This window comes from Benincasa hispida, chromosome 11 (genome assembly GCF_027475165.1).
Source record: "Benincasa hispida cultivar pf3 chromosome 11, pf3_genome.v1.1, whole genome shotgun sequence".
NCBI lineage: Eukaryota > Viridiplantae > Streptophyta > Magnoliopsida > Cucurbitales > Cucurbitaceae > Benincasa > Benincasa hispida.
This window is the reverse complement of record NC_143488.1, coordinates 68,938,964-69,009,877: the sequence shown is the minus strand read 5'-3', so window position 1 is coordinate 69,009,877 and position 70,914 is coordinate 68,938,964. Positions and strand designations below refer to the sequence as shown.

At 35.0% G+C, this 70,914-nt stretch overlaps 5 protein-coding genes, 2 long non-coding RNA genes and 1 other non-coding gene across 19 annotated transcripts; 4 read left to right on the top strand and 4 right to left on the bottom strand.

Annotated features, from left to right (window-relative positions):
• Positions 1-6,574: 6,574 nt before the first annotated feature.
• LOC120092318 (small nucleolar RNA R71) lies at positions 6,575-6,681 on the top strand. The gene has a single exon (XR_005486024.1). It is a non-coding gene; the product is annotated as a small nucleolar RNA R71 (small nucleolar RNA).
• A 17,647-nt stretch (positions 6,682-24,328) lies between these two features.
• On the top strand, positions 24,329-28,495 carry LOC120090928 (serine/threonine-protein kinase AFC1). 3 transcript variants are annotated; one of them, XM_039048623.2, is made up of 13 exons: positions 24,329-24,724; positions 24,986-25,157; positions 25,441-25,467; positions 25,617-25,770; positions 25,854-25,902; positions 26,024-26,138; positions 26,337-26,428; positions 26,541-26,697; positions 26,781-26,845; positions 27,269-27,366; positions 27,461-27,566; positions 27,664-27,803; positions 28,158-28,495. In XM_039048623.2, exons 1-13 carry the CDS (start codon positions 24,617-24,619, stop codon positions 28,174-28,176), a joined length of 1,302 nt encoding a protein of 433 aa, XP_038904551.1. In that variant the 5' UTR covers positions 24,329-24,616; the 3' UTR covers positions 28,177-28,495. The 3 variants fall into 3 exon arrangements, with proteins under 3 accessions (XP_038904551.1, XP_038904549.1, XP_090163306.1); XM_039048621.2 differs by having other exon boundaries at positions 28,144-28,495; XM_090307180.1 differs by lacking the exon at positions 28,158-28,495 and having other exon boundaries at positions 27,664-28,128.
• A 937-nt stretch (positions 28,496-29,432) lies between these two features.
• Positions 29,433-30,692, top strand: LOC120090927 (protein SLOW GREEN 1, chloroplastic-like). Its single transcript, XM_090307181.1, has one exon. It carries the CDS (start codon positions 29,433-29,435, stop codon positions 30,504-30,506), a length of 1,074 nt encoding a protein of 357 aa, XP_090163307.1. The 3' UTR covers positions 30,507-30,692.
• A 7,462-nt stretch (positions 30,693-38,154) lies between these two features.
• Positions 38,155-43,325, top strand: LOC120090419 (uncharacterized). Of its 9 annotated transcripts, none has more exons than XM_090306825.1 (7): positions 38,211-38,443; positions 39,065-39,125; positions 39,222-39,273; positions 39,604-39,675; positions 39,763-41,757; positions 41,859-42,042; positions 42,658-43,325. In XM_090306825.1, exons 5-7 carry the CDS (start codon positions 39,874-39,876, stop codon positions 43,275-43,277), a joined length of 2,688 nt encoding a protein of 895 aa, XP_090162951.1. In that variant the 5' UTR covers positions 38,211-38,443; positions 39,065-39,125; positions 39,222-39,273; positions 39,604-39,675; positions 39,763-39,873; the 3' UTR covers positions 43,278-43,325. The 9 variants fall into 9 exon arrangements, with proteins under 9 accessions (XP_038903995.1, XP_038903991.1, XP_038904000.1 ...); XM_039048068.2 differs by adding an exon at positions 38,516-38,630 and having other exon boundaries at positions 39,604-41,757; XM_090306824.1 differs by having other exon boundaries at positions 38,211-38,630.
• LOC150032841 (uncharacterized) lies at positions 41,439-42,380 on the bottom strand. The gene is made up of 2 exons (XR_016524479.1): positions 42,199-42,380; positions 41,439-42,089 (listed from the first exon to the last, which is right to left on the bottom strand). It is a non-coding gene; the product is annotated as an uncharacterized LOC150032841 (long non-coding RNA).
• Positions 43,326-43,910: 585 nt separating the features above from the next.
• On the bottom strand, positions 43,911-46,402 carry LOC120090422 (protein SODIUM POTASSIUM ROOT DEFECTIVE 3-like). The gene is made up of 3 exons (XM_039048076.2): positions 44,930-46,402; positions 44,698-44,773; positions 43,911-44,402 (listed from the first exon to the last, which is right to left on the bottom strand). The coding sequence occupies exons 1-3, from the start codon at positions 45,548-45,550 to the stop codon at positions 44,179-44,181; spliced, it is 921 nt and encodes a 306-aa protein (XP_038904004.1). The 5' UTR covers positions 45,551-46,402; the 3' UTR covers positions 43,911-44,178.
• A 1,348-nt stretch (positions 46,403-47,750) lies between these two features.
• UXS1 (UDP-glucuronic acid decarboxylase 1) lies at positions 47,751-51,012 on the bottom strand. The gene is made up of 7 exons (XM_039048074.2): positions 50,167-51,012; positions 49,891-50,038; positions 49,714-49,793; positions 49,478-49,561; positions 49,285-49,359; positions 48,654-48,746; positions 47,751-48,421 (listed from the first exon to the last, which is right to left on the bottom strand). Exons 1-7 carry the CDS (start codon positions 50,794-50,796, stop codon positions 48,215-48,217), a joined length of 1,317 nt encoding a protein of 438 aa, XP_038904002.1. The 5' UTR covers positions 50,797-51,012; the 3' UTR covers positions 47,751-48,214.
• An 11,748-nt stretch (positions 51,013-62,760) lies between these two features.
• LOC120090073 (uncharacterized) lies at positions 62,761-64,526 on the bottom strand. 2 transcript variants are annotated; one of them, XR_016524393.1, is made up of 3 exons: positions 64,070-64,526; positions 63,236-63,980; positions 62,761-63,144 (listed from the first exon to the last, which is right to left on the bottom strand). It is a non-coding gene; the product is annotated as an uncharacterized LOC120090073 (long non-coding RNA). The 2 variants fall into 2 exon arrangements; XR_016524392.1 differs by having other exon boundaries at positions 62,761-63,980.
• Between the last annotated feature and the right edge of the window lie 6,388 nt (positions 64,527-70,914).

Here is a 70,914-nt window from a genome sequence, read left to right as displayed (position 1 = left end):
TGATATGGTGAACAATTGCTTGGACGTTTCAGCGAGAGTGAGATTTCGGTGAAGAAAGGTTCTTCAACTTGTATATTTTCTTATTCTCTTGTTATTTAGTTCTCAAAGTACGCCGATATTTATTGTATAATGTATATTTATTCTGTTAGAGTGTAAATGTGGTAATTCTGACACAATAAGTTTAGAACGATCCGCTTCCGCTTAGAGGTACTCTTGTATAAGAGTTCCTTTAGTTACTTATAGGATAAATACGTTGCCTTTTATTTTGAGTTTGAGCAGTGTTAAACATCTCGTGATTTAAAATTTCTTTTGTGTTGGTTGATCTTAATACATAAAGGTTATATTCTAATCTAGCTTAATATAAACCACATTTACCTTCTTTTTCATTCCTTTTCTCAATGAGGTACTTATAGCAGTTCTTCTTCCAATTTCCATTCACGTTGCAATGGAAACAGCTGCCCTTGTCAGCCATATTAGCCTTTCTCTTGCCTTTTATAGCAATGGTGTGTGAGCATTCCCCTTATCACCCTTCCTCTTCTTAATCTTCTTCAAAGAAGAAGACTAAGGAACAAACTTAGTTCCAGAGGATGAACCCTTCAGGAACTTCCTTTTGGAATGAGAAGCATTTGCCTCTTCTTCAACCAGTCCTTTATTTTTCACAAGAGATTGGTAAGTTTATAGCTCATTAAGAAAACTAGTCAGGCTATATTAAATTTTATTCATCAATGCATTGCTGCAAAATTGTAGGAAACTCTTCGAAAGAGATTTCATTATGAACGCATTTTGACTGCTCTCGTCTATGACCGCTCCATTTTTCTCTGCCACGTTAAATTGGACCATCATGTCCAAGACATGTTCTCGAACAGATATGCCCTCTTTCATGCGATAGTTGTAAATGTATTTAAGGTCATCATAGTAGAGCTGATAGGACGATTGTTCAAACATCTCCTAGAGAGATTCCATAATCTCCCTTGCAGTTACCATGACCTCATGCTTCTTAGACAAAACTTCGGATAAGTTTGCCAAGATGTAGAGGCAAACCTTTTCGTTGGCCTTTATCCACTGATTAGAAGAATCCTTCGTAGCATGGGATGCATTACGAGTAGGGTGTGGAGGATAATCCTCCGATAAGACGAACGTAGATCGTCAACAATAATAATCATATCCACGTTGGACTTCCACGTAGAGTTATTATCACTGATAAGTTTTTCATTTTTAAGTAGTGCAATTATTGAGGAAGACATTGCTAAAAATAAAAACAAACATTGACCGTATTAGTTATCTTTGTATCAACCCATCACACAAGCAAACAATTGCAAATTATCCAATCAATTTAACAAAAATAAGCAATCATAGAACCTTAATAAACTATTGATTTAGCTTTTGCAACAATGCTTCGGTGGCTTAGAGCAACAACCATCGAAGGATGATCAGCCACTCCTCCTCTGAAGTGAGACAACTCTCATTTAATTTTAATACCAAAATAACTCATATTATTATAGACATTAGCCACAGTTGTTCGGTCAAGGATTCGTTAACTCCTAACTCATCCCCGTAAATGTAACCTTCCCACTTTCAGATCCTAGAGGTACGCACCAATAGGCTATCGTTAGGAAAGACAACTGTTGATAATTAACCTAAGTGACTCTATCCTTTTTAGGAGTTCACTATGTTACGAACCCTATGATCAGGCCCTTCGAAGGGATGGTTGCTCCAGGATAACACGCAGACAGAACATAGGAATCTCACAAGTTTGACCTAGGGGTGGAGACAAAATGATATGTATAGACACTTTTCCCATGTAAACACCTTTCGAAGCAAGGCCACGCCCAAGGTGACAAGAAGTCGAGAATGGATCTCACGTTGTGAACATACAGGGGCATAAGAGCAAAACTTGATATGAATATCTTAATTTTTACTTTTTCTCCCACTAAAGTGTCCTACCATATTTTAGGATTATTTAACTTAGATAAATTCGGCTAAGTCAATCTATCTAAGTCTATGTCTATTATAACTCTTATAAAAAGATATTTACACTATTTTTAGGTGAATTAAACAACTTTAAGTAATCTAATGACAATGCATGCTAACATTAAACTATGATTAATTCAACAAGTTCTAGGTCAGTTCTCAGGTAGAAGGTATTCCAGTAGAGTTCCCTTATAATCATAGTAATATTTTTCCTGCTTAGTGCATTAAAATTATTTTAAAACTAAGTAAGAAATAATTCTACTCCTATTAGAATTAAAATGATCTTGGGTCTAATTAATTTTAAACAATTTAAAATCATTTAATTTATCCTATGATCCTAAGTTTGTATGCCACTCTTGATTATAAATTAACGATTTCTAATCATTAATTTTAAAAACATTTTCAAATTTTAATGATTATCCCTATAACCATGCTCTGTATGGTTTAATTTAATTAACAATCATATTCTAATTAATTAAATAATTAAACCATAAAAAATGGATTGTATGAATATAAAATAACAATTATATTATTACTATGGATGCATCATGCTCAATGCATCTTGATTTTCATATTTAATTACCATAACTCTTTATATTAATCTAAAAATAAAAAACATACAAGCATGCTCTACAAATTCCATTAAATATAACTGTTTATATTTAACCTAAGTAATTACATGCTTCATGTTTTATTAATTTCATCAAATTAACATAACAATAATATTAAATAAATCATGAAATTAAATAATCATGCATTATCTCATATATTATAACTATTATAATATATAAAAATGCATGAGCATGTTTAACCTAAGGTGGTATTATATCTAAATGACATTCATAAGGTATTTAAAAAGCATATGAATCGGTTAATTGAACCCCACGATAAAATTGAAGAATAAAATTACATTAATTTTACAAGTTTTATCCTAAAAAAAACTTCAGTTGCTCTAGAAGGGACAAAAATTGCTCGAACCGGTCCGGGCCAGACCACTGAACTAGAGCTGGTGTCAGCATCTTATGTGTTTCCAATCTCTGTACATCTATTTTCCGCTGTTTTTGGCCAAAATTTTGATCTTTATAAAAAAGAGACCTAATGTAGACCCGAACTTGCAGAAAACTTATTTTACAATTTAAATGCGCAGACCCTTACATGGATGAATCATATTAAAATATATATATATATATATATATATATAAATTATAATGCTAATTAACCAAATTAGTTCACAGCAAAACCCAACATTCAAAATGTAGATCTCACCTTAAATAAATTAAAAAAAAAAAAAAAGTGAAGAAGTAAACTCTTGTGGTCGGTGAAAATCTATATCTTCTCTCCATATAAATAATGTCTCCAGATCTTTAAAGCAAAAACCACTACTGCCAACTCAAAGTTGTGGGTAGGGCAATTTCGTTCATGTTTATTTAGCTGACAAAAGGCATAAGTGACAACTTTATTCGCTGCATCAGCACGCATCCCAAGATCCATCTGGCACTGTAAGGATGGAGGCAGAAACTAACTTCTGCTTAAGATCCTCGAAACTACCCTCGCAAGCCTCACTCCAGACAAAAGAAGCTCCCTTCCTACTTGGATCGCATAGTCTTGTGTCAACGCAATCTCTTAATACGCTCGGACGTTAATTTCTTTGGATCGCATTTCTGCCTTGCGTCAACGCAGTTTCTACACAAAAATACATAAGTTATCGTTTTAATGTGATGGACGCATGCGATCGCAATGAACTTAATGCTTTTAGACGCAATATTGTATATTTTTATCATCGCAATCCTGCATTGTTTTATAATTTTGTGGTGTAATAACGTGCATTTCTGTCTGTTATCACACCCCCAAATTTAAACAATGTTTGTCCTCAAGCATAAGCTAAAGATTTTCTTTAGAAAGTCGACCGCCTTCTCTTTCCTAGATTTCTCAATGATGCCTTATTCAAATCCTATACACCACAATTTTCTTCATTTTTATCCAAGTCTCTTCTTAAAATATTTCTAAAATTTAGGGACCATAAGTTTAACCTTCAAAAAGACTTTACTAGATTCCAGGGCATCGCATGATTTATTTCATAAAAAAAAACTTTTTCACTGAGGTATTTTCAAATGATTTTTATCCTTGCATATTTTTGACATTTTTTTCCTATGACCTTCCACTAATCCAAGTGCCTAGCATTCGTTTTGGCTTGCCCCCATGTGTGTCATGTAGACATCCAATTACGAGCAAGGCGCTCTTTCTCAGTTTAAACTCATGCCCATTTGGCTACAGAGTTCCGATCATTTTATTTATGCGTTGATCACGATTCCTACCTTTGTTTTGGCTTGCCCCCACATGTGTCATGCAAACAATAAACTACGAGTAAGATCCGATCGCAACGTAATAATGCGGCAATGTCCTTATTGTTAAAAGATTGTCATGCAATGCTTTTAAGAAGTTTCGTAAAGGATAAGTTTGAAAGAAAGCTAGCAGACCACTAACTTCTAGAAATATTTCATAAGTTGACTGTCTTAAAATTAAGTTAATTTTGATATAAAGGAAAAAATAGAGGCATGCATTTCATCATTGAAATCATAATTGGCAAGGAGAAATAATGCGATGACTTACTAAATTAATCAATGTTAAATGATTGCGCCGACCAAAGAGGATGCGGTGATAAAATCTTTAGAATTAAAATGCGATGCGATAGTGCAAAATTTGGAATAAATAAAGTCAAGGAAACATACAACCCCAAATTTGCGCTGTCACCCGCATTATTTGTGAACACATCCTGCTTTGCTGCAAACTGCTTTCTTTGATTGCAGTGACGAAATAAAGTAAATGTGTCTTCGTGTAGCGCCTCCACAATCGTTTACCTCGATCATTGCAATAAAAACATTGAGAGAATCAAATAATAACATAGTTAGCAAAATTGTTTGTTATGATCGTTCAACACGATTTCATTTTTTTTTTTTTTGGAATAAATAAGCAAATATGTGATAACAGATAACAATAAGGTAGTGAAAGTTCATGAAGCATTGATATGGGAAAAAAAAAGATATTCAAAAGGATTGCGTCCCTGATGAGGTTGAGTCGCACAGTAACTCAAGGACTGCTTATTTCAAGCTTGACTTTTTACGTCCATGACGACTTTTTCTTCTTTTCTCGATCTTTTGGGATCTTGACTGCCTTAATCCAGACTTTTTCCCAATTGATGTTCATTACGATTTCTCCCTTGTGCACATCAATTTGGGCGTGACTGATCAAGGGGAATGGTCGTCCCAATATGATGGGCGCATCTTCGTCCGCTTTATAGTCCAAAATGATTAAGTCTGCCGACAAGATGAATTTGTCAAGTGAGATTGCGACATCTTTCAAATCTTCCTTGGGATGTATTCAAGATTTGTTCGCAACTAGAAGAGTCTCCGTCGTGGGTATGAGTTTGCCCATATTCAATCGGTTGAAGATTGATAGTGCCATTACGTTTATACTCGCCCGAAGATCACATAGTGCTTGGCCAATGTAGACCCCTCCAAAAGAGCATGGTATTGTGAAGGTTCCTGGGTCGCACATTTTTTGTGGGATCGTTGTATTTTACGTTACTGCCTCAGTATCGATCTTATCTTCATCATTATGTTTCTTTTTCAATCTTTACGAGAATGGTGGTAGCTGGACTTCTTCTATCTCATGCTCTAGAGGCTTGAGGGTGAATGCAACTTTTGGGCTCATCTTTTCGGGCTCTTCTAAATCATTAGTCAACGGGACCTCGGTTGTTACCGTATTCAAGTTGGTCGTGATGGGTTTCTCCCCTACTTCCCCTGTCATTTTTTTACTTAACAAGGAGACTGCTAAGCATTGTTCCTTTTCTGTACCCACGGAGTTGCGAGGGATCTCAGTTGAGCTCGGCAACGCTCCTTGTGGTCTATTTTTGAGTTCGCCCACAATTTGTCCTAGCTGAATTTCGAGATTTTAGATGGACGTTGCTTGATTCTGAAGCACTGATTCATTCTTCTTGATATACTGCTTCAGCAAACTCTCTAAGGATGAAGATTTCGGTGCCTGCGAACTGCTGGCTTGGTTGTGCGTCTGACCATTTATTCGCGGAAAAAACCCTGGTGGCCCTTCCTTTTGCACCAATGGTTGAAAGCTTTGTTGTTGATTTTTTCACGCGAAATTAGGGTGGTTTCTCCACTCGAGGTTGTACGTATCGGAATAAGGGTTGTTCTTTATGAAGCATACTGACTACGGATTTCCTGGGCATTCTGCCATCGGATGTGCTTCTCCACGGATGACACAACTTGTGGTCGTTTTGGCAATTACATTGACCTGCCCTTTTTGCACTCTCGTGCTATTAATTGCGATGCCTTGAATCAACTCATCATCGCAGTTATTTGGTTCGAAAGGGATGCGATGGCCCCATTGTTTGCGCCACTATCTTTAATTGTTAATCTTTGATCGCCTTCTCTCCAATCCTTGTGATTTTTAGAAATGTGATCAAGGATATTTTTGGCAGCCTCATATGTTTTGTCCATCAGACCTCTAGCTGCTGCCGCATTGGCAGCCATTTGTGATGCTGGGTTCAATCCTTGGTAAAAAAATCTCTATCTGCAAGCAGTCTGGTAAGCAGTTATGCGGGCAATCTCTTACCAGCCTTTTAAACCACGCCCACGCATTACTGAGCGATTCGTCAATATCCTGTTTAAAATTAGTTATCAACTTCCTTCTTCTGGCATTCTCCATTGGAGGGAAGTATTTCTTCATAAACTTTTCTACTACTTGCTCCCATGAGGTAATCTCCTCCGGTTCGAGAGAATAAGCCCATTTTCGTGCCTGGTCACACAACGAAAATGGAAACAAAGTTAGTCGAACCTTCTCAGTGGAGAAATTAGGGAGCACAAAAGTGTTGCAGATCTCTATGAAACTCCGGAGATGGGCGTGTGGGTTCTTGCCACACCTTCCACCAAACTGTTCGACAGTTTAGATCATCTGCAGCATCACCGATTTTATTTCAAATCTCGATCCGTCAAGAGCGAGCCTCATGATTCTTGGGAGAAATCGTAGAGGTTGGGCGACGTATAGTTTCGAATGGGCCTATTGCGGTCGTTCGCTAATAGGATGGGATTCGCCATGACATTATTTTCATTTGGTACTCCATTTTCTGGTTGTTCCACCATGTTATCTTTCTGTTGTTATTGTTGTTGGCGGCTATCTCTCAGTCTTTGTCGGAACGTTCTTTCAATCTCTAGGTAGTAATGCGTCAGAGATTAAAAGCTGTAAAGAAAACTAGAAAATTACCGTTAGTATTTTGTATTGCCGAAGTCCCCGGCAACGACGCAAAAAACTTGATGCGTTATTTTATGTGATGAAATAATGGTAGGGATTGCGTTGATGGAAAATACGTTAAGCATGCAAGTTTTCTCAGTAGGATCCAAGTATAAATCCTACTGAGTTGTCTGGTAAGCCCAGGGTCGAACTCAGGGACTAAGGAAAACAATATGCGGTGATAATTTCTAGATCACTTTGCGGTAACTATTAAATCAATGGTTTGGTTGGTTTGTTGTTTAATGTATAGAAAGTATGTGGCGAATTTGAAAAAGAGTAATTATGCGACAGATACACTGAGTATGTGAAGGAACAGATTGAGAAGTTCTTTTGCTAGCATTTCCTGAGAAAGCGTTCAAGCTATGCGATCATGTTACACTCATGCGACCGCAACTCATTTTCCAATGCAAATGCGATGACTCCTAATCTTAGGACGCATGCGATGAATGCGATAATATCTATAGAGCTTATTCTTAAGTCTCTACTTCTTGCCTATGCAATGATGCAAGATGCACACAAGGACAAGATGACCGCATACAATCATAACCTATCTCTAGGGTGCATGTGATGCGTTAATAGCAAACAGAACTTATTCCTAAGCTTCTATCTCTTGATTATGATTTCTAATCTAACTCTCCCGAGCCTAGATTCTAACCTGACTTTTTCAAGCCTAGATTTTATCCTTAGACTACCCTACCGAGTATCTCTAATGGACGAATACTCATACATAATACAAGATAATGGCATGAATGAAGATCTCAGGTTATGCTAGCTAAGTGCTTCTCAACCCATTCGACATATTTAGCTACTCATGTGTAATGTACAGAGAGTGAACAGATATAAAGATGTAATTTCCATTTCTATAAATAAGTTCAGAGTACAAAATGAAAATGGAAATAAAGGGTAGAGAGCATGGTAGCAATTCCTTGCTTCCCAAGGTTTTTACACTGTGTTATCTCTATTCTGCCCAAAAGATGTTCTTGCTTCCGCAAGAGTCGGCCCTCTCTCTGGTTTTGACGTTTCCGGCACTCTTCCAAGTTCACCGAAGCTACGTTGTTCTCTATGAACAAGGCTACTTATATCTAAAGGGAAAATTATCTAACTAAATGAACTCCTTCACTAAAGGTAGCCTTCGGTATTTATAGAGCTTCAGGGTGAAAGGCTTCTTCTCTCTTATGATTACACTGATAGAATGGCATTAATTCTGTCTGATGCGTCAAATATTAGTCACCGAAAAGTTGAGTATACTTACTACAGTAGGTCGTTAACGGCTTGTCAACTTCGGAATCGAACGTCACAGCTTTCTGTCCCATTGTGATTTATTATGCTTTTCACCCAGATGCGCCCACCATGATCCGTCGGCTCTATGTGGTAACCTTCTTGAGCAGATATTTACGAGCACAAATGATTGCATAGCCTTGCGTCAACGCAAACTCTTAATGCGCTCGGACGTTAATTTCTTTGGATCGCATTTTTGCCTTGCGTCAATGCATTTTCTGCACAAAAATACATAAGTTAGTTGTTTTAATGAAATGGACGCATGCGATCGCAATGTTGTGAACTTAATGCTTTTAGACGTAATATTGTATATTTTTATCATCGCAATCCTGCATATCACTATCCTTTATCCTCAGCTAGTGGTATCCCAACCTAAGGTCAATCTTAGAGAACAACGTAGCTCCCTGCAACTGGTCGAACAGGTCTTCAATCATGGGAAGCGGATACTTGTTCTTTATGGTCACTTTATTTAGCTCTCTATAGTAAACGTAGAGTCACAATGATCCTTCCTTCTTTTTCACGAAAAGTACTGTTGCACATCACAGTGACACACTTGGGCATATGAAACCCTATCCAACAATTCTTGTAACTAAACTTTAAGCTCTTTCAATTCTACTGGTGCCATTCTGTTTAGAGCTTTCAAGAAAGGAGTTGTGCTTGGTTCTAACTCGATAATAAAATCTATCTCCTGTTGTGGTGGTAACCTGGAAAGGTTCTCTGGAAAAGCATCTGGGTAGTCTCTTAAAATTGGCTCTGAAGTCAATGAGACTTCAGCCTCTCTAGTGTCAACCACACTGGCCAAGATGCCCCAGACACCTTGGTTAAACAACCTATTGGCCTTCAAAGCTGAAACTACTTTAGGCAAGACCTCGGTCTCTACCCCCTTAAACTTAAAGTTGGCTTCCGTAAGAGGATTAAAGATGACCTCTTTATGGAAGCAATCTATGCTGGTATGATTAGCAGCTAGTTACCCATGCCCATATTACATCAAAATCACGTATGTTGAGAATTATCAAGGTTACATCTGATGCATGATCTGCTATTTCTACTTGACACGCCTGTATCTTTTCAGTAGCTAACATGAATTCTTCTGATGGTCTGGAAACTGACAGGGCATATTGTTAGGGTTCTGATCCTAACATGGCATGCTTTATAAATGTTGAAGATATGAATGTGTGCGATGAATCTGATTCAAACAAAACTAACACATAGTGTCCCAAGATGGTAAACGTACTTATCACAACTATGTCGGACTTCTCGACCTCATGCAAGTTGGTGGAAAAGACCCTACCCTGCTACTGTTGACGACTTGGTCCTCTCGGAAACGAGTTCGTAGGCTGGCTCCTATTTTCAGACGCATTCCTCCTTGGACATTTCTCCGACATGTGCCTCCTCTGACCACACTGAAAACAGACTCCAGTATTGGTTAGACAACGTCCCCAATGTCGTCTACCATAGGTTAATTAGATCGGCTTATCCTCTCTAACAGATGTAGCTTAAGAGCCCTGTTGAACCAACTGACACGGAGCATTACTTGTATTCTGACCCATTTGCTTAGGTTTAGGAACTCGCGGCTCGACCTTCCTTTTCTAACCCATAGAGGTTCTAATTTCGAACGATTTTCTGTGCCTTTCTCCCTCCAGAGAGTTAGCATCAATCCTCATGGTAGCCTACAATGTCGTGACATACGTCTTGAGGTCCAAGGCATGCACCATATCTCACAACCCACTCCACAGACCCTAAACGAACCACTTTGTCCTTGTTGCCTCGGTGGCTACCAGTTCAGGGGCAAAGTGGGATAGCTTATCAAATTCCTGCTCATATTCTTCCATTGACATAACCCCTTGCATTAGATTCAAGAATTCGACTTGTTTATTGTATCGAGTGTTGGTCGAGAAATACTTCTCGTAGAAATGTTTCTTGAATTAATCCTATGTCACAAGACCCCCAATGGTGTCAATCATCTTCTCCGTTGAATGCCAACAAATCTTGGTTTTGTAAGTCAATATAAAAACTGCACAACGAAGCTTGTACTCCTCCGGACACTTCATGTAGCGAAAGATCGTCTTGATCGAGGACAACCACATTTCTACATTTGTAGGGTCCGTCAACTATCCATCAAAGGGGTGGGGGTCAAACTTTCTTAAATCCCTCAAGTGTTTAGCCTCAAGGGACAGGTTATGCATGTTCTGATTCTGTGGCTGAGTCTGCTATAATTGAACTTCTGGCAACTGCTCCTGCCGAGTCTGGTTCGGAGCGGTCTGCCTTTCCATGGCACTATGAATTAGGTCTTGTATCCTTTCCATCAGGGATGATGCCACAACTTCCCTGATTCTTGCTTCCGTTACTTTCTCATCAACGTAAGCAATGAGTGGGTTCAGAGCTATCGGGACATTCTAACTCCCGCCGGCTCCCTCTTCTTGCACCTTTGGAGGGGAGGGTCCTGGACTTATGGGTGCTACATTTGGGTGTCTTGAACCCCTTCTCTAACTCTGAGCTTAGGTGCCATGTCCTGTCATGAACTCACAGATCAGCTCTTGCTGGTTCCTTCTTCAATGAAACATATCTACTAAGGCATTACATCAACTAGTCTCATACACACATATAAATACAACTCTTTAGTAAGGCATACTTGACGATGATAAGAAATCTGTTATTACGCCAAAGGGACTATATAGACTTACGTGGTAATTTAGTCTTCAGAACCTAAAACGTGGGCTCTGATACCAACTATAAAGACTCGACTCCCTAGGACTCAAGCTAGACTATTACTACAAACGTGCATGCATGGAATTTAAAACAACACAATTTCATAACTAAATAAATGTCGAATAAATAATGTCAATTAAGAGGTTTCATTAAAAACTAAATAATCAAAATTCCAAGTAACAAGGTACTCATAAACCATAAAAACGAGTCTAGAAAACTTCAAGTCTGAAAAGCGACTACTAAAAAAAAAAGGGACAGTTCAAAACATCAAGACTAAAATTTATATACAGGAACATAAATCAGGAAACATGAGTGGAAGCATAAGACTGGTCCCAGTGACTCGATCACGAATTCTGCTTGTCATTCGTTAACGCGTCCTTACCCTTACCTGAAACATAAACATGGAAAGCATGAGTATAAAATACTCAGTAAGTAGCCCCACTACCGGGGTCAGGCTAGGCATCTATGCCCTCTAGATGCCGACCTCTGGTGAACGTATATCATCCTCCAGTTCTCATGGGAATTAAATAAACATCTGAACTCATCCTATCGTAGTGTAAGGTACCAAGAATCTCTAGTGAATCCCGAAGGAAACACGACCTCTGGTGATCCCGAAGGAAGCACCACATTTAGTGAATTCCAAAGGACACATAACCTTTAGTGAATCCTGAAGGAAACACAACCTCTGGTGACCCGAAGGAGGTCACCATCTCTAGTGGGTATCTAACTATCGGTAAGGATGCTATCACTATTATAAACATCTCATGCATTATATCATAGTTCCATAACATAGATATACATCTCATTATTCTCATATCAATCAGAATCTCACATAACAAAATATACTAAAATCATTCTAGCATTTAAGCATCTTTCATGCGTACTCAGTTCTTCAAATTCTCAAATCAATGAAGTCATAAGTAATACATCATTCTAACAAACAACCTCAATAAACGTAATTATTATTTCCTGACACGTGGAAATTTCATTAATAAGATTACTTACCTTGATATCAGGTCCAACCAAATAGCAATTGAACCCTTGTGAAGTTCTTGAATCCTTAATCAAGCCTAAACAGAAACCAAGCTTTAAAATTAATAATTAAGGCCTAATCCCAAACACCCAAATATTACCAAATATTTTCAGATAATCCTACCTAGGGTGTGGTATAAAACTCACCAAAAATTTGCTAAAACAACTCTAACTTCACTTTATAGCAACTCAATACCTTAAAAAACTTGAATCCAAAGTTGAAACATAATGGGCATCAATCGATTGATGTCAAAAGTAAATGGGCATTCAAGAATCAACCGAAAATAACCCAAATGACTAAAATCTTACACAAAAACATATCCGATGGCCAAATAACTATAGCGGCTGGGGGTTGGATGGCGCCGGATGGACGCGCACGCGATTGAGGGTTGAATGGACTCAAGCGACATGGATGAACGACGATTGCTCAGCTCCTATGGCGGTGAAACAAAGCAACTAACCCTGAATCCTAATTTCCAAACTTGTGTATGTTTACTATTGAGACCAGTATGGTGTCTAGGTTAATGTGAGAACTAATGTTTATTGTAGGAAATAGGGTGAAGAGCTAGAAGAAATGTTTAAGTTTGGAACCTTGACTCTCAGGATAAGCTAGAAATTGGCTAAATGTTGCTATGTGTAGCCATAAGTTGGCTTTGTGTTAGGTATTAGAGGTGAGCCATGGGCGTTGGCCTTACTTACTTGTTGAGGTTAGTTGGGGTCTTAAGCAAGTCAAGTGTGCCGAGTGAGGAGAAGCTATACGTTAGATGTGCACGCCAAGAGAATCCATGTTGAGCGCAAGCAACCCTATGCGTGGACAAGGCATGCGGCAACCAAGTCTTGTGAGGTTAGTATGCGTGAGGTGGGAGGATGTTGAGCGTGTTGGGGTTAATACCCTAAAGTCTCATGTCTTGTAGTTTGTAAACAGTTTGTACGATTGTTTGTGATGTAAACAGTTTGTACAATAAACTAAAATCCCTGGTTATCTTTATATAACTTAAGCATATACGTGGTGACATACAAATGGATCATGTCTTAAGTGATAACCAAATTGGTCTATAGCATATGGATATAGGAGGGAAATCTTATTCTGGTAACGATATGGATGTGGCCCGCTTTATGGAATAGTTGCAAGTGTTGTAAATTGTCACAGATGGTTTGATCCTGATCATTCGTGAAGGGGACATGCGAGCAGGGGCGTCCTATACAAACAATTTGTATAAGAACTAACCACAAAGTGTTAACGTCTCATATATAACACCGTTCATGGCAGAAACTTTGCTTCACTAGAATGACCATAGGTAAGATGACCTTAATCCTGAGTGAGTTGGGAACTCCTGCCATTAAAGGCAGTCTTTTGATTTACTTGCGTGCGAGTGGCTAGGTCGACGATTCAAACCTACCACTTTGGGGATTCGTCTGATTTGGGAGCTAGAAACTTAGCTACACAAGATGGAATTCACTCCTTCCCCGAAGCAGGGGTAAATAGATAGATGGCTCCCTTAAAAGCTGATTTCAGGGCTTGAACAATGTGGCGCTACACACTTTCTCATAGCCCGAGAGGTGTTCATACATCGTTGGACTATGTTGTTTTGTTCATTAGAGGAATCAGTGGTACTTAAGGAGTGAGATGTAACTATAGAGGCAAAATGATAAATTGACTCAAGTGTACTTACGAGCATTTGTGAAGGGTTATCGTATTCATGATTGGTTATATCCAATGGACATAGAAATATATATGTGGTAAGAAGAGTTCAGTTGTTAGTTTTTAGTGGAACGTCTGGCAGTTAACGAATGGTGAATCTCGTGGCTAAAAAGTTTAGTCATCTATTCATGTACCGTTGGAGCTTCGACCCATAGCTCCGAAAGGTCCCCTTGGTAGCTTGGATAAAAGTTGAGAATCAATTTTTGGGCCAGTTTGAAATGTTTAAATTGACAAGAGGGAGTTCGATTATATATGATATAGTTGAACTGATTAATTATATATGATATGATTGACTAAATGTATGAGATACATTATTTTGGAGGAAATAAGATATAAATATGATTTATATCAAGTAGAGGAGAAAATACTATAGTAGATATATGATATCAAACTATAGGTTAAGAATATAATATGATTATGTTCATTATTTAATTAATTAAGCGGTTATGAGATAATTGGCCGAGTATTTCTCCGGATTCGTGCGAAAGTGGGAAGTTCGAATTCAGTTCTTGTAACTGAAGAATAAAATGAAAATTGTTTTCATTTTTGCAAGAGACACGAAAGAGATCCGAAAAATTGCTCACAGTGTGAAAGTATACGATCGCATAGAGTTGAGAGCCTATACGATAGTGACCGTCTTCCTAAACGATTGCCCACCCGTGTACTAAATGATCGTCCGCGATTTCTAAACGATCACTTATGTTTTCTATATGATCACTTAGCGTGCCGAGCGAAATTAAACGATCGCTTATCTAAACCTACATGATCGTGTACCCTGACCTAAATGACAAGCACCCGACTATACGATAGTCTTCTACTATCTCCCACTTGCTTGTTCGTTCTACACGATCGCTTTTCTTTTTACCTTCTACCAATTCCATAAAAGTCCACCCTTTTGATTCTCACTCCGAGAATACAAAGAGCTTCGAGTGGTGGTGTCGTCCTCGGTTGTTGTTTGTTCGTGCACTGCTGATTGTGTAGACGACCGTGGGGTTGTTAGACGACTTCTTGTTGGACGATAAGAAGCGTAAGGAGTTCGCTTCCGTTGGATCGAGTTCGATTGAAAAAAGTCTTCAACTGGTATGTTTTCTCGTTCTCTTGTATTTATTGTTATAGCATGCCAATAATTAGTGTTTACAATGCATATCTTTATATTAGAATGTATATGTTGTAATTCTATCACAATGAAATCATAAAGATCCACTTCCGCTCATGGATACTTTTGTTTAAGAGTTCCTTCAGAGTGTTGCCAAAGAGAGGACGCACGGCTGATGGGGTTGTGGCATTGGCTCGGGACTGGGTGTTCAGCCTAGCACACGCACGTGAGAGGAAGTAATGGCGAGGTTGTGCGTTGAGGTGTAGCGTGTGGACGAGCATTAGAGATTAGCATGCGATGAAGGGCTGTGATATGACAAGCCTCAAGTATTCGAGCAAGCAATGGCTTGGGCTATGACTGAGTGTGCGATGATCAAGCTTGGCATGCGATGATTATAGGTTGCGTTGGTTAGGCTTTACAAAGTTGAAAGGGTTGGAGTTGCGATGATGATTGAACCCAAGAAGAGTCCAAGGCACAAGGCACGTGCGTTGGATTAGGCTTGCGTGAAAACTATGGTGTGCGTTGAACCTAGTTAAAGGCATGCATTGATAGTAGGTGAAGTAATTAGTCATAAACCACCGATTAGGGGCACCAATTGTCTTAATCTCATGAACTAATCCCACTTGAGGTGGAGGTGTCATTATAAGAATTTATGATAAACGGTGGGGGTAGTATAAAAGCAAAAGGTCAGTTTGAAAAATTCCTCCATGCAAATTGAGAGTTTTTGGTGTTGTTGGAAAGCTCTGAGAGTCTAGTTTTAGAGATAGTGCTACTGAAAGAAGATCTCATCAGAATAAGGCCGGAGAAAGAAGAAAATGACAAGAGGTCCAGTTCACGTGTGAATCCGGGCCATTGATGAAGAATTGAGGCTCCAGGACGAACCACAAAGAGTTTTAAGTTGAAAGTAAGGTAATCTTCCTAAGACAATTCTAAACGATTCTATAGAAGGACATTTCTTGAGATGAGCTTTAGAATTTGAGTTACTAGTAAAGTAAATCGAATCTGGAATTCATAAACAAATAGGCAGCTGCTTGGGTTGACTAAGGCTTGACGTCGGGATTTTACCATAACAGGGTTACTCTCAACTAAGGATCAGTTTAATGTTTTATGATGATAACAGCTTTACATGTTTAGTGCTTGGAAAGTTTACATTTCAGTACAAGGTTACCGTAAAGACTTATATTTAAGTATGATCTCTTTTTTGAGACTTAAGCATGAGAACCCGTTTTTCTTTCTTAAGTCACTCACTAGGCTAGTAGCTCACCCTGTTTTTAAATATTTTCTTTGCCTATGTAGCAGTCAAACCCCTCGAAGATAGCCCTGTATCTGCTCTACCACATAAAGTCAGAAGTTCTAGTAACTTATCAGCTAGGTGGTTACTGTAAATATTTGTACACATGTTGTTGTTGTTGTTGCATGTAGGGACTAAGTTTGGGAGTTGGGACTTATGAGACTCGTGTTGTAAATTTTGTAAATGTTTTGTGTTTCATGGTTAAGTTTGTTTGGCCATAATGGCAGACCGCTATGTATGAGATTGCATGTTGTTATCAGATTACCTAAAAATGTTTAGTAGGTAGTAAGTGTCATAAATGGGTTGATAATTGTTGCAGTCATGTCTTTGCCTGGGCTAAGAGAGTAGTCTAGAAGGAGGTGTGATAGCAACTGGTGGAACTGGCAACGTGGGTGAACAACGACGTGCGAAGGGTTGGATGACAAACGACTGGCTAGGTTTGCGTGAGAAAATGGCGCGAACTGATCTAGTCGACGACAACGTGACAGCGGTGTGGTACGGCTAGAGGAGACAAGTGGCTGGCAACTGTGCAAAGGAAGGCAGTTGGTTGCATGGGTGTAGGCGGCAGCGGACGAAAGGGTTTCGGCTGGTCGCGTGGGTGTAAACAGCGACGGACGAAAGGGTTTCGTTAGGGGGGTCAGGCGCGAGCTTCACGAAATGAGGGAGTTTTCTCTTTGTTTTTTTTTAAAGTAAATAAAATAAAAATAATTTAAAATAAAATATAACTTTAGTTTATATTTTAATTTAATTTTATTCCTTAAAACCCTACATAAACATAAATATCTTTAAATTTTCTATCCCCATCCTTGGGAGGGAAAAAAAAAAAAAAAAAACCTAAATTCCAAATTAAAACAATTCTCCAAAATGACATCTCACTTTTGACACTAACTTAAAAATAAATTCAATTAAACTTAGATTAATTGCGACATAAGTCCAAATCTTTTCTTTAAACAAACTGAATTTCGAAATTAATAAAATTGTCCTCGAATTTTGTGGAAATACATAATTTGAATTATGAAAAGCTCGAGATGTTATATACCTCTACATCTTTAAGTACTAGTGCTCCTCTAATGAATATCTTATTTGTGGTCCAACCATCAAACAAAAATCTTTCTTGGGCCAGTGAGAGGGTAGGACCATTTATTCAAGTTCTAGAGCATCACTTAAGGGAACACTCATCTACTTATCCTAAACTCGGGAAGGAGTGAATTCCATCTCGTGAAGTTATGTTCCCAGTTCTTAACTCGGTTTTCTTCTCAAAATGATAGGCTTATTGAGTCGACAAACTAACCACTCTCACCCATAGAAATCGAAGGACAATCCCTTGTGAACAAGAGTCCATAATCCACACAGGATTGAGACTAAGTTGCGTAGATCATTTTAATGAAATAGAAACGTAACTAGTTAACGAAGTTACATCTAGAGGTTACTATTTCATCATCCGGTCCTATGCAAACTATTTGTATAGGATACTCCTACTCACATGTCCTCTATACGAATGTATTGGATCATAGCATTTGTATCAAATACAGAGTAGGTCATATCCAGTGTCACAAGGATAAGGTATCCAGCCTTATCCATATACTATAGACCCTTTAGGTTGTATCTTAAACATTGATCCCCATATATCTCCATATACAGCTCAAGACTCATACATCAGTCTAAGATGTTAGTTTATTGGATTAGGATTATTTAAGCAAGATAAATACAAGACCAACAATAACTATTTATTGTAATAAACATTAATAACACTTTATTAATGATCAGTTAAATGTTACATTTACTATCTACGAGTTTTAGGGCATAAAACCCAACAGACACATGGTCAATGGACACTAAGCACGAACATCTAATGGACATCTATTATCATAATATTTATAATACTCCCCCTTAGATGCCCATTATATATGAAATATGTCTCGTTAAAACCTTATTAAGAAAAAACCGAATGGGAAAAAATCCTAGTGAAGGGAAAAGAGTACATGTATGATATAATTCATACTCCTAAAAAGTATATTTACTCTCCCTCATGGAAACAACACTTGAGATCTCTAAGTCATCGCATTCCAATGTTGTGACCAGTTTTTCAAATATTGCGGTAGGTAATGCCTTTATAAATAAGTCTGCCAGGTTATTTTTTGAACAAATTTGTTGTACAGTGATATCGCCATTTTCTTCAAGATCATGAGTGTAGAAAAGCTTTGGTGAAATACGCTTTGTTCTGTCTCCTTTAATATATCCTCCTTTGATTTAGGATATGCATGTTGTATTGTCTTCGTATAATATTGTTGGAAGATTTTTATTAGAAGACAAACCACATATTTCACGAATGTGTTGAGTCATTGATCTTGGCCATACACATTCTCGACTAGCCTCGTGAATTGCAAGAATTTCAGCATTATTTGAGGAAGTATCTATTATGGTTTATTTCATTGACCGCCATGATATATTAGTTTCTCCATATGTGAATAGATAGCTTGTTTGAGATCTAGCTTTGTGCGGATAAGATAAATATCCAAATTTTGCATAACCAATCAGATCAAAATTCGATTTACTTGAATAAAAAAAAAACTCATATCAATCGTTTATCGAAGATAAGGAAGTATGTGCTTAATTTCGTTCCAATGTCTTTTTGTTAGAGAAGAACTATATCTTGCTAATAAATTTACTGAAAATGTAATATTTGGTCCTGTATTATTAGCAAGATACATAAGTGCACCAGTTGCACTAAAATATGGTACTTCAGGACCAATAAGTTCTTCATTATCATATCGAGGTCGAAATATCTCTTTCTTCACATTTAGTAAACAAACGTCCATTAGAATGTTCAATGGATGTGTTTTGTCCATATATAACATTTAAAAAAAAATTCCTGTATAAGTTGACTGATAAACAAATATCCAATCTTCTAAATGCTAAATTTGTAAGCCAAGGCAAAATTTTCTTTTTTTGAGATCTTTCATCTCAAATTATTTCTTAAGATATTCTATTACCTTTGAAAACTCTTCAGAAGTCCCAATTATATTTAAATCAACAACATATACAATTATAATAGCAAATCCAGACTACTGTTTCTTTATAAAAACACATGAACATATTGAATTGTTTTGATATCCTTCTTGCAATAAATATCCACTCAGGCGATTGTACCACATTCGTCCTGATTGTTTCTATCCATATATCAATCTCTGTAACTTTATTGAATACAATTTCCGAGATTTTGATTTATATGTTTTAGGTACCTTATATCATTTTGGGATTCTCATATAAATATCATTATCAAGAAATCCATATAAATATGATGTGACTACATCCATAAGACGCATGTCCATGTTTTCATACATAGTCAGACCAATTGAATATCTTAATGTAATTGTATCCCCCATCGGAGAATACATCTTCTTATAATCAATACCAGGTCTTTGTGAAGAACCTTGTGCAACTAGTCTTGCTTTATATCTTGTGACCACATTATTTTTATTTATTTTTCTCACAAGTACACATATGTATCCCATAGATTTGACACCTTCTGGTGTTCAGACTACTGGTCTAAAACCTAACATTTTGAAAATGAGTTTAATTTTGTGTCGATTGCTTCTTTCCACTGAAACCAATCTTCTCTATGTCGACATTCTTCAACAAATTTTGGTTCAGGATCCCCATTTTCAAATATAATATCAATAGCAACATTATACGCAAAAATATTTTCAATAATTACATTAGTTCGGTTCCATCTTTTTCCTGTCAAGATATAATTTATTAAAAATCTGATTATTATCTTTAGGTATTTCACCTTCTTTACTGGTCAAGTCAATAATTTTTTTATGGATATTTATATCTGCAACCAATTCTTATTGACTATTTTTTTTTTTAGGATTTTTATCTTTGGAACCCACTGGTCTACCATGCTTATGGCATATTTCAGACTCATTAATGACAACTTGTTGTGTTGGAATATCAATTTTCGATGGAATATTTGCAGCTGGTATATGTGATTTAGTTACTTTCTTTGCATCAATAAATGCATATAGTAACTGATTTGCTATATTTTGCAAATGGATTATCTTATGAACTTCAAGTTCACATTGATCTATACAGAGATTTAAATAAGACAATGACAATGTATTCCATGTATTTTCTTTTTCAAACGTTCTAAAAATGCAGGTGATTCAATCTCCACTTTAGCTGGTGATGGTTTAATTATTAACTTTCATTGAGAGCAAGCATCACATGATAATTCATTACATTGAAGAATCTTCTGGCTCTTTAATGAGTGTCCAATTAAATTCTCAATAATTCTTCTTATCATTATAGATGTTGGATAACATAATCTGTCATGCTAAATTGTAAATATGTTTTGATTCATAAACTTTAGGTTCATTGTTGCATATATTTCAATTACTCGTATATGAATATAATATAATCCATAAGATAAAACAAATAACTCTTCCAATATACGTTTTTCATATGAGATAGTATATATGATATAAAAATACTCCATATTATTCCTTCTATCAGTCTCAATATGATAATCATTGCAACTCTATCTTTAAAACTAAGTAGATTTCTCTTTGATTGACTAGAGAACAATGCATTGTCAATTGTAAATTTTGTTCCTCTAGGGAGAATAATATTTGATTTTCTAAACCTTTCAATTAGGTTTGCAGAACCGGATATTGTATTGACTTTTGCTTTCGGCATTGTCAGTTTGGAAAAATATTTTCTACTTTTAAGTATTGTATGTGTAGTTGCACTGTCTGCCAGACATAGATATTTCTTACTCATTTTTTAGTTACCCAACATATGAAAATGAATTAGGTTTTTTCATTAAAAGCAAATAATTACAATAAGAGAAATAACATTTTGAATATTCAAAGGTCAACATCTACTGAGAGAAAAAAAAATATGAAGATGAATTTAAAAAACAACATTAAATCAAGATAGTTTCAATGTCAAAGGAAAACTCGATGTTCCATCAATTTTGCTGATTTTCTCTTTAGGAGATTCAAAGATGTCCGCCACATCCAAATTTGTCATATGGGATGGGTTAAATATGTCATTATCTCGGTATGCAAATTTTTCTTCCACAATTTTCTCTTTTTCCTCTAGGGATGCTCGATAGAGATCAATTAAGTATTTTGACTAATGACAAGTATGTGACCAATGCCCAGTCATTCCACATCAGAAACATTTATTTTTCAACACTTTTTGAACTCTTATCTTGTGGAGCTTTTCCTTTGTGATAATTATTTTGTGTGGTTCTTTTGAAATTTTAATGATTAGAACGACCACCACAAAAATAATTATTATTTCTTCCTCTGCCACGGTCACGACCTCGACCGCGATTATTAACATTCACAATATTCACTTCAAAAATGATGTTGTTCCAGTTGTATTCATGATTATTTATCAATAACTCGTTATTTTGTTCGGCCACAAGAAGATATGGAATTAGTTTAGAATATTATTTAAAATATTCCTCTCGATATTGCTATTGTAGAAGCATATCCAAAATGTAGAAAAATGTCTTCTCTAACATAATGATTTAAAATTTTGGAGTCTCGAGTGCATCTATTTATGACGAGTTTAGGAAGAAAATTTGTTTTTTGATGATCACATTTTTATGGCATCCAGGTATATTTTGGGATCAAGCACTAACGACAAATAATTATTACCATTAATATCAAATACTACAAATTCTAATATTATAATATTTTCATAGTAACACAATTACAAAATATTATATTTATATTAGAAATTTAATATATATCAAATATGTAAAACAACATTTAATTTATTAATTATAACGAAGAGAGAAAAATCGACATGCCTTTGTGACCTACCTTTAGCGAGAAACATGATATGAGCTCGTGCTAATAACGTGTTGTGAACTTAACGGAAACACGGATACTAATGTAATATAATATAATATATAATAAAATAAATAAATATTAAAATAAATCAAACTTGATATATAAATATACAAAATAAATAAATAATAAAAGTAAAAATAAATAAATAAAAAGGATGGATTTATCCACTTTTCCCAATTTTCATGGATTTTTCCCAATGTGTGTATTCCAAAACCCACTGGATGCCACTATTTATAGACAATTTGGCAGGTGAATTACATGGACACTAATAATGTGTAATGTTGAGACACAACATTTTGGAAAACGAGGGCATGACATATGATTAATGGACACTAAACATGAGCATCTAATAAACATCTATTATCATAATATTTATAATAATTGTGAACTTTTAGAAATTGCACGAATATCCTTTAACTAAAAGAAAAGTTAAAATGTGTCCAAGTCGTTGGTATTTTGGAAGAAATGTTTAATTATATTCAATCACTCTTAAGGTGTGTTTGGAATACATTTTCAAGTGCGTATTTTAAAAAACAAGTCATTTTGGAAGAAATTGAAATATTTGACAATCATTCGAAATTGAAGTGTCTGACCATCACTCAAAATAGTTTTTTCAAATCTATTTTAATAAAAATTTGTAAAAAATGTTTAAATAAAAACAAATTTTTTTAAACATTTTTTTCTCGAGTAATTCTAAAGAGGCCTTTATCCTCACTTCCTCTCTCCACTACTTTGATACATGGTTGGACACTTTTTCAAAACAAGAAAAATTTAAACACTTGGAATTTTTCTTTTATAGTTGTCACTCTAATTCTTCTTAGAGTATAATAATTATTTAATGAAATCGACCTCCAACTTTGGAGTTCAAGTTTATGCCCATTGTGTACTAGGCTTTTTTGTTGTAGTGACTTGAATTTTAGGAAAAAATATCTTTTTGATCCATACATTTTGGGTTTAGCTTAACATCAATCTACGCTGAGAATCAAGAGCTTTATGGTTCAAATCTTCCCACCCCAATTTGTACTAAAAAAATAAAGTTGGTCCCTAGATTTCTATTGATTAACTTTGAATAACCATGAAGTAAAATTTTATAATTAATTTGAATAGTGATGAAAAAATAGTAAATCTTAATTAATTATAATTATTTAAATTTTATTAATAGATTATACTAAAGATTTAAAGTGAAAATTTGAGGTTAAAAGTGTAAATATTAAATTTTAGGAATTAAGTTGAAATCAAGCTTAAAATTTAAGGACTACAAAATGTAAAATTTCAAAATTTAAAGACCAAATCTACACTAAGCCCAAATTCTAGAGCGGCAAAAAATATTTTTTTTCATAACCTATAAATTTAGTCGCTTTTACTAATACTTCGAATGAATCACGACACTTTTGATATTATTGTAACTTTTAAAATAATTATTGTCAGCTGTGTTTTTAGAAAAAATTATTTGAAAAGAACTAAAATAGTATTTGATAAATTTCAACTTAAAGTTGAAGAGGTTAGAGGGTTTGGTAAACATATATAAAAACATCTCATTTTAGACACAATCGCTAAAATAGACTCTATCAAATTTTTTAATTCTTTATGTAATTTAAAATTTTAAATAATTATTTAGTATGATAAATTTTATTTGTTATAGATCAATTTATAAATATTAAGAAAAATACATTTATTTTAAAAAATGAATATGGTATACTAATATTAATTAAAAAATTTAACTAGAAAGATGCTGCTCTTAAAGCCAACATGTTTTTTAAGAGTGATTTTAATAGATTGATTTAAACCAAAAAACGGTTAAGATTTTCTTGGAATGGCTTTTTGACAAGCTAACGACCTATGAGAGCTACAAATATAATATGTAATGGCAATTCGGTCTTCTTAGGTTTATTAATGGGCCGTAAGGGCCAAGTTTTGAAAATAAAATTCAGTGGGCTCTCTTTTTTGGTGAGCGCCACCGAAAGAGGCACCCATTTTCATGTTCTCGCCTCCAAAAATGAAAAACTTAAAAAAAATAAAAATAATAGTAAAAATAAAAATATTTGCTAAAGAGATGGGACCCTTTTGTAATTAACCATAGTTAGGAAAATAAACCGTTATTCCTGGTAAGGTTAGCTTGATCATCGACCTGGGTTAATCCCGAACTGGTTCGGACTTCTGTTCGAGATCTGTTCCACGATTAGGGTTTCGAAGGTTGAATTTCCGTCATCTTTTTTAGTTGATTTCTTCAGTTTTCTTAGTTTTTTTTGGAATTAGGATTGATCTTTCGGTTGAAGCTCTGCATTGTTGAGGTCTTCGACTTCTCCGAGAATTCTGTGTGACTCGAGAAGGAAGAGAAAATTGGGGAAAAGCCAGGCAAAATGGAGACGCAAAGGATTACTGAATTTCCACACAAAAACATGGACAAACGCCCAAGGAAGAGACAGAGATTAGCATGGGATATGCCGCCTCCTGCTCCTCCTCCGAAGGTACTGCTTCTTGTGATTTATGAGATTTATTTTCTATTGTTAGACCTAATTTTTTGTTCTTAGGACATGGCTATTGCTGTAATTCTTTTTCCATTTTATACAATAGCTGTGCGTATGGAAATTGAAGTATGAAATTTTCAAATCATGGAAATGGAATCGGCTTTTTATTTCTTTTGTCCGTATTATGGCACCTCGAAACCATAGCGTTTGTGGTTTGACGATCGGAACTTGTGCTCGACATTTGATTTGTTATGAATTCAGGTTCTTCCACCACCATACTGCGGGCAGGAATTTGGGAATGGGCAAGTTCCCAATTTTGCATATCCGTCCATGTATTGCAGAGGAGGACCACGCGTTGGATCTCCTCCATGGAGGCCTGATAATAAAGATGGACACTATGTATTTTCCATTGGAGAATGCTTAACTCCTCGTTGTAAGCATCTCCCAGTTCTCTGACTGTAGTATATGAATTTTCTTTTCCCATGTTATGTTACGATCATTTTCATCTCTTGGTACACTTTAGACGCTATTAGAGGGATCAGATTAATGGTAAATTTGTTGGAAATTTTTCCTAATTTGGAAGTTATTTGGTTAATTAATGTTGGATGTGGTACTTGATGGTAGAAACATTCCTACATTGTATTTCTTGATACTTTGTGCTTATTATTGATGTTACTCTGTCATTAGCTTATGTCTTTTGTTTATGCTATCTGCAGACAGAATTCTGAGCAAAATGGGTGAAGGTCAGTACATCTTTTTCAGGAACCTAGTTTTCCTTTATTCTTACTGTTGCTCCTCTCTATTATATTTTCTGGGTATTTATTATTATATTTTCTTTTCTCTATTCCATTTCCATGATCGTCAAACCTTTTTTATTTTTGTTTTTCTTCAGGAACATTTGGGCAAGTTTTAGAATGCTTGGATAGTGAGAAAAATGAGGTTGTAGCCATTAAAATAGTCCGATCTATAAGCAAATATCGTGAAGCTGCCATGATTGAAATTGATGTCCTACAGAGGCTGGCTAGACATGATATCGGAGGCACCCGGTAAGATTTTGTCAATCCTACTTCGCTCTTTTGTTGGAGAAGTTTAATACACATATTAGTATAAGTGGTTTCATTCTTTGCAGTTGTGTGCAAATTCGGAATTGGTTTGACTATCGTAATCATATATGTATTGTAAGTATTTGTTAATATCTCCTGATTTGATTAATTTGGAGGGGCAATGCTAGTTCCTCCATGCCTGAGTATTGTGTGAGTTAAAAGAAAACTTGGGGATGAATTTAAATGGTTTGGACAGGTATTTGAGAAGCTTGGACCAAGCTTATACGATTTTCTTCGCAAAAACAGCTACCGTTCATTTCCCATTGATCTTGTTCGGGAGTTTGCCAGACAACTTCTGGAGTCTGTAGCATGTGTGTGAATAATTTTTGCATTTTTTTTTTTTTGTTATTTACTTGATGCTCAAATACACGTAATGTGAATTCTGGAATTGCCTATTGATTTTTTTTTTTCATAATGACTATTGATATATGGCAGTTTGTTTGCTGGTGCATGAAATAATACATATTATGGATGTCCGTCTTACTGGTCTTTTAAATGATTTTCTGTAGTTATGCACGAGCTACGGCTAATTCACACTGACTTGAAGCCGGAGAATATTCTTCTTGTTTCCTCGGAGTTCATTAGAGTTCCAGATCATAAGGTATACTGGTTGCTTTTAATTCCCGTGGAGTCATACATGGGAAGGGCAATGTTCTTGCATGGTTGAGATATGTTGCTATTTTTAAAAACTGACCCCCCCTTCTGCATTCTAGTTTTTATCACGTTCAGTGAAAGATGGGTCCTATTTCAAGAATCTTCCAAAGTCGGCTGCAATCAAGCTCATTGATTTTGGAAGTACCACGACTGAACATCAAGATCACAGCTATATTGTTTCAACACGTCATTATAGGGCACCTGAAGTTATCCTGGGTACAATATTCTCTTGCAGTAATATCTGTTTACCGGTTGGCTATGCTTTGCCCTTGAATTACACACTGTTATATTGCCTGCAGGTCTAGGGTGGAACTATCCTTGTGACCTATGGAGTGTCGGATGCATACTTGTTGAACTTTGTTCTGTAAGTATTATTTTATAGACTCGGTTAAACCATTCGGTGTTTTGATTATATTTTGTTTATCCTCAAACAAATTGCACAAATTGCACTTTGATTCAATTTCAATCTGTGGCCAAAAATGTTTGGAAAATAGGAATTTCCTTTATATTGCTCTTCTGTTGTGGCCCTTTCATTTTGTAAGATTCCTGATAAATATTATCACTATGTATTGCGGTGAGACATTTTGTAAGACCTATGGCTCGGTTACAGTTTTATGGGGAGGTATTTTGGTAATTGGCCACTTTAACTGTTGCTTTAAATTTTTTTTTTTTTGGAAAATATGAATTTCCTTTTCTGTTCTCTGATTAGTTTGAGTTATTTCTACAACTAGGTTCTGCATTTTCCTTTTCCTTTTCCTTTTATAATTTTCTATTGCTTTATAAACAGGGCGAGGCACTTTTTCAAACACACGAGAACTTGGAGCATCTTGCCATGATGGAGAAGGTTTTGGGCCCGTTGCCTCAACATATGGTTCTGCGGGCGGAGTGAGGATTATGTTCTCCTTTTGTTAATTTTTTGGGTTGTAATTTTTGACGAAGCTCTCATTATTTGTCTTTTCTGTGCTTTTAACTTTTGCAGTCGGCGTGCTGAAAAATACTTCAGGCGAGGCATGCAGCTAGATTGGCCCCAGGGTGCAACGTCTCGAGAAAGCATGAGAGCAGTCTGGAAATTACTGAGGCTGCCTGTAATTATTTCCACCTCATCTTTGCCCCTTCCATCAATTTGTTTTTGTAATCCAAGGTGTAATTCTTTAGTGCTCTCTTATGAAATGTTGTATGCAGAACCTTATAATGCAGCACGTTGATCACTCGGCTGGTGATTTGATTGATCTCCTGCAAGGCCTCTTACGTTATGATCCAGCAGAGAGGCTCATGGCAAGGGAAGCACTAAGACATCCTTTCTTCACCAGGGATCTAAGAAGGTGTGGTTACCCCTTGTAGTTCTCATTCACATTTTAATCAAAGAGTGAGCCGCTATCGAGGGAGAAAGAAAGAAACTTTTAAAGTGATGAATTGTTTCACCAATAAGCTCATTATCTGTTTCTTTTTCATTTGTATTTGTCAAAATTCTTATGTAGTTAAAGTCCAATAGATGATTCTATTACATTCCCTTTTCCTTCCCCCTTCCCCTTTGCTACACCATACCATATAATGATCTTGTCTGTTCCTGATGAAATCCAGTTTGGTTGGTGGAGGTTTTTAAGCAAAACTACAAAAGTAATGTACTAATATTCTTTTTTGTATTGATATGTATTTGGCTAGTTCATTATTTCCAGGTGCTTGGACAAGGGCTAACGGTTGGAATGCAGATAGCAAACCAAAGGTTGTCGTGGAATTGAAATCGGAGCGGTGAGACTCGCCGAAAAGAGCGTGTATAAGAGTGAATGAGCTTTGCCCCGCCAATTTTGGATACAACAGATACAGAATAGGGAAGCGAAACACGAAGTTGGAGGTAACAGAAAACGATTGAGAACATACGAGTACATATATATAGAATTGAAAGAGAACTTCTTGGAGATGAGAATTGGAAACAAGACCAATTATTTGTAGGAAGTTTTTTACCATCTGAACAACGAATGTTAAATGGCAATCACTTGATGGTGTTCGGCTTTCAGGTTTTCGATAGCTAGGCAAGTAAAGCTCCATGGCGTTTTCTTTTTGCCTTTCAACGACCAACCCAAAGGCCCCTCTACATTTGAATAATGAGATTTCAAACAGGATTTTGAGCCGCTTGGAATGATTTTCTAAGGTTTTTTTGGAAATTTTAATTGATTTTCTGAAATGAGAAGGAAATCTAAGTTCTGTGTTCATGTTAACCATTATTGTTTCCTTTTTCCTTTTCCTTTTTTTTTTTTTTTTTAAAAAAAAAAAATTAAATCATTTTATTTAAATTTTAATTGCGTTAAAGTTGACTATTGAAGAGTTTGAAGTTCTAGTTTTTAAGATGTATGAGTTATTCAGTTTCATCCTCTTTTTAGTCCTCACAAGATTTGAAACCTATTCTTATTTATTCCGTCTTTAGATTTCTACTACTGTTTTCCTCTTGTTATTCATTTTTCAATTGTTACCAAGTTTAGTTCTGATTTTCTAATACGTGGCAAGTGCTATAGTACACAAGTGTGAAAAGATAGCATAGAAATTTAATGATAAACACTAAAAAAACTTAAAAGACTTCAAATGGAATGGATTATATTATTGACTTCCCCACATATGGTAAAAGAAAGACATGAAATGGGAGGAAATATTTTATCTTTAAATTTAAGAGTAAAAATAAAAGAAAAAAAAAACTGTTTAAGATAAAATATTCAAGAACTTGGTTTAAGATAAAACTTTGTGAGCCAAGAAATGGGCCTACACAAATACATATATTTTTGAAAAGAGCGCCAAAGAATTTGGCGGTTTTCTCTTCCTGTGTTAAACGACGTCGTAGCGGGTATACACCGAGATTCCTGTACGCCCAAGCCCATCGTCGTTATTCTTCGTCTTCTTCCTTGGGCAACGTGATCAGGGTTTTACACCTCTGTGAATCCCATTTTTCTTCTCCCGTCGCCATGGACTCTCTTGGGAGACTGCAACACTGCCACCACTCCCTTCACCTTCCCCTGGACCACTTACCGTGGTTTTCAAAACCAGTATCTAAACTTAGCTTCAGAACCCGGCTGTCAGTACAGTCGCCGTCGTTCAAATCATCATCCATCAGAGCATTTTCCCCATCCCTGTCGTCCTCCTCTGACTCAGTTTTCCAAACTCCGCGACGGACGAGGCCCTCGTTTCCCCAAATTCTAGACCCCATTTCCTCATCAATCCTCAAAACCACCTGCGTTACTTTCACCGCGGTCGCCGCTTTGTTTTTTATGCGGTTTTGCGGGAAACGTGCTATTGCAGCTCCTATTCCTCCGCCTACGGTGGAACCTGTGAAGGAATCGACGGAGGACGAAGCTTCTCATGAAGAAAAAGAGAGGGTACTTGAAGAACAATTGGTGAAAAATCCAAATGATGTTGAAGCTCTTCGATCGCTCATGGAGGTAAGAGTTAAGGCTCGGAAGTTTCCTGAAGCTGTTAAAATTCTAGACCGTTTAATTGAACTTGAGCCCGATGATTTAGAATGGCTAGTGTTGAAGGCCAACGTTCATAGTCATGTGGGTAACTCTGAATTGGCGAGAAAGGAGTTTGAGAAAATTTTAGTGAAGGATCCTTTTCAGGTTGAGGCCTATCATGGGCTTGTAATGTTGACAGAGACATCAGATACTGATTCATTGAAGGCGATTCTGAAAAGGATTGAAGAAGCAGTGGAACATTGCAAGAAACATAAAGGGAAGTCGGAGGAAAGGGATTTTAAGCTTTTGATAGCTCAGATTAAAGTTATGGAAGGAAGTTACTCTGAAGCATTGAAAGATTACCAGGAACTTGAGAGGGAAGAACCGAGGGATTTTAGGCCATACTTGTGTCAGGGAATTCTTTATTCTCTGCTTAGGAAGAATGATGAGGCTGAGAAGCAATTTGAGATATTTCGAAGGCTTGTTCCAAAGAACCATCCCTACAAAGAATATTTTGATGAAAACATGTTTGCAACCAAGCATTTCGTACAGCAGTTTGAGAGGGATGCAGCAGCTTCGAATAATTGATTGTCTTTTTAATAATAACTTCATAACTTTCTGGTTCTATGCCTGATGGTTTTGTTGCTTCATCGTTGTAATCTAGCTCCAGTTTTTGTCAAATTTGGTTGAAATTAAGGGATGGAAGGTAAATATGTTGTTATTCCCATGTTATGGAGTTTGATGAATGTAGTTTAACTGAAGTTGCTCTCTGGATCCCATTTTTCACACTGCACATGCCTTGGTGTATTGAATTGCATATGTCTAATCAAAGTACTTTTTAGTAGGTGAACTTCCTCTATCCATGATGGATTTTAGTGTGAACGAAATGTACAACCCTGAAAAAAAACCAATGTGTTTTGGATCCGGTTAGATAAGTTTCTGGCTTGTTCAAAGGTGTATCATTTTGTAAGTTTGAACTTTGAATTTCTTTTTTAAATCTTAACTAGCTGGACATTAAATTTGACTGCAGCTCTGTATCTTCTTTCTAATAGGCTGACTGATGAATATAATGAATTGCTGTTCTTCTTTCATTATTGTTTCTTCCACTAGCATTGATGGTTGGGCCATTAGTTCTGATTAATGAAAGGATGGACTGGTAGTTCTGTTTTCTTTCTTCTTATCGATCATTTTAGATCTACTTCTAATTAGTACACAAGAGTTTAGTACTCTTAAAGGACCCTTGAAAAACACCAGATTACTCTTTAAATTAGTCCGATTGGAAGTTGAATGCCAATGTGTCGTGGAAATTTGAGAAGCATTGTGGTGGAGTGGGATGAGTGGTTTGTGATTCTCTTGGATCTCTTATTCGTTTCGCGGTTTGTAAGTTTGCTCAAGAATGGTCCATCAAGTTGGAAGCCCAAGCGATTATTAAGTGCCTCAACTTTCTTTTCTTCTATTGATATCTGCCTCCCTTTCCATTGTGGTTGAATCTGATGTTAGGGAGGTTGTGGATTTGATTAACATCTGCTCTTCAGATTTCATTGAGGTGAAAAATTCGGTTGACAACATTGGTGCTTTGGTGAGGTGTTTGGGAGTTGTCTTCTTCTCATTTTGCCTCCATGCTGGGATTGAGGTTGCTCATTGTGTTGCTTGTAATGCTACTGGTTTTTCAAATTCTTTTAGTTTTTGTTCATTTCTTCCCATTCCAAAGATTGAGTGAGAAGTTGGGTTTCTAATTTTTTTTTTATTAAATTCATGACGTTATTAATAGTGATTTTTCTTATTCTCGGTGTCAAGGGCTTTTCTTTACGTTATGATCTTGTTATTATGCTCCATTTCCAATTAGTGTTTATTATTATGCCTAACTTTATCAAAAAGGAAGGCTTTAGATTTGAAAGTTGAAATGGAGCTCTTGTTTGCTTTTTGAATGTTTTAGGTCATCTCCTACTTTCAACTTTTGTGGCTGTATGTCTCTTTCATGCACAACATAGCCCGTAATATCTGCCCTTTTAAATACTGAACTTAATTTTCACCCATGAAAGGACTTTTGCCTCTTTTTCATTTCACTTTTACATTTTGAAGTGAAATACATACACACTTGTTTGATGTGGATTCTCAGAGAATAGTGTTCAAAATTTGTTGGGTTTTTAAAAATGAAGGTCCAGTTTTATTTATGTCATGTCGCATTAATTCATCTGGACCATGCAGTTGCAGAAGGTAAAGTACAAGTGGAGGCTTGGAGGCCAAGAATTACCCTCAGGATACGACACAGAGGTTGGTCTCTACATTTACTTGTCTTCAGATGTATCCATAGCTGGTTTCATGTGCGTCTTCATTGCTTCATATAGGAAATATCAATGAATTTTTTGTTATCATTTTACATTTATATTCATGATCGGTAAAAACTTGTATGATAATTTAGGTTTTATATAAGATTGTATTTCTTAGTTTAATGTAGATATTGGGAAGGATTTTGGGATGTAGGTTTAAGATTTAGAGTTTAGCACCCTTGTATAATATTAGAATTTGAAATACTAAGGTTCCGTTAGGTAACAATTTGGTATTTGAAAATTAAATATATTTTCTCTCAATTTTTTACTATGAAACTTAGAGATGGAACGAGTGTTTATAGGTTAAAAATTAAAGATAAAAAATCAAATGGTTACTAAACGGGATCTAAATTGTTTGGTTCTTGAATTTTGAATTTCATATTTAATAGGTTGTTGACCTATTCAATGTTTTATAAAAATTACGGCATGCTAGATATAGAATTTAAAGTAGATGATCCATTAGATAAAATTTAAATCTATCTATTAGATCAATTACTTTTTAGAAATTTAGAATATGTCAAGAATGTATTGGACCCAAGAGTGAAAGTTTTACAGACTTATTTGACACAAAATTAAAAGTTTAAAAATCAAATTAACACAAGTTAGGTTGAGAGTCGGATTCAAAAATATCTAAACAATTTTAATGTCATGGTCATAGGATCAAGTGGATGGCCTTGAAATTGGATTCGGAGTGTGTTTGGCTTAGAAAGCGACTGTATGAAATAGAAAGGAAAAATGTTGACTGCCTTGTTTGTCACGCATATAATCCGAAGAAAAAAAGGTGACTAAATCCAATCCGAAATTCCATGGCTGGGAACTGGGATTTGACCTCAAAGATGATGCTCCAGTCCACTCTAGGCGAATTTACCTTTTTATCTTTTTAGTTCATTATCACTACATTTGTCTCCTTCAAAACATTTCAAATGTACAGTTTTCTCTTCTTTCTACATTATCTGCATTTAATTTTTGTACCTTCTAGATTTGAAACATTGGAGCTACATTTTGCATTTTTATTTAGATCTGAATTCATTTTTGAAAATGGATTTCAATGATAGATTCTCACCACTAGAAAGTAGCAGAATATAATTTTACTGTTTCTCTATTTACTTCCATTGCTAACTTTTTTCTTGAACATTGTAACTGGAACGTAATCCGTCATGGTAAAGTAAAAAGTGGACTCCAATTGATTACATTTGTTATTGTTTATCTGTATTTCGTAATTGTAATGAGGTGTGGGATCTACCTCCAAATCTGTAAACAAAACTCGGTGTTCAATCTGATTATATTTGGAAATTACGTGGGATTCACTATCTTTACTATTATCGTTACAGATTTTGTTTCCGTACAAGTATAAAAATTATGAATATGACATTTATTGTTATTTTTACCGTTACTGTTAGGATTAAATGATAAATGTGATGAATTTGTAATTATAGGTAAACGCGATAAAAAACAATCCAATTGCATTTGTAATTCAGATTCATTACGATTGGTCCATCAATAGAATTTCATTACAATTACACCAATTTTTATTGCAATTCGGTAAACGTGGCCTTAGTGAAAACTTTCTTCCATCAACTTTGGTGGTTTCTGTTTCCAAATGGCCTTGTTATTTGATTTTTGTTTTTGTTTATTTTGTGGAAATCTCTTACTTGTACTTAGAAATCAAGTCCAATTTGAAATATTCATATAACCTCTTTTTAGTAGTAATAAGACTACATGTAGTTGTGCAAATTTACCATAGGCCTGGATGGTTTGAGTCTCCCACTTCAATGCATTTTTTTTTTTTACACTAATATAAAAAAAGTCATTTTAGTTATTAAAATGGTTATCTTAGCATGGTGATAAGATGTTTAATCTTTTTGGATGCAACTTCTTTAGATTATTAGACATGAAATTGAAAGTTGAGATCTATTAAATATTTTTTTATGGATTCAATTTGAAATACTCACGAAGTTTTATATTCAGTCCATTGAACAAAAATTATGGATCTGTCACTTCTTTTAGGTTACTTTTTTTTTTTTTTCTTTGATACTAAGCAATGATCTTTTGTCATTTTTTCTCCCTTAAAAGAACACCAATGATGTAATGCAAAGTTCTCTTATAAGACATAATGAATATTGTAAATGTTTTTTTTTTCTTTTTTGAAAAATAAGTGGGGTCTTCTACATTAAGCTTTTTCCCCACCTCTTTCTAATAACATTTTATAGGTTTAACTGTTCTAATTGTTATATAATTATATTTGTGGCCCATGCCTATTCAATTTTTAGGGAAGCTTTGCCCATATAAAAGCTCAGCTTCAAGAAACAACCAAGGATTTAAGATAGTAAATTTTCTATTGAGGTGTTTAAATTTAATTTAAGACTTTTGGTTTATATCTTAAAAGATCTCGAACATTCCCTTTTGGTGTGGTTTGTTGTATTGATTCCGCAACAACATTAATAAGAACTTGATTAAATTGCAAAATTTTAGGTTTGTGTCAAATAGGTCATTGCAACTTTATATTGACGTTGAATTGATTCGATATTTTAATTCTATAGATATATTAATGAATATATTGATAAGAGATTAGTATTAATAGAATATTCTTTAAATAATAAAATTTATATATAAAGAAAGATATGTTCAAATTAATAAGTGAGTTGTTTTTACTTTTAAACTAGGTTATAAATCTTCTTATTAGTTTCATATTCATATCAAGATTAATATATAATGATTGTTCATGTTCTATGTATGTTTATAAAAGATATCCGAGATTTTGATTAATATTTATTATCGATGCACAACCTTTTGATTTATAGACACATCGAAATATTGATAGATATTTCAATCATTGATAATAAGTACTTGAACCTTTAATCATGTACCTAATAGACTTATGATTTATTTTTCTTATCTTTAATTTTTTTAAAAAAATAAAGATTTCTGGATCTATTTTCACTTTTTCAAATTGATGGATATGAAATTAAAAGTTTACAAGCCGTTTGGCCCACGAACTTCTTCCATTGGTCTAAACAACTCAACTTCAATATTAACACTATTGAAATTCACATATTTATCGAGCAACTTCATTTTTTTTAATCTTTTTACACTTTTTATCTTTATTAAGTAACTCAAATTTCCTCTCTTAATTTACTTTTCATAATTATCGTAAAACTTCATCTTATAATTCTATACGTTGAACACAAACTTACTAATTCGAACATATTAAATACCAGTAAATTAACAATAGTCAATGGGCCAAATGCCTCAATGTTCCATTCCCTATTCTATTAGTGATGAAACCAAAAGGTTATGAAGAGTAATGAAATAACCCCTCTTCCACTTTCTATGCATTATTGTGATGATATGGTAAGATTTTAAGTGGACATGACAAATAAACTTAGGTCATTGTCTCTATATGGCACTTCTTGTTGTTTGTGCAATGTTTCTCTTTCTCTGTCTCTATGTATGTAGAAGCAGTGAATGAATTGGAAGGAAACAAAAGAAGCTTCAGTTGTCATATATATCCCATCACTCTGTCCATGTTTCATGCATGCTACCTTCTTTTTAGTTACCCAATCAAAATAGGTAATATTTGAATGATTATTTATATTTGTGCACCCTTTTTCATCACGTACATCTAAAAAAATATCAAAATATTTCCAAAAGAAAAAATAAAATGTGCCACTTGATAAAGTTATGATTGGACAATTTAGTGAAATATATAAATATAGGTGAGTTCAGGGATGCACTTAAATATTAATTATTAAAATATATCTAATTACTTCTATGATGATATCTCATAAATTATCTCATTTCTAACGGAAATTTTGATGGGATATATGGAAAAAATTCCATCAAAATTTTGAATCAGTCTTGAAATTTCAATAGGAACATTTTGTTTGTTATTTTTTTACCATTTCGACGAAATTCCAAATTTTTTTTTCCTTCACTTTTGATGAGATTTTCAATAAATCTTGAAATTTCGAGAAAATTTTGATTTTTTCTTTTGAAATTAGCTACGTTAGTTCAGTTTAAATTTTTTAGTTTTATAGTCCTGATTACATACCATTGTATAGTTTCACATGCTAATGTCGTCGGACAATGAAGTCTTTTCAATATGCTACTTAATTTTAATTTTTTCTCAATTTCCAGCTTTATTTCAATGTGAAAATTTAATTTTTAAAGAGATTGAATTTAAAAAATCTACAAAAAAGAACATGCATTTATTTTTTAACCTCATTCAAAGTTTTTCTATTAAATTTTTACATTATTTCTCCTCAAAACTAACCGATATGAGTTTATTCTTTTACCATCTAAAACTTTTATTTTCACACTATTTCATCTCAAAATGAGAGATATGTAAAGTGAGGAATTGAACCTTCGATCTTTAGAGATATTACGTGGTCAATTTCACTTTATTAATATCTAGAATTTGTATATTAGTAAAGTTAGACATTTATGTTGTGAATATAGTCAAAATATGTGGGAGATGAAAGTTTATTTTCTCCAAAATCTTGAGAATTGACCTTATATTTTGTTAAGATATGAAAGTAACTTATAAAAATAGAAATAATTGATAGCCGTGCCTGTATCATTGTGGGACTCCACCACAAAGCCTTCCCTAATTTCTTTATTGGCGTACTTCGCAACAACCAATAATAATAATAATAATAATAATAATAATAATAATAATAATAATAATAAAAGAAGATCTATTTCTATTAAATTATTTTTATTTATGATTTACATCATTCAATTGGCTTTTTCTATCGTTTCATAAAAACAGTATTAATACAAAACATTAAAAGGTTGAAAAATATTTCATCCCTAAATTTTTATGAAAGTAACAATTTAATCAATAAATTTAGTTTGTAAATATCCAGTAATTTTTAACTTTGTAACAATTTAGTTCCTGAACTATAATATATAACAATTTAGTCCCTAATATAAACAAACTTATCAAAATTAGATGTCAATTTTTATTATTTTATGATGTAGACTTTGTATATTATAAACATACTGAGTCTCTCATTAGTTTATCGTTTATTTATTTGAGAAATTTCATTAAATTTCAACACTAATTGCTACGATAGGGACTACATTGTTACAAATTTTAAAATATAAGAATTAATCGCTACGAACTAAAGTTTAAGGATAAATTGTTACAAAATTAAAAGTTTAAGAACTAAGTTGCTACCAACCAAAGTTTAATGACTAAATTATTATTTATTGGGGATTAAAGGTAATTTTTAATTTAAGGTTTACATCAAAGTCTCTAAAAATTAGAGAACTATAATAATCAAATGAAGTATAACTCTTTTTATTAAGGAGTGTTTTTTCATCTTATTGTTTGTTTTTTTTTATCGTTTTTCTCTGCTCAATTAAGAAAAATTATGTGATAGTTTATTTTGCTACCAAGTGAGAACTTTGGAAAAATAAATTTAATCGTCTTTGAATTGATTTTAATTGATACTTAACTCTTAAAGTTCAAAATGTTCAGATATACTTAATAAGAAAATTTTTTTAATAACAGTTTTACGAGGATGATTTGAGTCATTTTTTTTCTCGATTTTTTTCATCATCCTTGAAATTACACGCCTATATATATATAAAAAGAGAGGGTTGATTGAATAAATTTCAAATAATTTTTTTATATAGAAAATTTAAAATAAAGAACAATAAATAATTTTAAAATAATTATACAAAAGTCAAGATGCTTCATGCTACCAAACTTTTTTAAATTCACCCTTTTCTTAAATATAACGAATTCCAAATCTACCCCTATCACCAGTTTACATAATTACCCTTCCAATTTCTTTATGTTTCCTTTTACGACAGTTCCAAAAGTCGACATGGCGGCATAAGATTCCGACACGTCGACATTTTTCTTGGGCCAAATTGGCCTTTCAGTCCATCCACTTGCCGCTCATCTTTCTCAATCCTTCACCAATTTAAATGTTCAAATCCATTACTCTCTCTCTTTTTCCTCTCTCTTTAATCGGTTCCTCCGCCGTGCTCCGCCGTCTCGATTCGCCGGACTGGAATTTCCGTATCTCCGATTTGGCTAGGGTTAGTTCCGGTTCCACTACCCCACGCACATTCCTTATTTACCGTTCTTTCGAATCTCACGATCTGCGGATTTCCGGATTGTACCGAATTCTGAATCTGAGACTGAAAGGTGTCCTTCATTTGCCTGTGGTGGAATTCGAGGTACTCTCGGGGATTTCGAATGTGTTTTTGTTGACTGTTCATTTATTTAGAAAGTGCTTTTAATGCGTGAAGTAGAGAAGCTTCGACCTGTTTCGACAAAATAGGTAGAAGGTCACGGGAATCACTTGTGTAAGCTTGGTGAACAGTTGTTTTGAAAGGACGACGTAATCGAGAAGTCTGTCTTTCGGTTAGTTTTTCTTGTTTCTTTGTTGAGTGCTTTCTATTTGGCTCTTGAGGAAATTTCGGGAAAGGAAAAGAGTACAGAAATGAATTTGTTTGTTTCTTTGTTCTTGTGCTTCTGTTGAATGTACTGAGGTATAACGTTAATCGAGAATTTTCGTTTCTAGCTTTGTGCCACAAGTTTCTCAGCTGGAAGTTTGGGGGCTTTTATTTTGTTTTGCTGTTAAATGCTAATGAAACTGAGAAAGTTGCAACCCCATTAGCTTGATTTTTGGTTGCTTTGATAATGTGATTTGAAAAGCCAAGTATTTCATGTTATGGCTGGCTAATTGGTATGGTAGTACTTTCACCTTTTTCTTTTGGCAAGAGAAAGAATTGAGTAATTGGAAAGAATTTTTGTTTATATGTATTTATTGGTGTTTCTACTGTTGTCTGTTGCAGTTTGTCTGCAATATCAAGTCTCTGGAGTTATTGCCTGGGCTTGAATCCTTTGCTAAAGCAGGTTTTCAAGAAGTTACTTTTTGACTTTTTTTCCCCACTTTTTTATTCTTTTGTAGGGTTTTCTTTATAAAATCATCTCTTTCAATAATTTTTCTAGATGTAACTGAGGCGCGTGAAATAAGTTGCTAGGAAAAGTGATCGCCATCCAGGTACTTTCCGAAGTTCACCTTTAAATTGAATTCCATTTTTGTTTTTGTGAACTCTTCCCCCCTCCCTTTGCTCTGCTCCTCTTTACCTCCTTTTCTGTCCTTTTGTTAATTTAAATATTTCCTGTAAATTTAAAAAGAAAATCTTTGGTATGTTTTGAAACATTGGATTCTGTTCGTTGCAATACTCGATTCCCTGATAAATCCTCTGAAATTACATTTTTCAAACTTGGGTTTTCTTTTTGTTCTTTTCGGAAAAAAAAAAAAAAAAACAGAAAAACTAAAAAAATTTCTCTGATCCTTCACCCCATCCTTGTTTACCACATTTTCCAGGAAAGAGCCAAGTATTCAAATCTCAACAGGAGCAGATTACATGCACCATGCTCTCACTTACCTACCTTACATGTTGGTTGAACTATGTAATATGGTTTATACCATTTCCTACATCAGGTTGATTTAGCTGATTCTCCCTTGTTTTTGGTCATTCTGTAGAGTCAAAATGAAAACAGAAGTGATGGTTGGTAAAATGATTTAAAAAATTGTAGTCCACGCTTAAGTTGAATTGGAAGTTCTTTAGTTTAGGCAAGCGTAATAGCAGAAGAAATGTCTAAAGAGACTGAATCCAGGAGGTCACCCAGTCCCGTTGCCAAATTGATGGGTCTGGATGGGATGCCAGTGCCGCATCGGCCGTCTTATAAACAACAGAAGAAGACGCCAGGGAACCATTCGCAGAGGACGGTATCACCTGAAAAATCTCAAAGGCGTGCTGCATCTGACGACAATCAATTGTATGCACGAAGTTCAAGGCAGCAGCAAAAATTTAAGGATGTCTTTGAGGTACAGGAAACATCGATGAAAGGAAGCAGCAGTTTCTCAGTACCCAAGATTGCAAATCTGAAGCCTGCTCGAACAGAGATGGAATTTATTCATAAGAAGTTCATGGATGCCAGACGTCTTGTAACTGACGAGAAGCTACAGGGTTCCAAGGAATTTCATGACGCCCTTGAAGTACTGGATTCAAACAAGAAACTTCTACTGAAATATCTTCAGCAGCCAGATTCTCTATTCATGAAGCATCTTCTTGACATAAATGATGTTCTTCCCCACTCTAATTGTATTCATACGGTATCTATGAAATCATCAGATGATGAGAATCATGGGTGCCATGACTCTGGTAGGAAGTCAGTGAGGAGAAATCCACGGAAGAAGCACAGAAAATCTCGCAAACATTGTAGCGGTCATATCAGCCCCTCTGATTCTAATTATGTTGCAAAATGTCCTGTTGAAAGTTCTAGAATTAAATTAGAGGACGATGAAAGAATGTCTATCTTCCCAAAAAGAATTGTTGTTTTGAAGCCAAATCTTGGGAAGGCACAAAATTCTTCCAGTGTTATATCATCCTCGCATGCTTTTCAGTCTGATTGTAGAAAGCCATCAGAATCTGAAAGGACAGAGATCAGGGGGATGGAAACTTTGAGAACGAAGAACCATGATGACGATCCAGGGGTATCAAGTCATGAGGTTAGATCTTCTAAAGAAGTTTCCAAGAAAACTAGGCAAGTGAGAGAAAATTTTGAATATGGTTCCATGAGTTCATCTCTTGGAATAGCAAGACATGATAGGAATGCAAGTCCTTTTATTGGGAATGATTTAGAGGCTGGGAAATGCAATACCAGCGATATGTTTGGCTTAAATGGTCAACGCCGGTCTTCATCATTCCGTTATAAACAGTCATCCTTGAGTGCAGAGGCTAAGAAGAGACTATCAGAAAGATGGAAAACTACTTGTGACTACCATAAGACGGGTGTTGTTAGTAGGAGTTGCACACTGGCAGAGATGCTTGCCATGCCTGAGAAGGAAAGTACACCTGCATATATGGAACCAAGGTATCGAGGAGAATCTGGCGGCAAAGTTTTTAATGACCAGTGCATCGTACCTTTTGGCATAAGTAGTAGGGATGGCTGGAAGGACATCTGCTTAGAGAAATTATCTAGGTCAAGATCTCTTCCTGCCTCATCAACTGCCTTTGAGATTGTTAAAACAAAATCCAAATCTCTGAGGATGGATCCACTTGTGATACCAAAAGAGGCCTTCAAGTGGGAAAGAAAGGAGGCAATTAGCGAGAATTTATGCCAAAGGGAACATATAGCCCACAGAAATTCCAGACATAGGAGAAGGAAATCTCATAGTTCTATCTGTTCACTTGAGGAATTTAACGACCCTGTACTGGAGATTTGCACTAGCCAGAATCAAGACAGCGATTTTAAAGACAATGAACCAGCCGATGGGAATCTGCTGGTTGTTGAAGAATCAACACATTTCCCGGTGAAGGACCAAACTCATGTTCTCGAAAGTTGGATGGATTTGAGAGTGAAATCTGATGAGGCGATTGTATCCTCTAATGAGGAACTTCAACCGGAATTGTCGGTTCATTCAGTGGTAGAAGATATTTCTCCCTCTGGGGATCAAGATTGTTTTATCTCTAAGGTTTGTCTTAAAATATTCTCACTGTACACTTCAGGATATTTTAACCATGAAATCCTGCATTGACAATTTTCCCCAATCTAAAACTTTTTTTTTATATCCAGGAATTGTCGCCTGAGGGATCTGAAGATACTTCATTCCATTTGAAATCTATATCTGGATTAGAATCTCCTGTAAGCTCAAAGGAGGCTGATCAGCCCAGTCCAGTTTCCGTTCTGGAACCTCCTTTTACAGATGATCTACCGCCTGGTTCTGACTGCTTTGAGAGTCTCAGTGCTGACCTCCATGGTAATTACGTATGATTATGCTCTCCTTTAAGCATTTACTGAATTGATCTGGCAGATGAAATCAACCTAAGTTTGAAATAATTCTAATATTCTGCCTGTTATTCAAGTATGATATTATTCAAACCATGAACATATTGAATTGAACTTCAGGTTGTACCTGCCTTGCTTTTAAACTCATCGAATGTGAAATTGGGTGGTATTCATCTGTAACAGTACAAGTTGTTTGACTCAATTTTCATCTTTATAAGCAGATGTTTGTATCTTCTTGTCATACCATTGACTCTTCTGATTATCATGTGGTCCAATAGTTGCCCTTTCTTTTTAGTTCTCCAAATTTGGCTGAGTTGTAAAGGATGAAAATGGAAACATAAAATTATTGAATGGAGTGATCTAATTTTCATTCATCAGAGACGAAAAAGAACGAACGAGAAAAAAAAGATGAATATGATCTTGAGAATTGAGAAGTACAAAGTTATTATATATGATCTAACTCAAGTGTTCTGAAATGATGACTAGCCAGGCCTCTGTAGAGATTAGAATCTTATGGTTTCAACTATCTTCTGTTTTCTGAAGCTGGGTAAGTTTTAATTTGTTATCCTCTGTGTGATGAATACAGGGCTTCGAATGCAACTCAAGTTACTCAAGTTAGAGACAGAAGCTTTCACTGAATCTGAAGAAACACAGCACATCTCGAGGGATGAAGATGGAGTGGAAGGTTCCATTGGGTTTCCAGAGGAGAGATATGCTTGCAAAGTTGAAGATAACTGGGAGTTTTCATATCTAACTGATATCTTACAGAACTCAGCTTTTAAAGATACCGACCCCGACATATTCATTGCAATGTGGCACTCTCTGGAATGCCCTGTTGATCCTTCTACATTTGAGGAGCTCGAGAAGAAGTATGCGGTTTGGTCTTCTCAACCAAGGTCAGAAAGAAAGCTACTTTTTGACCGTATAAATTTAGGAATATTGGATATTTACCAAAAATTCACTGACCCTTATCCATGGATAAGGCCCCCAACAATTCAAGTAGGGCATAGTGAAGAGCTCTTCAATAATTTGTGTAAGTTTCTAGCTAAGCAAGTGAAGAAAGTAGATGAAGACATTGTAGAGAAAGTGGTGGGGAGGACAACGCAATGGTTAGTGTTGGGGTATGATGTTGATGTAATAGGCAAGGAGATCGAGAGACTAATGGTAGATGAACTCATAACTGAGGTAGTTGATATGTATTTATAGATGATGTAGCTCTCATGTCGAAATAAGATATAAAGCCTTTAAACTTAATGCATGAGGAGCCGCCCCCCCCCCCCCCCCCCCCAAAAAAAAAAAAAAAAAAAAAAAAACATTTCATGATTTTTAGAACTCAAGGACAATTGTACGACCTATAGAATAGACCTGTTCAAGTAAGGTCGTCCATTTCATGATTAATTTTGCAAGTGAGGTTAGAAGAATGCAGTCAAAATCAAGTTTTTATGCTGATTAGTAGCTGGACCTGGACTTAAGGTATCCCTTTGAGTTGACTTATGTCATAACTTTGTTTTAGGTTATTAAGAAATGTTTAAGATTAGGTTAAATTACAAGTTTAATTCTTGAATTTAGGTCTCTTACTGTCTAATAGAATCTTAAACTTTTAACGGTGGTTTTTACTTATTTTGTAAATTGTGTATTATTTATGGATCATGCAATTGTCCAACAATTTTTCTTTTTAAATAACAGGAACTAAATAATCTTATGAAATAAACTTATAATTTAATATGGATTTAATCATTTAGGCTGAAACTTTACTCTTACCAAGGTTTGAACAGCTTCAAAGAACCACATTCTGTGGAATATTTTCGGAGAAAACAAACCTCATCAGATAATAAAGGCTTTGGGAATCAAAAAGGCATGGTTGTATTATATTACAGCAAAACCATGGGGAATCCAATTCCCAATAGTTTTTTGCTTGAAAGATGCCACTCTTTACCTTACTCAGCTTAAAACTTCAAAAGTAACAAAGGAAAAGAGAATTAACTTGAAACTTCTCAACAGCATGCTCTAGAATCCCAACCTTTTTCCATCTTTGAAGGCATCAAAGTTCAGTCTTAAACTAGATGTACAGTAAACTCAAACTTTATCAGTCATAAGATATGATTAGTCAAAGCTGGTTTCCTGGCATTTCTGTAGTGGCTGATGTCGAAGCCACAGTCAACGAGGTGGATGGTGGTGACTGTGGCGGCGGCGGTGGCGGAGTTGGCGGTTGAGAAGTCCAAAACTTTGCATGCTTTAGCTTTGATACACTTGCCAAAACTCCCACTGGTGTTACATCTCCTTCTATTGTCACTTTTTTGGCTGCATAGTCTATGTTGAAGGATGTAACTCCTGCTTCCAAAATTTAAAGTCAATTCTTTCTAATATTTATCCTTTTGGGTTAAAAAAACCCTTTATCGTAGTGTATATTTATCGTAATAAAACATTCGAACAGATACGATACTCAATCATGTCAAGCTAGAGAAAGTTTCATTTTTTTTAGTAAAAGCACCAAATCCTAAGAAAGAAAAGACAGATTAAGAATGGATGTCCAAAAACATGTCCGAAGAGATGGCATTTTCTACAAGTGTTATCAAAAGGGCTAAAGACATTGTCAAACATATTCTTTAAGGAAGCTGAAGTATACCTTCCATTTTTGAAAGATGTTTCCTAACTTTCCCTTCACAACCTTTACAGTGCAGTGACACCATCAACACAACAACCTGCAAACAAAACCAAAAGCAAACATTTCTCTTTAAAAAGAAAGTCATTTACCTTATAGAATATTAAAAGTAGTTGCAATTGTTTCTTTTATCCTCCATAATCATGTTCTGTCATATTACTTCTTGATCACTAAAAGGTATAGCAAAGTGGCAAACCTGTTTGGTAGGAGTTGGTTTGGGCTCCTGAGACAATGTTGGTTGAGTTGTTGAAGTAGACTCATCTTGATCTACCTTAGTTTTGAGTTCTTTGTAATCATCAACCGAGACGATATCGTAAACAGGGTCGATCTCTGGCAACCCATCGAAAAATTGTGATTGTGTATCACTTTCAAGTAGGTATCTAGATGATCCAGCCAGGGGCGGAGGAGGAGGAGCGACCAGATCACTCAACTTAGCAAAGCTCCTTGTAACAATATCAGTGGGTATGAAGGAGCTTTTCTTCAAAATATCAGTAGATGGAAGATTGAGAGAACTTTCTTTCTCTTCATTTTCTTGTTTCACCGATGGGATTTTGGTCTTGGTTTTTCTGTTGGCTTTTGAAGAGTTTTTCTTGCTCTTTGTGAGTTGATGGTGAGGTTGGGGACTAAAGGGTGGTCGAGAAAAATCTCGAGGAGGTGTTAATAGAGTGTTGGGGGCAGTGATGTTTCTTCTTCCATCACAGATGATGGGGTTGTGGCGGTCGAGAGCACGGCCACCGAGCTGAATAACGGGCGAGGAGCGGAAGGAGGAGGACGATGAAGATGAGGAGGCTTGCTCAATTTCCATGCTTAAGCTCATATGGCTATTGAAGCTTGGTATTCACAGAATATATCTATGCCTTTCATCTTTTGGCAATGATTTATGAGAGAAAGAGAAAGAAATGGTATGGTTGGGAGAATCTGAACCTATGGGGAGAGAGAGAAAGATGAAAGCTTTTACAGATAGGCCTTTGTTCTTTTCTGGTTTTAAGCAGATCTCTTTAGAGAGAGAGAGAGAGAGAGAGAAACAGTTTGATTCTTATTACATTTTGAAAAATGAAGAATTTTTCCCAACAAAATATTGAGAGCACTTTATTTGGCTAATACTCAAAGAGGAAATAGATACTGAACCAAATAAATCATGCAGTCAGAATCCTCCAGTTGAAAAGAAAAACATGTAAAATTATAACAGGGAACTATAATGTTTTTTATCAGCCTGAGCCTGCAGAATTTATTTGATATGTCCAACAAATTCATGTCTTATTCAATGAAAACTTTCTGATGAAATTTACAGAAAAATTCAATTCCAATGTTTAATGCTCTATCACAGCAGCAACTGTCTGCTTGCAATTACACTTTAAACAATTGTCTGTAAATTCATCTTCTTTCCACATCATATATGCAGTAAAAAACGCATAGTAATGTCTTCGACATGTTTGTCGATGTTTCAATGAATCTGTTATCTGACATTACTTTCCTCTTAATTATCAGAACTCAGAAGGTTCAATCAAACTCAAAGCAAAGAAAGCTTGGTTCTTTCCCATCAGAAAAGAAAATGAAGGTCAAATCTAAATCATGGGAACGGTAATACAAATCCAAACAGCAAAATAGGGAATAATCACTTAATGAATAAGCATTAGAGGGATTCTAGAAGAAGTTCAAACCCCCGCTCTTTTTTTTTTGGGTGTTGGAAAGTATTAAGTAGTCCAAAGCTACTTTTCTTCTTCTTTGTTTCTAATATGAAGCCATGGAGTTCCCTTTCAGTAGCTTATGATGGGAATCAGATGCTGATAGAATTTGGCTTGTTTTTCTTTTGCATCCTCTTTTCTTCACATTTTGGCCAACCCATTTTTACCAATATATTGTTAAACCCTCTAATCAATTCCTTATGTTCTCTCTTCCATTTCATTCAATGTCAACCTACCCTTTGGTCCACTTTATTCTTCTACCACTTCTCTCTCTCTCTCTCTTGTTTACTCTAAAATCATCTCTCTACTCTACTACCATAACAATTATCTTGTGTCATTTTACCCTTCGCAAAATGGAGCGCAACTTGCTAAAATATCTTAATAATGAAAGAGGTAACATGCTGGTTTTTTGTTTAATTATATCAATAATGAAAGCTTGGTTTATGCTAATTTAACTTATTAGTACATTCATCGCTTCAAGTTGTAATTACAACATGAAATCAGTAATTTTACGCGGTTGAAGCATCGACGACCCTCTATTCACAATTTTTGAGGAAGGAGACCTTCATAAGTATCTCAAATGTGTTTATAGCATAATGCAGAAAAAGTCAAATGCACAAATTATACAGAGATGGTAGGTCTACATAGAATATAAGAATGATGTTATTTCAAAACTTAAAACCATTTCTAGAATTTGTTCCATTTTCTTCACTTTTTTTTTTTTTTTCTCTTGGAATGGAATCTGTTCTTTCTCTTTGGATAGAATTGGATTCTTGTACATGAAAACAAAGGATTTAGGATGCTTTGGAATCAGATCCCCAGATGTCTAATCATCTAAAGTTGTCTTTTTCCAAGAACCCATTCGAAGAACAAAAACTGTTCACAAGAAATACATATACATGGCATGGCAAGTATAATTTCCCTTTGAACTCACCTTCAATTCACTGTGGTAAAAGTTTGAACTAACATGAAGGAAAAACTAAAAGCATATGTAGCAGCCTGTGTTTAAATAAGTCAACGACTATAGTTGTTTCACTTATTGAACAGGGTTCTATGGTGGTCGGTTTGCATCCCCTGGATACCGAGGGCACGTTCCAGGCATATGGCTAATTTTGAAACAACATATCATTCAACATTATAGGGAGTTCAAATCGAAAGCTCCATGAATTTGCTAGCTTTTCATTGAAGACATTCAACTCCTACCTAGCAACAATCACATCTTGTGGCAACCACAGCAGCACCAACAAAAAGGTTGCAATCATTCACCAAACACAAAAGAAACTTCAAAATTGGAAGAGTAAATTTATACTAGATGGGTGTGTGAAGCAAAACTTTAAAGAAACAGTTCTACACCATCATATCACTCATATCGACAAATACAATATATGTATGTGATGTTTATTTGCATGGATACATATATGTAGTGTAATGGGGCAAGTGGAAATGACAAGCCCAGAGATAAAGAGGACACTGGAAGCCCATACAAACAGATCGGTCTGTTTCTAACAACCAAACTTCAGGTAGCCTAATCACATGCTGGGTCAAGGAAACAAAAAATTGGCCTGAAAGACCTTTTCACCAGCAGGACAGAACTATTGGATAAAATGCATTGAAAAGAACAGAAATAAATAGGGATGTGGCACTCAAGCTTGTAATGAAGAGCAAAAAACTTTTTGTGTTCCTATAGTGGGATGAAGATGAATTTAGAGGATATTTGGACAACGAATGAATGAATCAACAAGATTCAGATGCTTCTCACTATACATACTATGTCTCATTCCTTGTAATTTTCTTCATTAGTAACCTTTACCTTCATCTTCATTCAAAATGCGCTTCTGGAAGTCACTCACCATGAGAGGCAGTCCTTCTCTTAGTGAAATTTTGGGTTCCCAGTTGAGTAATGACTTTGCTTTGCTAATATCAGGTTTTCTCTTGTGAGGATCATCAGCAGTATTTGGTCTAAACTCTATTGTTGCACTTGGATCTATAGTTTCTTTGACAACCTATATAAACATGTAAAAGAAAAAGTTGAAATTGTTGCTATAGAAACTCTCTCCCTCTCCTCTCATTGAGGAGTGACCATGAAATACTTGGACACGGTTTGCAACAAAGATTGTATTACTTAAAACCCCTTTTTAAGGATCTGGAAATGACCTGAAAATTCGTGAATATATATATATATATATATATATATATATATATATATATATATATAAGTCAATTAGAAAGACAAACCTGGGCCAGCTCCAGCATGGTAAACTCTCCTGGATTACCCAAGTTGAAAGGCCCTACATGTTCACCTTCCATCAGTGCCACCAGTCCATTAACCTACCATGGGAGATTATTCAAGGTCCTCAGTAGGGATTCGTTAAATCACTAAATAATGCTTTATTTTAGAAGTTGAGTTGCCTCTTTGAAGCCAAGTTTTCAGTTTATGCCCTTACATATATAGTAAGTGGTAACCACAGAAATAACAGATCAAATAGATAATTACAAGCATCTATCTTAACTAGTTTAGATCCAAAGACAGAATAGAACCAGAAAATGTAACTCATTGTAAATTACAAACTAATTTGAGAGTTGTCTTAAATCTTCCTGTTTACGCCTTCACATTTCCACTTGAAATATGAAATCAACATAATTGGGTGAAGATTGCAAATGCATTGAATGAAATGCTGAATATCTTAGATTCTTAAAACATACTAACTAGAATGGCAATATATAGTCATCCAACAAGGCTAAGGCAATTCGCAGTATGTAAGTCCCAAACAAAGTCAGAAGAATGCAAAAGCATCAATAATATTTTTAAGTGATGCTACGCAGATAAAGGTTCCATAGAGACATTACAAAAGTCAATATGGCATACCAAGTCAGAGACATATTGAAAGCTCCGTGTTTGTTTTCCATCACCATAAACAGTCAATGGCTGTTTGCGAATGGCCTGAACAATTACTAAGAGCATTAGAAAATCAAAATACATTTTAAGCATTGATCACAATCAGATCCCAAACAAAAACTTGAAATAGGAGAAGGGTAAAAAGTCAAGTCAGATGTTTAACCTGTGCAACAAAGTTGCTGACAACACGCCCATCGTCTAAACACATACGGGGTCCATACGTATTAAAAATGCGAGCAATTCGAACCTGCAAAAAGAAAATCTTACCAATTGTCAAATGAATCAGGAAACTGCAAGAGATTAATCCTTATAAAAAATACAGCAATCCCTTTTCTTCATGTTAAATGCAAGCATCCTAACAGCAGCTAATGGAATACAACTAAACGTCAGAGTAGTTACCTCGACTTCAGCACCTCTATGATAATCCATTGTTAAGGTTTCTGCTGTTCTCTTTCCTTCATCATAGCAGCTCCTCTCGCCTAATAATTAAATTATTTTCTTAAAATTATAACTCTGATTCAATATGCTAATATTCTACTAAATGCTTGTGGTATATATCAAAACTACACTTTTTACCTATAGGGTTTACATTTCCCCAGTATGTTTCCTTCTGAGGATGCTCAAGTGGATCACCATAAACCTCACTCGTACTGGTGAGTAGAAATCTAGCCCCAATTCTCTTTGCCAGGCCAAGCATATTCAAGGTACCCATTACATTTGTCTTGTGATAATTAGTCAAGGATGTCCAGGCAAAAACATCATAATTCTAACAGCAAACTTTCTTCCTAAAATGCAACGATAGCTAACACGAAAAGCAAGAATCTGAAAATGGAACTACTGGAAAAAGGATATAATAGTCTTGACAGGATTGTACTTGTAATGGACAGGAGATGCTGGACAAGCCAAGTGATAGATTTGATCCACCTCCAAAAGAATTGGCTCAACCACGTCATGTCGAATGAGCTCGAATCGAGGATTTCCCATATGATGCACCAAATTCTCCTTTCTACCGGTGAAGAAGTTATCAATAACAATCACATCATCCCCTCTTTCAATAAGCTTATCCACAAGATGACTTCCCACGAATCCAGCTCCACCGGTGACAACAATCCTCAACCTCCGGCGCCCAATACCGACGGGAACTCTTCCCCCTGTTTTACCGAATCCATATATCCCCGACCCCGAAACCTGGTCCCTGCTCGTCAAACTTGTAGAAAACGATCTGCGAATTGCAGAACCAGCTTCAGAGGGGCCAATACGGGACAACGAGGGCTGAAGGATGAAGAAGGTGGAACCAATCAAAATGCCGACAAAAACAAAGAGAAGTCTCTGCTCTCTGAAGAGGTAGTTGATGGATCTGGGGAGAGATCTGGGGTGTTTGAGAGCTTTTGGGGAATATGGCGATGTTGGAGCCGGCGGAACCTCTTCATCCCGCCGGTGATTGATGCTGGATTGCTTATGGAGCTGTTTGATGCTCTGCATTGCTGTGTGATGGGTTGCTTGAGATTGATTCACCGCGGTTTCTGAATGTTATCACAGATCAAGAAGAAGAACAGTGAAATTGGGATTTTGGTAGTGAGAATTTGAAGAAATTTGGATGTAAAGTTGAAGTTTTGTGAATTTTAGTATCGAATTCGAACCATTTGGGACCTGAGAGATCGCCAGAATTTCCCAACTGAAACGGATTGAAGGTCTGGTAATTGTAATTTTGTTCAATGCCCTAACCATTACTTCAATTTCTAAAAATCCAAATTTGGACGAAGTTACCCTCCCTACAAAGTTCTCTCTCTCTCTTTTTTTCTTTTCTTTTTTTTTTTTTGGGAAATTTTTTCAACCTATTCTTTAAATTTGCTTTAGAAAAAAAGAAAAAAAAATGCTTCTAAGTCTGTTTTGGATTCACTTGAGAAAAAAATATATTTTTCAAAAAATTCATTTTCATTTATGAAAAATTTGGGTCGATGACCTAATATTTCGGCCCATAATGCCAAATGACCTAATTTTATTAAAAAAAACTAACAATTGATCTTCTGTTGACGTCATCACGATATGAGATTACAAAAATGCTCCTCCAGTCTATACGATACTTGTGTGCTCAAACGCAACGGTTGTCCCAGTCGCTCAAAATTCTCGTGTAGTGTCGTTCAATCTCGCTCTACAAAACCACCATCCATTTACTTCCGTAATCGAAGTTCTTGGGTAAGTGAATTTAATTTTCGTTTTGCATGTAGTGTTGCATCTGTTTAGGTTGGTTTTGTTTGCGAAGTTCTTGGTTTTGTCTATTTAGGTTGGTTTCGTTTACAAAGTTCTTGGTTTCGTCTGTTTAGGTTGGTTTCATTTTTTTAGGTGGGTTTCGGGGTTTAATCGGTCACATTTGTTTTTTATTTTGGGTTTCGATGTATTTTTTATGTGTTCTGCATTGGTTGAGGATGAAGAAGGTATATTTAGAGTCAGACAAGGTAGAGAACGAGTTTTGCGAGAGTGACATAAGCGAGATTGGTGAGACTGAGATGAACGAGATTGGTGAGAGCGAGATAAGCGAGTTGTATGGAGTGAGGAGTCCTTACAAGAACTTGCGAAAAGATTGTTGTCGATCGTACTCTTTTTGAAGATGTTGAAGACAGAGACTATTACAACAGTCTTGATTGGGGTACAATTATTTGGCAAAGGACACTCGACGCCCTCAAGACTGCACTAAATGATAAGGTTGGTTTATATAAGGATAAGGTTGGTTTATACAAGAAGAAGGTGAGGGGAAATATAAATTATGTTGTGAAGTACTTGCTCCATGGATTTCCCCAAGCATTCTAGGTAGATGTTACTTAACTTAACTTTATCTTTGGTTTAACATTAACATAGTTATAAATACGAGTTGTTTCATATTTAGATGTAGACGTATGAGATCCTATCGTCGATAGCAGGCAACGTTGTCACTCAAAAGAGCAAGGTAGCTGTGCCTCGTATATTACCGTGGTCATGCTCCCACTCGTCTGTTTAGGTTGGTTTCATTTGTTTAGATGGGTTTCGGGGTTTAATCGATTGTATTTGTTTTTTATTTTGGGGTTCGATGCGTTTTTGATGTGTTCTGCATTGGTTGAGGATGAAGAAGGTATATTTAGAGTCAGACAAGGTAGAGCGAGTTTTGTGAGAGTGACATAAGCGAGATTGGTGAGACCGAGATGAGCGAGATTGGTGAGAGCGAGATAAGCGAGTTGTATGGAGTGAGGAGTCCTTACAAGAACTTGCGACAAGGTACTTTGATAATCGGTCGATCTCAGACGCATTCCACCTGAATTTACTAGAAGAATATAAGAATTTGGTATTTGAAAACGACGACGATGCTGTTAAAATCACCCTTGTATATTACACAAAAGTTGCAATGATGGGTAAGAACAAGTAAAAGATTGTTGTCGATCGTACTCTTTTTGAAGATGTTGAAGATATAGACTATTACAACAGTCTTGATTGGGGTACAATTATTTGGCAAAGGACACTCGATGCCCTCAAGACTGCACTAAATGATAAGGTTGGTTTATATAAGGATAAAGTTGGTTTATACAAGAAGAAGGTGAGGGAAAATAAAAATTTTGTTGTGAAGTACTCGCTCCGTGGATTTCCCCAGGCATTCTAGGTAGATGTTACTTAACTTAACTTTATCCTTGGTTTAACATTAACATAGTTATAAATACGAGTTGTTTCATATTTAGATGTAGACGTACGAGATCCTATCGTCGATAGTAGGGAACGTTGTCACTCGAAAGAGCAAGGTAGTTGTGCCTCGTATATTACAGTGGTCATGCTCCCACTCGGTGTCATTCAAAGTACTCGAGAGAGACGTTTTTTAGTCTCAAAATGTAAATGTAATGTAGCCACAATATATTTATTTGATTGTTAAATATACACTAACCATCTTACTGGGTTGGATCCTTAATGCAGACAAAAGTCAAAGGAGGTCTTGTCATGTCCAATGCTGAGAAAGAGTTTTGGGACACCCCAATTGATAGACGAGCTGTAAGACAAGTACACTCTGACACCGAGAGTTCAGAGAGATCTAGTAGTTCAGACGATAGTTCTGAAGGTGGGGAAGGTGATGAGCAGGATAATTCAGAACGTAGAGTGAGGGAGAACAAATCTAATACGGACATGAACTTCCACCAGTCTGCTTACACCCCAGTGAGGATATGTTTCATGATGTGTTGGTGGATGACGTATGTCCTAAGCTTGAGGAGGAACATTTTGTCCCCGAGGAGGATCGTTCTGAACAAGACCAATATCTTCCAAATATTTCGATACAACACCATTTCAAAAAGTACGTAGTTGGTCCCAGTGTGATTGGAACTTTGACATGCAAAATGCTCTAACTGCATTTTTTAACATCCCAACAATCGTATTGTCCTTAAAGTTGGAAAGCATATTATTTTCTATGTGGTATGTGCATAATCCATGAAATTTCATAGAAAATACTGTACGAATGACATTGCCAATAAATATTGCTTGATTGGACATAAACACGAAATTAGGGGGTTCTCCAATGGCACACTTCAAATTCAACATAAACCACTTCCAAGCTCAATCAGTTCCATTGTCCACTATGGCATATGCTAGTGGATATACTTGGTTGTTACCGACAATGGAAACCCTAACAAACATGGTCCCTTTGTATTTTCCTTTCAAATACGATATATCAACAATTATCACAGAACGACAACTTGCAAAACCTTTAATACAAAGCCCTAATGCCATGAACATGTACTTGAAATGCACATCATTTTCAAGTTCGATTTCAAATCTTGTACCTAGATTCTCCATTTTAACGCTTCACCATATGCATATAAAACAGCGTACGACTCTTCTAGAGTACCCCTAGCGAGAGCATAAACGGTTTTTCTTGCACGCCACGCCTTATCGTAACTTATGTCTACATCGTACTCTTTCCTCACATCCTCAACAATGTGACGAGGTTTATAAACACGTTTTATGCCTGTAAACTTGTCTTTGATTAGTTCACCAACTACCACAGTCGTTTGTCTATGATCATGATTTAAAATTTCAATAGAACATGTGTGCAATTGCATATACTTTGTGATCTTAAATATGTCACACCTTGGGACTTTCACTGCACAAAGGCTCCACTTACAATTATTCTTAATACATTTGATAGTAACACAAAGACTTAGTTGACTTTCTTACCTTATATTCAAAATTATTATTTATGGACAGAATAAACAATCTCATTTTTAAGTCACTCTTACTAAAAAAAAGTTGACCAATTTCAACATCTGTCTCAGATGAAAAAGTACCAGGCATAATTAGTTCCCCTCTACGACATGAAGACATGGAATTCAATCCTGTTGATCTCTCATTAATAGCCACTACAGGTCTACGTACCTCTGAAGGACCTCAGTCCCTAGAATTCAATCCTGCCGATCTCTCATTATCAACCACGAAAGGATCACGCTCTTCCAAAGGATCACAATCTATAAAATTCAATCTTGCTGATTTCTCATTATCAACCACGAAAGGATCACACTCTTTCGAAGGACCACAATCTATAAAATTCAATCAGGATCACGCTTTTCTGAAGGACCACAATTTATAACATTCAATCCTGTTGATCTCTCATTACCAACCACGAAAGGATCACGCTCTTTTGAAGGACCACAATCCATTGAAGTAATTCCTCTTGATCTCTCATTACCAAGCATATGTCTGTTACATTGAGTTTTTCTTTCCAAGTCCCATGCATGAATGTTGTCATTGTGTATTGATAATGTTGATGGTTGAGTGTTCATAGACAATGGAATATCACCCCCTTCTCGATTAAGCTCATATGATACCTCGTATTGTTTATATACCCTTGTACCATCATAACTCATATTCACGTTTTCGTCATGGTTTGATTTTAGCGTTACATATAGTTGAACTCTACAAAGATCTTCCCAGAAAAGAAGGAAGCGAACATCACCGTCATTCCGTATGCACTGTGGAGAGGTTTCATAATCAAGTTTATATTTAACTCTCATAACAACATCAAACTCTGAGCAACTTACATTTGCAACCTTATAAATGTGAGCCTTAAGTTCTTCATAATTCAATGTAATAGGCACAATAATTCTTATTAGCTCGCCTCTAACATACAAATTTTGGTTCTCATCCCAATCACCTCCGTATCGAATTAGTAGACACTTTTTCGTCATCCTACAAAGCAAGATAACATTTTTTATTAAGTAGATGAATATCATCTAATAGATATAGATCCCTCTCGTTGTCGCTCTCAATTGCTCTCGCTCCCGTGACTCTCGTTGTTGCCTCTCGCTGTCACTCGCTCTCATTCTCGCTGTCACTCTCTCTCTCCACCTTTTTTCGTTGCTCTTTCCAACACCCCTTTCATTGTCGCTCTTTTCCGCACCCCTTTCGTTATGCTATTTACATACCTTTTTTAGACCAGTTCCTACAAACACCAATGAAACCACGTTAAAAAAAGTCCGTTCATTCTGAAAACTTTGTTTGGTTCTAAAAAATTATGTTCAAATGAAGTTTAGATTTTAAAGAACTTACCATTACATATTTGTTGTGCGTTAACGATTTTAAGTTGTAGACAGATGAATTCGTGAAAAATGTCAAATCAATCGTATAGTGACAAACAATCACATTATGATGGAAGATAGACAGATAGCAAGAGCGAGAACACCATGTAGCGAGAGCGAGACAATTATCAGGGGTAATTCTTGTAATCTCATACTGTTATGACATCTATAGAAGGTCAATTGACAGTTTTTTTTTATAAAAAAAGGGTCATTTGCCATTATGGGCTCAGATATTAGGTCATCGGCCCAAATTTTCCTTTATTTATGGCATGTTTGAAACCTCATAGATTTCAAATGAATTGTATTGTTTAGTATTGCAGAAAATAAAATGACTAAATTTGAAATGATTTTAAATCCTATTTTACTTAAAAACTTTCTCGACTAAAATGCTCGGATTTAGCAGAATTTCATAGAATATAAAAGTAAATTATTTAGGCCCTTGTTAACCATTTGACTTTTTATTTTTGTTTTTGAAAAATATGCCTATTTTATCCACATTTCTCACCATAATTTGCATTTTTCTTAACTAAAATGGTTGAATTCTTAGCCAAATTTTAAAAACAAAAATAACTTTTTAAAAGCTATTTTTTTTAGTTCTCAAAGTTTGGCTTGATTTTTAAACCATTCGTGAAAAAAAGATAACAAAAAAAGAAATTTGGAGGTGGAAGTAGTGTCCATGGGCTTAATTCTCAAAAACAAAAACCAACACCAAAATGTTTACCAAACAGAGCCTAAATTAACCTTGTCAAATTCTAATTTTGAATTAACACGTCTTAGTAAATTTTATTTTTTTTCCTTTTCCAGTTACCATTCAAATATAAAATTTTAAATACATTTCTTTTAAAATCTTTCTCGTTCCAAACAGTAATTAATTTAGAATCATGTCTAAAATTTTAAATCACTAGGATTTAAAATTATTTCTTAAACTTTTTTGAATCCAAATGGAGGGTTAAACTCTTTTGATAAAAGAGTTTAAAATACACCCCTATTTTGAATGGTTGCCAAATACTTCAATGGTTGTTTTTCCAAAATGATTTTTTTTTTAACAAAATTCAATATTTGAAAATGTATTCTAAACAAACTCTTATTAGTTTTTAGGTTTTGGATCTAGTTTGTCACTGGTTTCAATATTTAATTTCTTTATTCTTGAATTTTGAGTTTAATTTTTGTTTAGTATCAAAGTTTCAAAATTTTATACTTTTGCTCTTGAATTCTGAGATTTATTTCAATCTAGTCCCAGAATTTTTATATTTATACTTTTAACTTTAATTTTTTCACTAAATATTCACTTGCAATTGTTGATGTTAATGTCTTTTAATTATTCTAAAAGAGGAAATTAATTATAATTAAACTTGTTTTCTCTAACTTTTGATCACTTTTAAAATTAACTAAGAATTTTACATCATAATTATTTTAAATTAGTTAACAACAACACCAAAATGAGCATTGATAAAAACTTGACGATAAAAATGAAAATTAACTAATACTTAGAGACCAAATTAAAATTAAACTCAAAGTTAAAGTGTAACATTTTGAGACCCTAGAGAGCATGCAAGACCTAGATTGAAGTCTAAAAAAAAGTATTTTTCCCAATTTTATGTAAGAACGTTTCAAAAGTATATCTATTCTATAAAAACAAATTCGATTTTATTGATATAAACATTTAAAAACTTCTTTTTTGTACGGGATAACTTTTTTAGAATTTTGAACAAAAATAGGGATCTAAATTAAGTGACGGTGACCTAAAATGAAAATATAAAGGATTTAAACATTTATGAAAGGTACAGGGTAAGTGCAAATTTTTAAAAAAATAAGAATATTTTTTAAACAAATGATAAAGTTCAAGGAGTATTGCCTAATTAGATATTTCTTTATCTGAAAAATATAGGTTAAGTTACAAATTTAGTCTTTGAATACAAAAGATGTTTAATAGATATCTAACTTTTAATTTTATATCTAATGTGTTATGAACTTTAAATAGTATCTTTTAAGTTTCTAATCTTTATTAATTTTTTAATCGATCATCAAACTTTCAATTTTATTAGATTATATATTATAAACTTAGGATTGAATATCTAGATTCTAATTCGATACCTCAAAAAGGGTTCAATATGTCAACAACTTATTTTGGGTTAAAATATCATTTTACTTCCAATTTCTTGGGTTACAAATTCATTTTAGTCGAGATATTTTTAATTTATATTTTAATAAATCTTAAATTTAATTATTGTACTTTCAACCAATTTTAAATTTGGTACTTCAAAGTTAACTTGTATCAAAGTTAATTTTCATACAAGAAAAAAACATAAGTACAAATATTCTCACAATTTATAAAAAGAATGTTAATAATCAACAATAAAATGAATGTAGGGAGAAATTTTTAGATTTATTAAAAGTATATGGACTAAAATGGAATAAGACTTAAAAGTTTAAGATCTAAAATAATATTCTTAACTTTTTTTATATTACATGTGTCAAAAACCTACATATTAATGAATATTTGTAAAATTTTAGGAGCAAAAAGTGTAAAAAACACGAAATCTAAAGATTAAAGGGAAATTTAAGACTTGAAACCTAAAGAAGAAAAAGGCTCAGGCATGTTGAAAATAAAAAAAACTTGACAAATGATAGTTGTTGGCTTATTGTGTAGAGGATGTTGCTCTAACTACCTTCATCGCTGCAATTCGATTGCACACTAGCTTGCTTGGGTGACATATTCTCGTGTTCTTTTTTGTGTATGAAAATCTTCATTCGTCTTTCTATTGGAAGAAGTTCTATTCTTGTTTTTTAGTACCAGTTGAATGAGAAATTCTAATCAATCATGAGTCGCCACATCACTATCTTAAATTAACGACAAACTTGCATATAGTTAATTTTTAGACCGATTACAAAATAATAAGTGCTTCTAAATTACAAATTCAAAGATCAAAGATAGCACATCCAGATGATACTATGTGTCTTCTTTTATGTCATTTGATTAGACCGATTGGCTTAGTATTAAATCCAAGCTCAGGTGATCATTTGACACAAAGCCTAAATTAGTCTAAATTCTTTATAATAAATTGGTTTAGACTCGAGAAAATACAGTACATGGCTCAAGGCCTAAATTAGGCCAAGTGCATTATATAAAAGGACTAACAAAAAAATAGCATATTTTAACTTTTCATTTGGACAAATAGCAAAACTACTTTTCATTTGTAAAAATGTCAAAACGAAATAAAAAATATTAAATAAAAAATTTAAAAGTCCAAAGTACCCCTAACACATAGATACAATCCTTAATAAGACAAAATTTTAGATACACTTTAACTATACCTGCCTGAAATTACCAACATACTTTTAAAACCCACCTGCCAATTTATCTTCCCCAAAAAGCTAACCCTATTTTTGAATTTGTCGCTTCAAGCATTGAATGAATAGACAAAATCCCTTCCTCTTCCCACCAAAACTTTTGCTCTTTCCCATCATTCTATCTTCAAGTTTCTGCTCCATAGGATGTGCTTTGACCATTCCTTCTGAAGAAACTATTAGAATCCGAGAAGTAGCCATTGATAGGAGGTGCTCGATCATTCTTTATGCTATCATTATCTTAGAGTTGCTCTGGTCGTTCTTCATGCTGCCATTATCTTGAATGAATAGACAAAAACTCTTCCTCTTCTCACCAAAACATTTCCTTGTCCCCATCCTTCCATCTTTAAGCTTTTGCTCTATAGGAAGTGCTCTAATTGTTCATTCTGAAGAAACCATAAGAAATCGACAAATACTTAGAAGATTTGGACGAAACCATTAGAATCTGAGAAGTAGTCATCAATAGGAGGTGCTCTGGTTGTATACGATGTTCAAACTCAACAAATTAATGGATTAGGGTTTCGATGACAAATCTTTGTTCTTAAAATCTACAAATTTGGAAGAACTTTAAAATAAAGGTTCAACATACATACTCTTCTCCTTAAATGTACATGCGAGATTTTTTATATTCAAAATAACACATATTTCTTTTGTTTTTTTTTTTTTTTTTTTTAAAAATCAGACCCAATCTGATTTTTAAGGGATCACAAACTGAAAATGAGTTCATTTTAAAAGCAGTATTTTGTTCATGTTATTAAAAGGGATGGTAAAAGAGAAGGCAAAAAAGAATACGAGAAGTAATTACCGATTGCGTGCTGCGGGGATAATTGGAAAAAAAAAAAACCTAAAAAAACTGAATCATTACACTCTTTAAGCAGTGATAAGGACGTACATTTGTCCTTTCAATAAGAAGGTTGTTTTATGTATATTATATGTGATAGAGTATAGAAACAATTTTATATAACCAAAGTGTAATTATTTAGTTGTAAGTTGTATAAATAGAACTGTGAATTAATTGTTTGCACTGATACAGAGAACAAATAATACAATAGCAAGTCTTTCAGTTGAAAGAAACAACCAGAAAATACAACCTGAAAGAAGAAGAAAGGCTGTAACGACTCTTGATGTAAGCGAAACACCTAGAAGAACAAAAACAAATTCAAAATTAATTGAAGTTTCATGTTTCTGCTAGGTTGAAATCCCAAGCGTAGTGGAAAATTTTTTAGACCATTTTCAAATTTTAATAAAAAATTAATAGAGAAAATAAATTCTAGAAACCCTTTCGACTTTGGAGGGCTTCACCAACTTCTTAGATCTACTATCTTCAAAACAAGTAAACATCACCAAAAAGATTTCACCTGTATTCTCCTTGGGCAAGTGAGGTAGAAGGAGGTAAGATCCTAGGGAATTTTCTAAAAAAATATCAGAATATTAAAAAATATAGAGATCAAAAACTAATTCTGTGATAGACTGAGGGAGAAGAGGAAGATTTATTTAAATTCATTACTTATTTTATTAATAAATCAAATAAAATTTATTTTATTTAATTAAATAAAAATAAAATTATTTAATTTAAAAACAAATTTAATAAAAATTTAATTTATTAAAATAAATCAAATAATTATTAATTATTCAAATTAATTAATTGAAAGAACCCCTGTGAAAGGGACTACAGCGGAAGTGGATCGTCCGAATTTTCAATAGTTTTTTAAAAACATTTTTACAGCACATGCATTAGGGAAAAATAAATTATATAGCATGCCCAAAAAATAAACTAAAAAGGTTTAGGAAACCTCACATTTGAAGCCGTTTTTCAATTGAATCCGTCGAATACTACCACGAAAGAGTCCTCAGTATTCTTTGGTGAGAGTCTAGGAGGTGTGGGCTTTCAAGTATTTTGGGATTGAGGGAGAAGGAATATTTTTTTGAGAGAAAAAACCTTAGTAAGCCAAAAAGAATTTTATAAAGAACAATGTTCTGTGTTTTCTGTCTCTCCCCTTAATTACTACGTGTGTGGTAGAAAGAAAAAGGTGGGGAGTTGTAACTCTCCCCCCTTAATTATTTTAAAAATCAAATAATTAGAAAATTATTTAATAATAAAATTATTAATAAATAATTTTAGTTCACAATTAAAATTATAACAAAAATATATAATAACCAACTTATTATATGTTATGCAATCATATATAACATATAACATATAGTTTCTTTTCTCTCTCTTATGATATTTAATATAAATCATATTTACATTAAATTTTAATTATATGAATCTAATTCATATAATTAATATTTGAATCATATTCAAACATTTAATTTCTCTTGTAAATTCTTTATATTATGATATATCAAATGCATTATAGTAATTATATCATATCTAATTATATAAATTTAATTATATCATATATAATTAATTCCCTCAATTAATCTGTACAATTCAAATTAATCCAAAACTTGATTCTCATAAAATTCGATGAGCTACCGAGGGGACCTCATAGACCTATAGCTTGAAGCTCCAACTGTTCGTGAATAATTAATTAAACTCTTTAATTAAATTATTCACCATCCGTTAACTTCCGGACACTCCACTAAAGACCGACAACTGCACTATTCGTACTACAGATATATTTCTGTGTCTATTGGATATAATCAATCCACAGTACAACGACCCTTTACAAATTGCTCGTAAGTACAGCTGGGCCAAATTATCGTTTTGCCCCTGTAGTTACATCTAACTCCTTAAGTACCACCGATTCTTCTAATGAACAATAAATCATAGTCCCACTATGATTAACCCCTCTTGGGCTAGGAGAGGGTGTGGTGCCACAATGTTCAAGCCTCAGAATCAAAATTTCGTCTTGTGTAGCTGTGTTCTTAGCTCTCCAATCAGACGAATCCTTAGAATGGTAGGCATGTTGAGTCGGCGATCTGGCCAATCTCACCTATATATAATAAAACTACTCATTTCGTGATCCGGTCTTACACAAACTTCTTTGGATAGAATATCACCGCTCACATGTCTCCACATGAATTACAGAAATTGGATTACTTGATGTTTTTCCAATGTCAAGTAGAAGGTATACTTGACGCTAATAAAAACGTCGTCTATTTGACTGTCAAGTATAATGTCATAACCTGATATTGTAAAAACGTCAAGAGAAATAATTATTGACACAATTTCCGTATCAAGAAATATAATACACTTGATACTGATGACATGTCAAGTGTATTAATTCTTGACACTTATTATTGTGATGACTTTTGACATTTTTTATTTGTCAAATCTATTTTTATCTTGACACGAAATAATGGTCAAGTAATCTAATTCTTGACACATTTCCAATGTCATCTATGCTTCTTTTTTTTTCCAAATTAAACATTCGAATTTCATTTCCATTTCTTATTTCTTGCATTACATTATTTGTTCCAATAAGACACTTTCATCAACTAAAATAAACAGTTGCACATATTTTAGGTCTACATATCAGTCAAATATATCCAACGTAACAATTCATAATACTAAAATAAACAATTCCATTCTTCTATTACTCACGTCTATATGAACGATTCCAAAATTTACAAGACCAATCGTACAACAATATATACTCTATCAACCCACCCCAATATATGATAATTCCAAAATTGTAAGACCAATCTATATATGCTATGTATTCCAAAAATCAGAAGACTAAAATTCTATCCTCCACCACACATTTCTTTGAAGTATATAACCTATAATGGTTGAACAAAACATTTACACAAAAAAAGTTTTGGGCATTCCCATGTAGCCACATACACAAAATTTATAGGAAGTCCATCAGATATAGCGACCTAAATATTTAGCCCATTCCACGCGTACTTCATCCAATTCAAGTTGCGAGTACGAGCTCCTCGTATCAATCTATAAAACATAAAAAGTGAAATATATATATTTATTTACTATTTACACTATCTATAATGTTACAATATATATAAGTTGTTTAAAGACATACCGCATCTGCGATAATATTCTTCTGTTTAGTCACAATTTCTCGCATATATATTATAACATAATACCCATCGATAGTTCCCATTTGTAAAGGACACTAAAATACAAAGCCAATAATTAATACACATATCATACAGATGCATTAAATAAACATCATTCTATTAATTTTTTCAATACTCTTATACTTACCTTTACTGTTTTCTAGAATGTGGTTTTTTTAGTCTTTTGCAAATTTTTTTAGACTGAAAAATGGTCATTGCCCTATATTCGTCAAAGAGTATAGTATAATATTCAGACTGAAATAAATTTTACAAAAAAAAAAAAAAAAAACTCAAGCAAAGTATACTAATAGCTTCCATCTCCTTAACCTTTTTCCCTTCCTCATGTGTGGTTGATGCACTAACAACTTCCTTCTCTTATGATATGAATATAATAGTACAAATTAAACAAGTTAAAAATTATCATAACTAATAGTTGTAACCTTAATACATAAATCAAATAAGATAGAATATGAGACTAACTGTGAGGCGCCTTACCTGGTAGTGGTTTGATCCAAAACCACCTCAAGATCTCAACTCCAACCTCCAAAGTCGATCACTGAAACAACTGGATAGCAAACTTTTGCATACACAACTCCTTCCAAAAACTCAAGTTCAGGCCCCAAAACCTAAGGGCAAATCAAATTTAATCCAAAACACCAAAATCGAACCTCAAACACTATTGGATAGCGGTTTAATATCCTCAAATTCCTGAATCCATCATCCAAAATTTATGGGTTAAATAAGTATTGGACAAAAATTTAAATGGGTAAATTTTTAAGAAAAACCCAAAAACTTACGCCAAAACTTAAGATCCAGCGAAAACCCAAGTGGCAGTGTCCGACAACGAAAAGACTGATGGGCATCGACCAGATCTGAGAAGCAGTTGTCGGATGGTTGGTTGAACGCAACTCGAAAGAAGTCATCGATTGCAGCAGTCCCTACGTGAGACAGACAGAACGACGAGGATCTGGCTAACGGTGGGCGAATGGGTCGAATGAAGGCGGACAACTAGGCGAACGGTTGGGAGTCGAGCAATGGCGCGACAACGAACAGAGCTGTGGTGAATGGCTTCAGATCCCGCGAACGTTGCGAAGCCTTAACTCGTCAAACGATGGCAGGGGCCCCAGCGAACGCAAACGGCTGAGAGGTGTGCAGACGGCGAGGGAAAACGATGGTTGGGCGAACGTGTAGGTTGCAGAGAGGAGAAGTGCGAGAGAGAGGTGGAGATGGGGGGGGGGTGGTTTGGCGACTAGAAGAAGAAGGGAAGGGGGAAGAGAAAAATAAAATATCATATATTTATTTTATTTTATTCTTTTCTTAAATTCTCGCAATTACACTTAAGTCCAAAATTCCAAAAATACCCTCAATTAATAAAAATCCAAATAATTTAATACAACCAAATTAAAATTACCGAAGTTTGGGTGGAGAGAGGGAGAGGCGGCTGGGGCTAGTGGGGTGCTGCGAAGAGAGGGTTTTGGAGGAGGGAGGAGTTTTTTTTACTAGGGCATTTAACCCTTTTACTTGTTTAAAATAATAATTTATATTATAATTTTGGTAGGAGGGAAACCCAATTTGAGAGGGAAATGAAAATGAGGAAGGGAGAAAAACAAAAAATAAAAATTAAAAAAAAATATTATTTTTATATTTTACTTGACACGAAAAATATGTCAAGTAAGAGCTTCTTATATTTGACGCGAAAAACGTGTCAAGCAAGACCTATATTACTTGACACGAAAACCGTGTCAAGTAAAGGTTCGCGTGAAAATATCTGAAATATTCCGTCAATCTCGACTTTTTTAACCCTTTTACTTGACATTTTCTTGTCCAAAATGACATTACTTAACATTTTTTTCCCAAAGAAACGTCAAGTAATTAAAATCTATAAGTATCAAGTAATGTCCATTTTGTAGTAGTGCACTTTACAACAATTGTAATATCTACAAAGCTGGCCATACTTGTAGTGTCACCAGGATAAGGTATCCAACCTTATCCATCTACTACAAACCATTTAGGTTATCACTTAAAACATGATCCATCCGTATGTCTCTACATACATGTTTAAGTTACGAGATAACCATGAAACTTAGTTTATTGGTTTGTGATTAATGCAACAAAAATTGGACTAAAATGTTATATATTTTATTAAATAAATAATGAGTTTCTCCATAACATTTACAAACTATAGGACCCTACGAAATTTAGAGTATCAAACCCAACAGTCTCTCACTTGACCTAAAGCTAGTGAGGTGTACAATATAGTCAAAATACAAAGTACACAAATAATAAACTAAGGTATAAACACGCACCTAGTACAAAATATCCCACTTGTCCTAGTCTAGATGTGGCCTGTCCCATAGACCCATATTCTACAGGTGACTCTCAAACACCTTAACTGTGAGGGCCTTTAAAAACGGATCAGCAATGTTGTGCTCCAAAGCTATCTGCATGGCGATCATGTCTCCTCGATGCATAATCGCTCGGATGAGATGATACTTCCGCTCTATATGCTTCCCGCGCTTGTGACTCCTAAGCTCTCGAGAATTAGCCACAACACCACTATTATCACAATAAAATGTGATGGGCTTCGACATGTCTGAAATGACTTCCAGATCAGTCAAGAACTTCCTGAGCCGTACAACTTCCTTAGCAGTTTCGCAAGCCGCTACATACTCAGCCTCCATGGTGGAGTCAGCGATGTACCCTTGCTTGGTAGAGGTGTTCATTGAAATCGCTAAAACTGAACCGAATGCTAAATAGAACTGAAATCGAATCAAAACCGAATTAATGTGGTTCGGTTCAGTTTGATATATTTTCAAACTGAATTATTGCGGTTCGGTTCGATTTCAAATTTGAAACCGAACCGAATCGCTTTTTTAATATATATTAAAAATAATATATATATATATATATATAATTTAAAAATATGAAAAAGCAATAAAAACTAAAAATAAAAAGGTAAAACCGAACCGAATATAATTTAGAAATTATGAAAAAGCATAAAAAAGTTTTTTAAAAAAAAGTTAAAAAAAAAACATTGAAACCGTACCGAACCGATGCGTTTTGGTTCGGTTCAACTTCAGAAAGTACAATTTTAAAAATTTACGATTTGGTTCGATTTGAGTGCCAAATCGAACCGAACACCCCTATTGCTTTGTGCTTCTCTAGACTACGACTCCCCCGTTAAGAGTGAACTGATCCCGATGTGGATTTCCTAGAATCCTTATCAATTTGAAAATCAGAATCCGTGTATCCTGTAAGGATTAAATCCTTTGAACCATACACGAGCATGTAGTCCCTCGTTCTCTATAGATATTTGAGGATGTTCTTAACATCGGTCCAGTGATCTAATCTTGGATTAGATATCTACTAACTATCCCCATTGCATAGCAGATGTCAGGTCTAGTACATAACATCGCATACATTAGGCTGTCAACAGCTGATGCATAGGGGATCTATCTCATTTCCTCAACCTATTGAGGTGTCTTAGGACATTGTTTCTTAGACAATGTAACTCTGTGCCTAAAAGGCAATAAGCCCCTCTTGGAGTTATGCATCGAATATTTGACAAACATCTTGTCAACATATGACGCTTGAGACAGAGCTAGCACTTTATTCTTTCGAACCCTAAAGATCTAAATACCTAGAACAAACTGAGCCTCTCCCAAATATTTCATTTGGAATTGGGTCGCTAGCCAGTTCTTAACCTTAATTAATAAACCTACATCATTCCCAATTAGTAGGATATCATCTACATATAATACTAGAAAAACTTCTGAACTGTTGATGATTCTCTTGTAAACACAAGGCTCATCAATGTTTTGATCAAAGCCATAAGATTTGATTAATGTATCAAACCTTATGTTCTAAGATTGAGATGCTTGTTTCAGTCCATAAATGGACCGATTAAGCTTGCAAACCTTTTGCTTTTGACCTTGGATTATGAATCCCTCGGGTTGCATCATGTAAATGGTCTCCTTAAGATTGGCATTCAAAAAGGCAGTCTTGACGTCCATTTGAAAAATCTCATAGTCATAATATGAGGCAATGGACAGGAGTATCCGGATAGGTTTGAGCATGGCAACAAGTGAGAAAGTATCCTCATAGTCGCCCAACCTGGGTATAACCCTTTCCCACTAATCTAACCTTGAAGGTTTTCTCATCAGCACTCTGTTTCCTCTTGTAGATCCATTTTCAACCTATAGGTTTAACCCCATTAGATTGATCTACAAGATCCCATACTGAATTGAAGTACATAAACTCCATTTCGAGATCCATCGCTTTGATCCAATCATCTCTGTCAGCATCCTCCATTGTCTTATTGTAAGACAATGGATCCTTAACTTGACTATCTGCTACCATAGCTAGGATTTCCGTTAAACCCATATAGCTAACAGAGGGTGTCGTAACCCTCCCGCTACGTTGAGGTTCCCTCAATGCTCGAGGTGGATTTGACCTACTAGATGATCCTGCTTAAATAACTCTTGTTGAGGTAATGGGTTCTTCAACAACTCTTGTTGAAGATTCAGTAGTTTCTCAAAAATTTTCATTCAACACGATTTTGCTACGTGGCTTGTGCTCCATTATGTGGGTTTCTTGCATAAAAGTAGTCTTTTTTTATACAAACACCTTGTTCTCTTTTGGATCAAAGAAAAAACCACTTCCCATTCCTTTGGATTAACCTACGAATAGGCATAATCTTGAACATGGTTCCAATTTCTTAGGATTAGCCTCAAGCACGTGTGTTGGGAAACCCTAGATTCTTAAATGACGTAAACTAACTTTACGACCATTCTATAGTTCTAAAGGTGTTCTAACAACACTCTTGGATGGAATGCAGTTCAGGATCTACGTTGCAATCTCTACTGCATAACCCCAAAACGAGTCAGGTAAGGACGCGTAATTCATCATAGACCGAACCATGTCCAACAAGGTTTGATTTCTCCTTTCTGATACATCATTTTGCTGAGGTGTACCAGGTGCTGAGAGTTGGGATACTATTCCATGTTCTATCAAATAGTTTTGGAAAGATAGATCCATAAACTCTCCACCTCGATTAGATCGAAATGTTTTAATCGTTTTGTTTAGTGTATTTTCAACTTCAGTCTCGAATTCTTTGAACTTTTCAAAATACTTATGTTGCATTAAGTAAACGTACCCATATATGGAATATCATTAGTAAAAGTGATGTAATATTCATAACCTCCTCTAACCTTGACATTCATCGAACCACAAAGGTCTGAATGTGCGAGCTTGAGAGGTTCTTTGGCCCTATGATCTTTTCTAGTAAAAGGTCTTTTTTTTCATTTTTCCTTCAAGGCATGACTCACATACTGACAAAGAATTTTCTTCTAACTCATTTAGAAATCTGTTCTTTACTAACCTCTCAATCCTATTGGGATTTATGTGACCTAATCTTAGGTGTCAAAGTTGGCATTTTCTTTTAGAGAAATTTTAAGTCTTTTATTTTGAGTTACTGTAGTCTTAAACATTTTGATGTTATGGAGGGCCTAGCTAACGGTCTTAGCACATAAAGGTCATTTTCTAATTTTGTAGAACAAATATCAACGGCATTTTTGAAAATAAACACTTTATTAACAAAAAAGTTGATTACATAGGACTGTTGTAACAAACATTTTACAGAAATAAGGTTCATTTCCAAATCAGAAACCACATAAACATTATCTAATACAAGAAATTTATTCTGTAAAGTCAACCAGATTCCTCCCACTGCCACAGCCGAGAAGAGTGTGTAGTTCCAACCCACATCGTCATCTCACTAGCTTCTAGTTGCCACCAGGAACTAATTCCCTGAAATGAAAAACAAACATGATTAGTGGCCCTAAAGTTAATAATCCAGGCAAAATCATCATTCTCCACTAAGCAAGTTTCCAAAACAAGTAAATTAGATTTACCTTGCTTGGCTTTCTTCTTTTCTGCCAAGTATTTTAGGTAGTTCCACTTTTACTGCCCATCTTGGTTGCAATGGAAACAAATTTTCTTTGCAGCCTTGATCGATTTTTTGCCCCTTTGAGCAACAACTATAGGGTTAGCTTTCCCCTTTCCACCCTTCTTCTTCTTCTACTTTTTGGTGTCGGAGGAAGAAGGTACAGGCTTAGTTCCAAAGGTCGAACCTTTATGGAACTTCTAAAAAAGATGAAGCAACATTTGCCTAAACTTTCTTATCCTTGTTTTTATGCAGAGACTGAAAAGTCTACAGCTCGTTGAATAGAATGGTCTGATTGTAGTGAATCTTGTTTATTACAACATTGCTACGAAAATGGAGGAAAGTTTCAGGTAAAGATTTCAATATGAAGCTAACCTGATTGACTTCATCAATGGTAGACCCATTCATCTCCACCACATTGAAGTGGACCATTATGTTGAGAACGTTCTCGAACAGATGCTCCTTCTTGCATACAGGCATTGAAGATTTCTTTAAGAGTGTTGTGCCTGAGTTGCACGGACAGTTGTCCGAACATTCCCCTTAGAGACTCTATGATCTCACGAGCTGTGAACATGGGCTCATGCTTCTTGGCTAGAACTTCGGTAAGACTAGCCAAGATATACGTTCGGGGATTTTTGTTTGCCCTTTTCTAGTGCTCATGTGCCTCTCGAACGTTTCGAGGATCATTTTGAGTAGGAATGAAAGGAAAATCCTCCATTAGGACAAAACGAAGATCATCGATTATTAAAAATCGTGTTGATCATGGTTTTCCAAGTAACATAATTTTTTCCAGTTAACTTATCGGCGACGAGCAAGTTTAGTGTAGCGGTACCCATTATATAAATTGCTAAAAATGACAAACTATTTTGAAATTAATTTATTTTGCATTAATCATTTAAACAACCAATCGATTTTAGCAAAATTCTAATGTACCCTAAGCGACATCTAATTTTGCAATGATATTTCAGTGAGGTAGGAGAAAAGTCACAGTAGGGTGATCAAGTATCTCTTCACTGACATGAGACATTCTCAACCAATAGACATAACAACTCCTTGTCCTTGTCACTATTAGTCACCATTGTTCAGTCCAGAATACGTTAAACTAGCTTAACAATTCTTGTAAGTATAACCCCTCATTTTAGGTCCTAGAGTTCTGCCCCAATGAGCCAACCATAGGGAAAAACCATCTGGGACATGAAACTAAAGCAACTCTATCCATTTCTAGAGGTTAAATAAAGCGTCATGCAAAACTGTCATCCTTTAGGGGGACACCCACAATGCCACGAGGCGTTGCATGAAACTTTAGTTCGACCTAATGAGAGAGACCGAGGGATGTGCTATCACACGCCCCACTCTCACTTACTATAAACACTCTCTCCATTCACCTTGATATTGACCTACCCAAATGCCACCCGTAGGGGGACACTCATGGTGCTTCGAGGTCGAGTGTAGATCTCACGGTGTGAATTTTCAGGGAGAAACGTGTAGAGGAAAACTGAAGTATCATAAACCTCATTTTCCTCTCACTGAGTGTTTTACCTAGGGTTAATTAACTTAGAAAAAACCTGACCAATGATTTTAACTAAGTGAAATTTTAATTTGCTAAAAAACAACACTTCTCTTTGATGATTAAACAATTTTGATTGAAGTATTATTAAAGTCTTTAATAATCTTTAATCAAACTTGCATGCATGTATC

What these genes read in the sequence shown, in the direction of transcription:
- LOC120090928 (XM_039048621.2), top strand. Translation starts at nt 24,617, where the DNA reads ATGGAGACGCAAAGGATTACTGAATTTCCACACAAAAACATGGACAAA. An exon ending in CTCCTGCTCCTCCTCCGAAG is followed by an intron (nt 24,725 to 24,985) that starts GTACTGCTTCTT and finishes TTATGAATTCAG; the next exon opens with GTTCTTCCACCACCATACTG. An exon ending in ATCGTAATCATATATGTATT is followed by an intron (nt 25,903 to 26,023) that starts GTAAGTATTTGT and finishes TGGTTTGGACAG; the next exon opens with GTATTTGAGAAGCTTGGACC.
- LOC120090927 (XM_090307181.1), top strand. Translation starts at nt 29,433, where the DNA reads ATGGACTCTCTTGGGAGACTGCAACACTGCCACCACTCCCTTCACCTT.
- LOC120090419 (XM_039048067.2), top strand. Translation starts at nt 39,874, where the DNA reads ATGTCTAAAGAGACTGAATCCAGGAGGTCACCCAGTCCCGTTGCCAAA. An exon ending in AAGATTGTTTTATCTCTAAG is followed by an intron (nt 41,758 to 41,858) that starts GTTTGTCTTAAA and finishes TTTTATATCCAG; the next exon opens with GAATTGTCGCCTGAGGGATC. An exon ending in TCTCAGTGCTGACCTCCATG is followed by an intron (nt 42,043 to 42,657) that starts GTAATTACGTAT and finishes TGATGAATACAG; the next exon opens with GGCTTCGAATGCAACTCAAG.
- LOC120090422 (XM_039048076.2), bottom strand. Translation starts at nt 45,550, where the DNA reads ATGAGCTTAAGCATGGAAATTGAGCAAGCCTCCTCATCTTCATCGTCC. An exon ending in AACCAACTCCTACCAAACAG is followed by an intron (nt 44,774 to 44,929) that starts GTTTGCCACTTT and finishes TTTTGTTTGCAG; the next exon opens with GTTGTTGTGTTGATGGTGTC. An exon ending in ACATCTTTCAAAAATGGAAG is followed by an intron (nt 44,403 to 44,697) that starts GTATACTTCAGC and finishes TTTTGGAAGCAG; the next exon opens with GAGTTACATCCTTCAACATA.
- UXS1 (XM_039048074.2), bottom strand. Translation starts at nt 50,796, where the DNA reads ATGCAGAGCATCAAACAGCTCCATAAGCAATCCAGCATCAATCACCGG. An exon ending in ACAATCCTGTCAAGACTATT is followed by an intron (nt 50,039 to 50,166) that starts ATATCCTTTTTC and finishes ACTAATTATCAC; the next exon opens with AAGACAAATGTAATGGGTAC. An exon ending in ATAGAGGTGCTGAAGTCGAG is followed by an intron (nt 49,562 to 49,713) that starts GTAACTACTCTG and finishes TTCTTTTTGCAG; the next exon opens with GTTCGAATTGCTCGCATTTT.